Consider the following 72089-nt stretch of genomic DNA (forward strand, 5'->3'; position numbering starts at 1 on the left):
CAAAAGACATTGTATTTCATTAAAGCCCCCACAAGGGGTATGTAATTTGTATAACTTGTGAACATATCTGCCAGAATGGTCGCTAACATCATTAAACAGGTCACGTGGATTTGTCAATGATAATTGTATGACAATAATTTGTTTAGTCGAAAATATCAAGCTTTTCGAGTCCGAACAATTTCCATACAAATATTTCAAGTTTTGCAATATAAATAAGACAGAGAATTGGTGGCTGAATAACAAATTTTCACAATTAATTTTTTTTATTTATTATTTTTTCAGGTAGCTGCGAGTTTCCCGATATTATAAAAAATGTCTACACCCTGGAATGCACTTCTCCATTAGGTTACATAAATGATGATACAGCTAGTTACAATAAATCCTGGCAGACACCGATACACACCTCACATGACGAATGGGCATACCATAGTGCCTGGGACTTGACATCTGTACCATATATAGGCACTCGGGCAGTATACGGAGGCGGTGGTTATGTGGTCGAGATGAAACCAAATCCTTCTGCTGATTCGAAGATATCAGAGCTGATATCGAAGTTATGGATTGATGAAAGAACAAGAGCTTTGTTTGTTGAATTTACGTTGTACAATCCAAATCTAAACTTGTACAGTTCAGTAACGATTGTGTTTGAATTTAGCAGTCCAGGTGGAATAACAACATCATTTCTAACATTTACAACACCATTGTCAGATTATTCATCAGACAAAGAAATTATAAAACTTTTGTTTGAGATAATATTTTTTCTATTTACATTTTTTCTGTCTTATATTGAAGTCAAAAGGATTAGACAAATGGGTTTTAAACTGTATGTAAAAGGATTTTGGAATCAAGTTTCAATGATTGTTGTATTCCTTTGCATTATTGGCATATCAATATTTATTGAGCGGTATTTGATAATTTCACAAATCATGCATCAATACAGAGAAGGTCATGGAAAAACGTTTGTCAATTTTAATCTGGCTATTTTATGGGATAATATTTTTATATACATCATGGCTTTGTTAACAGTATTTGCTTTTTTAAAATTTGTAAAACTTCTAATGATGAACAGGAAGTTACATTATTTGTATTCAATGGTTGAATATGCAAAAGTGCCTTTAAAGTATTTTGCGTTTATGTTCACAATATCATTGATTGCATTTGCAAGTTTTGGAAATCTGTTGTTAGGGACCGTAATGTCAGGTTACAAGTCATTTGGAGATAGTTTTATGACTCTGGTAGAATGTACATGTAAAATAAATAATTATAATCAATATATTGACCTTCAGCCTGTCATAGGTCCAATATTTATACTTCTGTATATATTTGTGTTTTTCTTTTGTTTCATGAAAATGTTCACTGCTATTGTGTTAAATGCTATGAAAATATTGAAACAGAAAGGGGTAAAACATGATGAAGACACAGCAATGTTGATGAACTATGTAATTGATAATGTAAAACGAATGTTACGATGACATGTTCTGCATGTTAAAATAATTTCAAAAACGTTTGACTATATTAAGAGTATAAAACGAATATTTTAATGATATGTTCTGCATGTGAACACACTTCAATATTATTTGATGATTTTGTTGTCAGTATGTCAGAATGTCTTTTGCATCCTAAAGTATTTGTTCAGAGTAAATAATCAATTTAAGGATGATTATTTTTTTGTATTTGCTTCTTAAGCATTTTGAACATAGGAATCAATGGTTGGTGTATATTTTATTATTAAGAAAGTATTGGAAATCAGACTTGTATTACAATTAGTATAGTCAAATGATAAAATGTGTGTGAATAATGATATCATAATAATGAAAATGGAAGATATATGTAGCAATGTTTGCTCAACAATTTCACTAAATCAGGAGGAAAATGGAAAAAAAATGCAAATGAATGTTACAACAATATATTTTAATTTAATCAATGTTCGTTTATAATGGCCGATTCTGGTTAAATTTTATTAACCAATATTAGTGGCAAGTTGACAATTTGTTACAAGTGCTTTACATATTAGAATAAAAACTTATCAAACATACAAGGCTTATAGTTTGTACGTCACACACTGATGTAATGTTTGTAACACCGGTCTTCTAGGCAGAGTAATAGTTAGGCGCCCCCAAAGATGTATAACCCCACGGCATTCTGTATATATATATATGCATGTCCCAAGTTAGGAACCTGTTATTCAGTAGTTGTCAATTGTTGCTGTTTATCATATTATTTGCTTTTTGTTTATAGGTTCGACAATACATCAGGCCATTTGATTTATATTGTTATGCTGTCACTTAAATGAACTTTTATAGCTGACTTTGTCATTAAACTCATAATTACCAGGATTAAATTTTGTATTTACACCAGACGCGCGTTTCGTCTACAAAAGACTTATCAGTGATGCTCAAATCCTAAAAAGTTTAAAATACCAAATAATGTACGAAGTTGAAGAGCATTGAGGACCAAAATTCCTAAAAGTTTTGCCAAATACAGCTAAGGTAATTTATTCCTGAGGTAGAAAAGCCTTAGTATTTCAAAAATTCAAAAGTTTGATATGGTTTTTGCTTATTGGTGAGGCAGTATGGTGATCTATAGTTGCTAACTTCTAAGTATTTGGTCTCTAGTCATCGCAGTGCCGGCGTCTGTACTTCATAGTATATTTTATATACTGACATTAGTTATGGTAAAGGAATCCTCGATACTGTGCAAAACTCATTAAAATATATACAGAATTGCAATGCAATATTCATAAACCACATTAAAGTATTGCTTCAAAAAAAATTGACAGAAGACACCAAAAAGACAATCAGAAATGTACTCTCAGAGAAAAACAATGGAAAATGACAAATGACAAAAAGATTAAGAAAAATAAAGGAAACCAGTCTGCCCAAACCTAAATAGAAGACAAGTAACATGAATCTCACCAAACATTGTGGATGATATGCGGTCTGGTAGGAGACGCTGGTCCACTTAACAACGCATAGATAGTCCAAATAGCCTGGCTTTGTTATTCTGATGTGAAAAAAAAGCGAGAGGTTTGACATGCCGCAAACCCAGGTTCAACCCACATTTTTTTCTAAAAAACGTCCTATACCAAGTCAGGAAACTGGCCATTGTTAAATCATAGTTCGTTTCTGTGTGTGTTACATTTTATGTTGTTTTTCTGTTTTGTCGTAGCTCTTCTCTTAATATATTTGATGTGTTTCCCTCAGTTTTAGTTCGTAACCCGGATTTGATATTTTTTCTCAATCAATTTATGAATTTCGATCATCAGCGGTATACTACTGTTGACTTCAGTTGAACCGGAATTAATTGTTATTGCGTAAGCATATTTTTGCAGTGCACATATCATTTGTCTGTTTTTAAATACGTAGTAGTTGATTGTGTAACATTTCTTTTAGTTACTTTTTAAATTAGTTGTTGGAATTATACTCAATAAATCTATATACATTGATTTTATTTAAAGATTTGATATTTCAACCAAAACTGTGTACTCTATAAGTTTAATAAACGATTACTAGTAGTTTAATCCAAATCTTAATTGTGACTTCATACATTTGAGTTTCTAACCGCTAATATTTTATGAAATGATCACTCCAAAAAATCTTAAATAATTGATTGTTTTGACTGCTATTCGCCGTATCAATATCATGTTTTAGTACGTAGTTTAGTTGTTCCCTGGGACTACTGCACTTTAAGTGCAAGCGGAATTAATTCAAGTGTACTATCTTCACAGCTATTTCATGTATTTTGCTTTCATTAATAATAAGTCTATTACTTTGTTTTAGTGTCAAACCTGTTTTTTTAATGGTTTTTTTTTGTGTTAAATGCGTGCAATAGAATAGTTTGCAGGTTCGTTAACTAGGTTCATGTAATCGCACCTCCCCATCATTTTTTGGAATCCGGGTCCGTTCGCGCCCTTTCATGTTCGCACCCACTCATGTTCGCCCCCTTTCACTTTCGCACCCTACATGTTCGCACCCAAAGTCCGTTCGCACCCTACATGTTCGCGCCCAATTTTAATTTGTTTTAGGTTTAATAACTTTGTAATCAAGTTTTGGCAAGTAGTATTCTTATAAGTATAAGTGTTTTCGTTGTCTCAAAATAAAGTGAGACAGCATTTTATTGAGTTGAATAAATCTTAATTATGTTTTGGATAGTGTATTGTTAAAAAAAAATATTACTTTCTAAATAAAGTGGAATTCTGTCAACGTTTTATTTTGTGTTGAATAACTCTTAATCATGTTTTGGTTAGTGTATTGCTATAACTTTGTTTCATTGACTTGTTTCAAAATGGAGTGAGATTCTGACTACGTTTATTTTTGCGTGTTGAATAAATTTTATCATGTTTGATCATGTTTTGGTTATTGCTATATTTTATTGTTTCAGTGTTTCAGATCAAAGGGACCAAGCTGTTGAAAACAATTATCTTTTGTGTTTTTCATTTAAAATCTTCAATCTTTTACTCATACCAAGCTATAAATACATTCAGTATTTACACCAAAGCAATTAAAAATCAACAATCATGATTTTCCAATTATTCAACTGGAATTTGTATGAAAATTGGGCGCGAACGTGTAGAGTGCGAACGGACCTTGGGTGCGAACGGGCGAGGTATGAACGTGTCGGGTGCGAAAGTATATTGGTCGCGAACGGATCTGATATCCATTTTTTTGCCCCACCTACAGTAGTAGAGGGGCATTATGTTTTCGGGTCTGTGCCTTCGTTCGTCCGTTAGTTCGTCCGTCCATTCGCAAGTCTTCAGGTTAAAGTTTTTGGTCAAGGTAGTTTTTTATGAAGCTGAAGTCCAATCATCAACTTGAAACTTAGTACTCTTGTTGCTTATGCTATGATCTTTCTAATTTTAAAGTCAAATTATGGGCCCGATTTCACGCTCCACTGAACATAGAAAATGAAAGTGGGAGTTTCAGGTTGAAGTTTTTGGTCAAGGTAGTTTTTGATGAAGCTGAAGTCCAATCAAGTCCAATCAATTTGAAACTTAGTACACTTGTTGCTTATGATATGATCTTTTTCTGTATATATATAGTTATAAAGATGATAGAGCTAAATTCATTTAAGTAAACTGAATGAGATTTTGCCACTAATTACGTAATAATTGATTACATATTAATTGCATTATAAAAGTATTGCATCCATTTAAAAGATCAATCTTTTATCTATCTATATATACCTCTTTTATTATGTTTTAAGCATTCATAAGAAAGTTACACCATTTTAAAGGTTAGTGATTGGAAGTAAAAAAATCTTTGTATTGTGCTACCTTAAGAAGAAAATTTATATAGAGAAAAATACATGAAATCCGTAATTAAATCTGACAGCTTAACAATTACATTTATATATCTCGACGTGTTTATGTGTATAGATGCCATATAACCTAGATACTGGCTAGCTTAATAACGATTGACTAGGAGCATATGATTTGGCTCAAATCAAGTTTATGCTGATAAACAAATAGTTATCAAAGGTTCCAGGATTACATTTTAATACGCCAGACACGCGTTTCGTCTTCATAATAAGATTAACGGTACCAATTTTCTTGCACCAGATGCGCATTTCGACAATACATGTCTCTTCAGTGATGCTCGTTGCCAAAATATTTGAAATCCAAAGCTTATATAAAAGATGAAGAGCTATAATCCAAAAGGTCCAAAAAGTATAGCCAAATCCGTGAAAGGAATCAGAGCTTTGCACGAGGGAGATACATTCCTTAATTTATAATAATTTCTATCATTTTGTAACAGCAAATTTTAATAACACAAAAAATCCGTATTTTCATGCCAGTACCGAAGTACTGGCTACTGGGCTGGTGATACCCTCGGGGACTAATAGTCCACCAGCAGAGGCATCGACCCAGTGGTAGTAATAAGATTAACGGTACCAATTTTCTTGCACCAGATGCGCATTTCGAAAATACATGTCTCTTCAGTGATGCTCGTTGCCAAAATATTTGAAATCCAAAGCTTATATAAAAGATGAAGAGCTATAATCCAAAAGGTCCAAAAAGTATAGCCAAATCCGTGAAAGGAATCAGAGCTTTGCACGAGGGAGATACATTCCTTAATTTATAATAATTTCTATCATTTTGTAACAGCAAATTTTAATAACACAAAAAATCCGTATTTTCATGCCAGTACCGAAGTACTGGCTACTGGGCTGGTGATACCCTCGGGGACTAATAGTCCACCAGCAGAGGCATCGACCCAGTGGTAGTAATAAGATGAACGGTACCAATTGTCTTGCACCAGATGCGCATTTCGACAATACATGACTCTTCAGTGATGCTCGTTGCCAAAATATTTGAAATCCAAAGCTTATATAAAAGATGAAGAGCTATAATACAAAATGTCCAAAAAGTATAGCCAAATCCGTGAAAGGAATCAGAGCTTTGCACGAGGGAGATACATTCCTTAATTTATAATAATTTCTATCATTTTGTAACAGCAAATTTTAATAACACAAAAAAATCCGTATTTTCATGCCAGTACCGAAGTACTGGCTACTGGGCTGGTGATACCCTCGGGGACTAATAGTCCACCAGCAGAGGCATCGACCCAGTGGTAGTAATAAGATTAACGGTACCAATTTTCTTGCACCAGATGCGCATTTCGACAATACATGTCTCTTCAGTGATGCTCGTTGCCAAAATATTTGAAATCCAAAGCTTATATAAAAGATGAAGAGCTATAATCCAAAAGGTCCAAAAAGTATAGCCAAATCCGTGAAAGGAATCAGAACTTTGCACGAGGGAGATACATTCCTTAATTTATAATAATTTCTATCATTTTGTAACAGCAAATTTTAATAACACAAAAAATCCGTATTTTCATGCCAGTACCGAAGTACTGGCTACTGGGCTGGTGATACCCTCGGGGACTAATAGTCCACCAGCAGAGGCATCGACCCAGTGGTAGTAATAAGATTAACGGTACCAATTTTCTTGCACCAGAAACGCATTTCGACAATACATGTCTCTTCAGTGATGTTCGTTGCCAAAATATTTGAAATCCAAAGCTTATGTAAAAGATGAAGAGCTATAATCCAAAAGGTCCAAAAAGTATAGCCAAATCCGTGAAAGGAATCAGAGCTTTGCACGAGGGAGATACATTCCTTAATTTATAATAATTTCTATCATGATTTTGTAACAGCAAATTTTAATAACACAAAAAATCCGTATTTTCATGCCAGTACCGAAGTACTGGCTACTGGGCTGGTGATACCCTCGGGACTAATAGTCCACCAGCAGAGGCATCGACCCAGTGGTAGTAATAAGATTAACGGTACCAATTTTCTTGCACCAGATGCGCATTTCGACAATACATGTCTCTTCAGTGATGCTCGTTGCCAAAATATTTGAAATCCAAAGCTTATATAAAAGATTCATCAGTACAGCTCAGATCAAAATAGTATATATTTAGCCAAACAAGTACAAAGTTGAAGAGCATTGAGGACACAGTCTTTTGCACAAGATACTTTGATTTTAGTGATATCCGACATTATCTTACCTCGATCCTATACATTTCTAGGAATGTGATTGGTTAAAAGCGCCCTCGTGGAGACCGTGTATATTTCATATTAGGCGGTTAGTAGGGAGGCGGGGCTTAACTCATACACGGTAAGTAGTGTTGTTACGTCCCTTTATATTCCTTATAAGGTAGCAAGGAGGCGGGGCTTATTTCATACACGGTTAGTAGTGGTCAATGGTGTTGTTACGTTCCTTTATAAAAACAAAACGGTACTGAGAAAAAATCGTAAAGGTTTCAAGTGACGAAGAAAGTGATGATTAAGATTGAAACGAATTCATAAAACACATTTAAAGCTAACAAGTTGGTATCTGTTTGTGTAGGATCAATGGAAGTAGTTTCTTAATGCTAACAGTATTGAAGACTTGTTCATTTTGATATTAGTCTAAATTTTACATGTTTTACACGTTAAGATAGTCGGTAAGATAAATTCGGTACATACTGTGCTAGTAACCTAATACGGTAGATATCGGGTCAGTAAATTCCATATGGGGTTTCGCTCTCACCCCATATGGAATTTACTGACCTCATATATACCGTATTAGGACATTAGCACTCTATGTACTAATAATCTATGGTACGAGTGGGCATATTTTTTCGCATAAAGTGGGCACAGAGTTGGCAAAACTTAATGAAATTGTTTTGGGCCATTTATATTTAGCATTCGATATATTTTCTTTCATCACCGCGATATAGCCTTTTTGGCCAATTATAATCAATTTCAATAAATCAAATTTTCTTTCCTCATAACCTACTCATACAACATAAGAACGAACTATCAAAATCAGTTAAAAAGGCTAAACGATTCAGATGAATACAAATAGAAATACCTCTAATGCCCTCTAATAAAAACACAGAGTGAACGTGGCCGGGTACTTGTACATCCTAAAAACAAAAGGACACTAATTGCAGATCTGAGAGTACTCGCAGTTAATGATAGCTTGTTCAAAACCAATAACAACTGATAAAGACATGCATTGAATAAAACATACCAATCACTACGTACACATCCAACATCAAATGGATTTAGTATAAAGACGTCATAAACTGTCAGAGAAAACACGACCGTGTTAATAGCTTATCTTTGATTTAAGTCACAATTTGTAGAGGTAAACTGTTATAGGTCAAAGTACGGTCTTCAACACGGAGCCTTTGCTCACATCGAACAGCAAGCTATAAAGGGCCTTAAAATGACTAGTGTAAAACCATTCAAACAGGAAAATCAACGGTCTAATCTATATTTATAAAAAAACGAGGTTCTTGACTTATAATAGGTGCAAGAAAATGCAGCAGGTATAAACGTTTTTAATATATACCAACCTTCACCCTTTCCTGAAACAATTATTGTGTAACTTCACAACTGTAGAAAGACACACTATAAAATATCAATTAAAATGTTTTAACTCAATCAAAAGAACATAAACAAAAACGAGGGAACAATACACTGAACGTATACATTTTCATCTATGAAATAAAATTGAGAATGGAAATGGGGAATGTGTCATAGAGACAACAACCCGACCAAATAAAAAAACAACAGCAATGAAACAATGTAAATACAAAATCAATGTTCATATTTTAAAAGCTATAATCTTGAAAACTAAGGGTTGCATTTAGATATAACGTTTGCTGACGTTCAACACACAGCTACTCTAACCTTCAACTAATAGCGTTTTCCGATTTTAGATTACGATATCTTATCCGGAATGTGATGTGACAGGTGTGCCGGTGGATCAGAAGCAGTTAATTCAAATGAAATCAGTTTATCAAATCCCATGAAAATTTAATAAATTAAAATATTTTTATACCAGTATATTTAGAAAATCACTTGACAACTACCAAAACCACTGTGTCCACAAAAAAAACCCAAGACAATAAAAGTAAACTGCTTAGACAACTAGCGAAATCTGCAAATCGACCAATTTAATACATTTGGGAAAATAAAAAGCTAGAGGCGCTCAAAATTTTGCAACCGGCAAAACAAAAACTAAACATGAAAAAAATATCTTATCAAGCCGAAATTGTCAGTTGACTTCTTGAGGGTTTTGTTGTTATTAAAGACGATTTTAACATATATGTTGATATCAGAAGATGTGGTGTGAGTGCCAATGAGCCAAATCTCCATCCAAGTCACAATTTTTAGAAGTAAACTATTATAGACCAAAGTACGATCTTCAACACGAATCATTGGCTCACACCGAACAGCAAGCTATATAGGGCCCAAAAATTACTAGTGTTAAACCATTCAAACAGGAAAACCAACGGTCTTATATATATATATATATAAAAAAACACGGATGTCAAGTTGGTTCAATATTCAACATTCAACATTCAACATTCAAATTTTTTTTTTTTGTTATTTTTTTTTCTCGTATCCATTTTCAACTTTCAACATTCGATTTCAACATTCAACATTCGATTTCAACATTCAACATTCGATTTCAATATTCAACATTCAACATTCAAAATTTTTTTTTTTTTTTTTTTTTTTTTTCTCATATCCATTTTCAACATTCAACATTCGATAACATTCGTTTTCAACATTCAACATTCAACATTCAATTTTTTTTTTTTTTTTTTTTTTTTTTCCGTATTCATTTTCAACATTCAACATTCAACATTCGTTTTCAACATTCCATTTTTTTTTTTTTTTATTATTTTTTTTTTCTCATATCCATTTTCAACATTCAACATTCGATTTCAACATTCAACATTCGTTTTCAACATTCAACATTCAACATTCATTTTTTTTTTTTTTTTTTTTTTCTCTCATATCCATTTTCAACATTCAACATTCGATTTCAACATTCAACATTCGATTTCAATATTCAACATTCAACATTCAATTTCAATATTCAACATTCAACTTTCATTTTTTTTTTTTTTTTTTTTTCTCATATCCATTTTCAATATTCAACATTCGATTTCAACATTCAACATTCGTTTTCAACATTCAACATTCAACATTCAATTTCAATATTTAACATTCAACTTTCATTTTTTTTTTTTTTTTTCTCATATCCATTTTCAATATTCAACATTCGATTTCAACATTCAACATTCGTTTTCAACATTCGATTTTCAACTTTCAACATTCGATTTCAACCTTCAACATTCGATTTCAACATTCAACATTCGTTTTCAACATTCGATTTTCAACTTTCAACATTCGATTTCAACATTCAACATTCGTGTTCAACGTTCAACATTCGTTTTCAACATTCGATTTTCAACTTTCAACATTCGATTTCAACCTTCAACATTCGATTTCAACATTCAACATTCGTTTTCAACATTCAACATTCGTTTTCAACTTTCGATTTTCAACTTTCAACATTCGATTTTCAACATTCAACATTCGTCTTCAACATTCGATTTTCAACATTCAACATTCGTTTTCAACATTCGATTTTCAACATTCAACATTCGATTTTCAACTTTCAACATTCGATTTCAACATTCAACATTCGTTTTCAACATTCAACATTCGTTTTCAACATTAAATTTTCAACTTTCAACATTCCATTTTTAAACATTCAATATTCGTTTTCACCATTCATATTCAACATTCGATTTTCACCTTTCAACATTCGTATTCAACATTCAACATTTGTTTTCAACATTTGATTATCAAAAACATAAAACAAAAAACGAGAATGTTTTCATTGTTCGTTTTTAGTTTCTTTAAAACCAAAATGAAAAACAAGTGTTTTCGTTTTTCTTTTTTTTATTTTTCTAAAACCTAAAAGGATAACGAAAGTGTTTTCAATTTTTGTTTTTCACTTCACTAAAACCAATTGAAAATGAAACTTAATTTTAAAGAGCGTGATGTTCTTCCAATGTAGGGCAATGTAAACACTCCAGTTCATGTGGAAATCATGTAGAGGAAATAAACCGCATGACTTCTGAATTGAAATACGGTGATAAAGTAATCAAAGACTTTCAAATTACCTTGTTTATACCTTTGATAAATAATAAATTATCGTTTTTTGAATATTAAACGAATCACAAATTTAAATTGTACAATATATTATAATATAACGATACTTAAAGATGGTACAAATAAATAGATTTGTTACAACATGACACTTATAAGGGAGGTAATTACTTTTTAAAACTGACGAGAAAACTAGCCTGGTCGTTAAAGTATACATGCACAGCGGTTGTCAGATCAAATGTCTTTAACAATCTGGAATCGGGAGCGTGAACATTACTTTTAAGTTTAGAAAGGTCGATCTAAGATTATTAGAATTGATGACCAACGTCCATCTGCCAGTATTTTCAGTACCGTGAACATCGAGGATGATAATGTGTTTTTCTTGATAGATTGATTAAAAAAACAAATTTCAAACCTGGACAAGCATTCAATTATTTTGGAATTCGGAGCCTATAGGGTTTTTGCTTTGCTTGTTTGTGAAGGCTATATATATATGGTGACCTGAACTAGAGGGCGTTGATGGGGAATTATGTAATTGAGAATAGTTGACAAAAAATATAAATAATAGAGACAATGGACCAAGAAATAAATAAAAAAAGCTAGAATAATGGTGTTAAAATAAAAAGAGAAGAGAACAATTGTCAAAAAGTATAGAGAATAGAGAAAAATGGCCTAAAATATCAAAAAATACAGAAATTAAGAACCCTTAATCCAGACCATCATACTACATGTTGTTGCCTTAATCAATGTAAGTTTGTCTCTGGGAGATTTGTATTAGTTAGCATACCATTTCTCTTTATTTCGATGTCTATTAATTAAGATACGAGCTTTCATTATTTGCCAACATATTTCATATCACATTATAACAAAAAAAATATTATTTTTTTGCAAACTACCAAAAATTTGCGGGTAATTGTTTTTCATAAAACCACATTGGAGGCCACTTTTTTTTTCAAGTGGACTTCAGCTAACCACCCTACCTTACCATTACCGAAAATATGATCAAACACATTTCAACGGCCATACTTTTGTCCGCACAATGTGTAAATCGAATGAAAATCGAATGAAAAAAAATCAAGGTTGCAAAAATTGTCCGCACTATGCTTGACAGCAGAGGTTTACAGTAGAACAAATCCAGGGTGTTGTTCTGCTTAGTTTTTTTCTTCTAAAGTAGGTCTCAACTTGAGGTCGAATACCCAACCCAACCCTTACCGGATAGTTGATAAAAGCAATTCTGCGACAATACTTTTATCTGCGCTAGGCGAAAACGTAAGCTAGAGATATAGGGCCTACTTGATCAGAATTAAAAATTTGGGTATAGCTAGGATTATTTTTTTTAATCCAAATAATAATTTTCTTGTCCACCATACTTTGAATACAAAATATAATCCTTTGGTCTAGTCATAATTAAGCGAATCCACTAGTTCCGGGGTAGAATGTTTTGTAAAATCAGTTTTGTGTGGCCTTAACAAGTTAAAAGCAAGAGTGCAACTTTCTTTTCTTCTAATGCAGAACAATTATTACTGTTCATGAACTATTTTACAGGATGCCGAGAATATGGAATTTCCAAAAGCTTTGTATTTCACAGAATAGAGCAATTTGTCATCATTTAAAAATAATCATAACTATTTACAATTCTATAAACACACACAATTGTTGACTCTTTAAAATGTAAAGCGTGCTGCACGTTGTATAATACTAGTATATTGAAAGCGGTTTCTATTGCCTGTATATGACTAATGAACCATAAATGAAATTTAAAAAAAATCATTAAATGGTGTCTTTTTTGAAGTACGTTTGAGTCTTATGCAAAATTTATGCTTATATATATTTGAAAGCTGGATGCTGCCGACGGGCTGCTTGAGCCTAGTCTTACAAACTCCGCATTTTCATTACAGCCGATTGCATTGAATGTGAAGACAAAGGTAATATCATTCGTTACCTTTCTTGTTAAACCGTGAAGTCATTTTTAGGTAAGGTATACTACCCTTGTGTGGAATTAGCCTAGTCCTACAGACAGTTTGATTGGTTATATGTCGAACCAGTCTACTCTTAATGGAGGGTAGTTTACCTAACCTAATATTGACTTCACCATACAGCTAGCAAGCAATTTGACCAAGAATATCACATTTGCCTACACACTCACTGAATCGGCTGTAAAGTCTTTACACTACATGTTGCAACACCTTGCCGAATTCAAATGTCAAAAAAGTTACATACATTAAAAAAGGTTGAGTTTTTTTTTTTTTTTTTTAATTTAATTCTAAGGCAAAAGTAAATGTAGAGTTTTATTGGTCAAATAATCAGGACTTTTGTTTGTAGTACAATGAGCAAATCAATCAATCAATCAATCAATTATTCAATTAATACAACTGAGAATGAAAACACCATAAAATAACTAACAAAGGTCAGAGTCTCCTGACTTGGGACAGGCGCAAAAATTGAGGCGGGGTTAAACATACTTTGTGAGATCTAAATCCTCCTACTATACAACTATACAATTATACAACTATAGCTAGCCAATGTAGAATAAACAAACACACAGCAATTGCACAGAAACACTCAGTTTAAAAGAAATCCTAGTCCAATGTCGGAATAGGTACCAACAAAAAAACTACGCAAAATGAAACTGATTCATAATTAAACTACTAGCAGTAACTGACATGCCAGCTGAAGACCCCAATTAAACCGATCAAAAGATTATATAGATATAAGAAGGTGTGTTATGAGTGCCAATGAGACAACTCTCCATCCAAGTCACAATTTGTAATATGGAATATGTGTGCTGTGTTTCAATTGATTAGACTGTAACTTCATCAAAAACTACCTTTATCAAAAAACTTTAACCTGAAGCGAAACAGACGGATAAACGGTAGAACGAACGGACGCACAGAACGAACAGCATAATTTAAAAGTCCATAAATGGAACTTAAAAAATGTGCTGAAATTGAATGAAGGTCTGGTAAATCTCAATGAGACCATAATCGGCATATCCAAATAAATTTCCCTAAGGTCACAAACAACATGTTTCACTTAAAGATATATTGCCACTACTTCTGCAATATAGTATTAATCAATAAATATGTAAAAGAAAGTGTATGCATGCCAATTAAAAAAGAATGGGGCAGCAAACTTAGCAGTCCTTTCAATACCAATCAAACACTGTAAAAATATTTTTGAATATTGTTCTCATTGGTATAAATAGTAATTTTGTTATCTGTAACTTAAAACCATATTAAATATTATTGTTTTACACATCAAAATACTACAATGTGTTGTTACCTATGCTTTGGCATTGCATAAGGTCGTGTTTTTCATTTATTGTTAATAACGTCTTTATACTAAATCCACTGGATTTGGTTTTGCACTGATTGACATTTTTGTCTTAGATTTAATTTATGATTTTTGTATTTGTTTTTATTGGCCTTGAACTAGCTGTCAGTAACTGCGATTACTCTCGGGTCTGTACTTTTTTGTCCCTTTTACAGCAGATGACCGTGAAGTCATTCCGGTGTATTGTTGCGAGAGAGCTTTCCTTTACGTAACTTGCGTGTTGGACTTGTAACCGATCTATAATCTATAAATTCGTGGATACCAGAGCTCACACCGTGTTGGTTGTTAGTTGATGACTATATGGTAAGCTCAGGATGTTTTTTAAATATTGCATACGGTGATTTGGTGATGTCTTCATTCCATGCATTGTCCCATTACTTTATATAGACAGCTTATCAGTCAACCTGATCTATCAAAGTAGTTCTACTGGCCTTTTGTAAAGTAAGACGAGAAACTAGATATAAACTAACTTAGATTGGTATATACATGTACATGTATATTTAATATACTCATATAAATTCAAGTCAAATTTATATTCTAAAACAACATAAAAATAAAAAAGTGTAAAAAAAAAATTGATTTTAATATATTTTGTTTGTGAGTGGGCATGTTTAAAGGCAAGTTTTCTGGTCTGGGTTAAGAATAAACTATTGGCTATGATTATGTTTTTTATTATGATATTTTTGGGACAAAATAGCGATGCTTTACGCTACTCGTATAATGGTCTCAAAGTGGGGGTTTTCGTTTCTGTATTCCGTAATACTTAAACCATAGTTTTACTTCAGGCGATTTTTGTCGAGCCTTCGACTTTAGTCGAAAAAGCGAGACATAACGATATTACATTCCGTCTGCGTCTGCGTCGGTGTCATCGGCGTCCACAAATATTCACTCTGTGGTTAAAGTTTTGGAAATTTTAATTACTCTCTTAAACTAAACTGGATTTCTACCAAACTTGGATAGAAGCTTTTTTATATTCATAAGATAGTATGCAGAAGTAAATTTTGTAAAAATATAATTCCATTTTTTCCGTATTTTACTTATAAATGGACTTAGTTTTTCTGCCAGGAAACATTACATTCACTCTGTGGTTAAAGTTTTTGAAATTTAAAAAAATTCTTAAACTATACTGTACCAAACTTGGACATAAGTTTGTTTTTGATCATAAAATAGTATCCAGAAGTAAATTTTGGAAAAATAAAATTCCATTTTTTTCATATTTTACTTTTAAATGGACTTAGTTTTTCTGCCAGGAAACATTACATTCACTCTGTGGTTAAAGTTTTTGAAATTTTAATACATTTCTTAAACTATACTGTACCAAACTTAGACAGAAGTTTGTTTATGATCATAAGCTAGAACAAAATGTATTGTATCTAAAAGAATATTTTGTTAAAATTTTGTACCTGTGTATATGTTTTTCTTCCTTATTATATTACGGACAGTCTGCAGTTAGGTTTTTATATATGCATTAATAAACTGCAGTCAAATCTCTAACTTTTTAAAGGTGCTTATCATATTCTTGCAATTGTGAAAGAAATATAATTATATACATAAATATCTTGGTAATTGGTTGCTGTGTGTACATGGGAGAAAAATACCCTTATATCTAATCAGTTGGGGCTGCACTTCATTTTCGTGCATCTCAAAACACCATATCTGTTTAAAGGGGAATAATCCTTACAGAAATTGATTGTCTCCCATATTACTTTCTATTCCATGTGCATGCAATAACTGTTCAGTGTTTTATTGACATGTATTTCATTTTATTATTTCATTGTTATAACAAATCATTGTAATCATTGTATGAAAAAACCCACAAGGGTCCACAATTGGATTAATAAAGTATTCTTATTCTTAAAAAAAAATAGGCACAAAGGTTAGTGCACCGGAACACGAACTCAAAAGGTTCCTAGTTCGATTCCAATTCCAAAAGAACATTTTCAATCCACTACAAATTAATATGTTTAAACTAACCATAGCCATACACTTGACTATGTGGATAACAAGGTTTTTTTTCTTTATCCTATAAATGTCTTGTGATAAAAAGTCTTACAGTGTATCTATATATTTTACTCCGAGACCAGAATTTATAAAAATAAATTAAACAAAACCTGCGCTTTAGATTTAGAGAGGGTCCGAAAGAAACTTTCCGAATGAAAGATTTTGCGCCATTTTCCAATTCTATCTCTACCGGGTAACCCTCGTCAAAAATGTAGGTATGCTTTAATAATAATAGAGGATAGTCACTGTTATTTCTAATCATCTTAGATCATCTCCAAACTTAAAACTGAAGATCACGCACCCTTATTGTTTAGATTGAAAAAGACTGTTGTATATGATCCGTCGACATAATCTCCGATTAAAAAAAAAATTGATCCATTAATCAATCTCTGACCTGTGAATTTATACTTTAAGTTTAACGGGCTATATTTCTTGTCGGTTTAAAAAATGAAATTACCTCCCTTGTTAGTGTCATGTTGTATTAATCTATTTTTTTGTACCATCTTCATGTATTATTATATTGTACAATTTAAATTTGTGATCTGTTTCATATCTAAATGTAACAATTTAATCTTTATCAAAGATATAAACAATGTAATTTGAAAGTCTTTGATAACTTTATCACCGTAGTTCAAAACAAATGATGAATCTTAAAATTGATCGTTGAACAACTTATTAGGTAGAGTGAAGTCGAAAATACAATATTGAATTTTTTAATAATGAAACCAAATCACGAATGATGGAATATTCAAATCAAATGCTCAAATCCTGAAAACAAATGTTGAATGTATGTTGAAAACGAATATTGAAAGTTGAAAATTGAATGTTGAAATCGTATGTTGAATGTTGAATGTTGTAAATCAATACGAGAAAAAAAAATTGAATGTTGAATGTTGAATGTTGAATATTCAAATCGAATGTTGAATGTTGAAATCGAATGTTGAAAGTTGAAAATCGAATGTTGAAAACGAATGTTGAATGTTGAAATCGAATGTTGAAGGTTGAAATCAAATGTTGAAAGTTGAAAATCGAATGTTGAAAACGAATGTTGAAAACGAATGTTGAATGTTGAAATCGAATGTTGAAAGTTGAAAATCGAATGATGAAAACGAATGTTGAATGTTGAAAACGAATGTTGAATGTTGAAATCGAATGTTGAAAGTTGAAAATCGAATGTTGAAAACGAATGTTGAATGTTGAAAATCGAATGTTGATAACGAATGTTGAATGTTGAAAAAGAATGTTGAATGTTGAAAACGAATAATGAATGTTGAAATCGAATGTTGAATGTTGAAAATGGATATGAGAAAAAAAAAAAAAAATTGAATGTTGAATGTTGAATATTGAAATCGAATGTTGAATGTTGAAATCGAATGTTGAATGTTGAAAATTACGGAAGCCCTGGAGTGCCATGCAAAAAAAAAAATTCAACTTGTGCGCACAAGTTACCAACTTGCGCGCACAAGTTACTATCTTGTGCGCACGAGTTACACAACTTGCGCGCACGAGTTACTATCTTGTGCGCACAAGTTACATAACTTGCGCGCACGAGTTACAAACTTGCGCGCACGAGTTACTAACTTGTGCGCGCAAGTTACTATCTTGTGCGCACAAGTTACACAACTTGTGCGCACGAGTTACACAACTTGTGCGCACGAGTTACCAACTTGTGCGCACAAGATAGTAACTTGCGCGCACAAGTTAGTAACTCGTAGTTAGTATATTGTAATCAATAGTTACACGTGTTTATAGCATGGGCACACTATGCTTTATGGAAGGCGATCCTGCCGGACAAACATTCTATAAATTAAGGTAATTTTTAACATAGGTAGAATTTTACTGACTGTATTAATTCAGAGAAAAGTAATTAGGAACAGTGTGTAAAACGAAGTTACTATTCAATAAGAAACTTATAATTCTTATTCCTTTTTTATGAATTCCAATGTAAACGGGTTATTTGTTCGTAAGAGGGCCCCCCGGGGTACACTTAGTTTGTTTTAATGCACTGACACTCAAGTTATGTTATTTCTGTCGTGTAAATTATTGTGTCGTGAATGGGCTACGGGTATCATATTACACCGTTCCTTATTTGCTGCTTAACTTGATACATATAAACATTTAACATTTTGGTGTATTAGATAGGCGGTATATCTTATTACCATCGACGTCACTGAGAGGATATTGAAACGATGTTCATCGAGTACCAACACTAGTCAATACTATGTTTATGGCCTTAGTCATGTTAGTTATGGCTGTATAAACTAGCCACAATTTAGACGAAACGGCCGTCTGGCATTGATACCAAATTTTATCCTAGGGGCGGATTCAGACATTTTAAAAAGGGGGGTCCACACCCGTAACAAATAGATTATTACTATGACGACACATCAAAGATGAAAACCTTATTTTCGTTTCTTTAGCGATACTTATCGCCAGTCATTAGTCACTGTGATCAATTATACTCATTTAGGATTAACATTCGACCCACGATGCTCGATAGTAATACTAGTTTACAAATCTTTGAATTGAAGTAGTCACATTTTAAACAGCTTACTTTATTACAGGTGTCAGATCAAATAATCATGACCACAAATGATTTAGCTATCATTATTTCAACCTACTTTAGCCTAGGTTTGCAATATGAAGAAATTATTGGTTTGTTGGCTCAAAGACATAATGTTATTTTATCTATGAGAACTTTGAAAAGACGCTTAGCTTCGTATGGATTGTACAGACGAAAGAATTTTTCGGATATTTTCCAAGTTGCTATGTTTATCTTCGAACAACTAAAGTCATCTGGTTGTCTCCATGGATACCGTTGGATGCATTCGAGATGCTTACAGAATGGTTTTATTGTCCAAAAGGAGATGGTAAGAATCCTATTAGGCATATTGGATCCTTCTGGCGTTGCTGCGAGAGTTAAGCGCAAACTAAAAAGAAGGCACTATAGATCCAAGGGTCCCAACTACATATGGCACCTTGACTCATATGATAAGTTAAAACCGTATGGAATTTGTGTCAACGGATGTATAGATGGGTTTTCAAGGTTTATAATTTGGTTACGTGTTGGTAGAAGCAATAATAACCCACGAATTGTAGCGGGATTTTATGTAGAAGCTTTGACTTCTTTAGAAAGGGTACCACATTCAATACGATCAGACATGGGAACCGAAAACAGTTATATTGCTGAAATGCAGTCATTCTTAAGGAGGAATGGTCCCGGAAGCAGAACAGCTTTTCTCTATGGAACAAGTCAACACAATCAACGTATAGAGAGCTGGTGGGGAATACTTAGAAAAGAATGTGTACAATTTTGGATGGAATTCTTTGAACAGATGAAGCAAGACGGCTACTTCACAGGCGACTTCATCGATAAAAGTCTGATACAATATTTTTTCATGGATATTATCAGAGTAAGATAGAATATGATATATAAATATCATCTTAAATCAAAACGAAACAACGAAGAACTATTCCAAACGCTTAATTTGATAAACGTTTAACATGTTATATGTTTCAGTATAAAAACGTACTTGAAAGAGACATTTTATATAAAAAAAAGTCGTAAAGACATAAAGACTTAAACTGGCAATGTTTTCTTCCAAAAATTTGCAACCACTGGCCCTTGTAATTATCTTTTGACCCTTTTATCTCTGAAACAAACAAAAAAAAGCTATGTTAGAACGGTTAAATGAAATTTAAACAGGAATTTCATAAGGATTCTTATCGCAAAAAATAATCCCATCTAAATCTGACTTTAACTATAAGTTCTCAAATTATAAACAGCATTGTTCTAATTTACCCCAATCCCCTTTTTATCTCGCAAAAAAAGATATAGCGCGAGCTTAAATCTACTTGCTTAAAAGTTATTGTGAAATGAATAGAAAAAAAGGCAAACGTAAATTTCATGAAAAAAAGGTTCCATGCCAGAAAAAAACACCTATCTATAAGACAGTCTTTGGCGTCTGACTGTGGGTAACTTGTGTGCAAACAAGTTAAGGAACTCAATGATTGTAATCTTAGATGACATTGGAATTTTTCAAGAAGCGCATGACGCGTCATAACAACATACACATCTACTTATTAGAAAATAATCCCACTAATTTCATTAATCCCAAAATCGTCATACAAACAAAATAAATGCATTCTGATATAATTTCAGGTAGGTCCGTGAAGAAGAAATACAGTTACTTCACGGTGCCATGTAGAAAAAAACGCCTCAAAGTACTACCAAAACGACCACACATTTTTTGGCGATCATAAAATCCGCAATTGCTATTTCTGTAATTTATTTCTTTTTCATCAAGTTACATCCAGATGTGTCTCTATTAACTGCACGTGTCTTCATTAAACAAATTAGATTTTAATCGAAGAGAATGCATTTTAACACCACTTTTATCAAGTTATTTCTATTTCAGAAAGAGCTTGAAAATGTCGTTGAAACATGGAATGCACACCGAATTCGCAAATCGAAGCATTGCGACATAAACGGGCGTCCAATGGTCTTATACCAGGCACCTTTCTTGAAAGGCACCGAGGATTATTCACTACCTTTGGACAATGTCGAACTAAATGCTTGTGCCGAGGAGTGTGACTTCGACGATTCAGACTGTGACAATGACATTTTGGACCTGGCTGACATATTAATGGAGGAAAACAGCTGGACAAAAACAAGAGATCCCTATGACAGAGCCACACTTTATTTACAAATGAGGGATATAATAAAACAAAATTTATAATTCAATATTGGTTTTATTAATATTATATTTATTTATAAATTTACTAAAATAAATCTCTCTACATTAAACATATACAACTTGAAAAATGTTTTAGCATGAACAGACAATCGGATTATTTGGCATGCGTCAATGAGGCAACGTTCCATGCAATAGCATAGAACATGAAAAAAAATGGGGTCATCTGGTGACACGGATTAAGATTATATACCACATCACATGACGTACCCGACACCGAAAAGAATGTATTAAAGTTTTACCAAATTCCAAAATCAACAGTATTATAATATGAAATTGACTACAAGCTTTCGATTTTTTTTCTCATTTCCTGAATTAAGTATTGTTTAGACATCTTCGTGATATTTGTCAATTGAAATTACAAGAAGCCGGAATAGTATTTTTTTTATTAAGATAAGACCCGTAATTTTAGGTGTGTATATCTTTCATCAGTGATGCTGTGATATATGATACCTAAAGCACATTGTACTGATGAGCATCATTTGCTCAAAGTATTAAAGAATAGAATTACTAGTAATACTCTTACTATGCGACATGCCGTTTTATGATTACAATCATCACAGTTTTTGCCCCCAAAAAACCGCAACATTCGGTAAACAGCATCTGTTAATGACAATTACTCCAATAAGGGATGAATTTACAATTTAAGTCATTAATTGACTTAATGTAACGACCGTGTCGTCATAGTCGTCCGAATTCATTTGGATTCCCAGGCTATATCTTGATAAAACTGAGAATGGAAATGGGGAATCTGACAAAGAGACAATAACCTGGCCAAAGAGCAGAAAACAAAATAACAATTATACATAAATGACTACTAGCAGTTACTGACATGCCAGCTCTAGACCTCAATTAAAATGATTGAAAGATTATGTTTTCACCAAATGAATATCAAGCTCAATTCTTCCCTTTTTTTTGTTTAGTATCATACCATCATAAAATATTTAAGAAGAACACAACCCGTAGCAGGTCAAAAGCTGGCTTAAGAACATAACTGTTTATTTCCAATGCAAAGACCCTATAAGTGAAAGAATAGCAAAGCCAAAATATACCATCCATAATTACCCGACAACAGTATCGTAACTGTACTATAGAAAAATAGAAAAAGTCTTGTTTACAGGTTTTGATAGCTTTTAAGGTTAATGCCGACATTTTTGTGCTTTGTAAAGAATATTACTATAAAAGGTTGAATGTGAAAATCCCCATGACCTATAGTAATTTCATACAGAAGTTTCATGGAAAAGTGTAACGGTAATATTTGCGGGGCAGCGGACGGAGAAGGCGAATGTAATGTAGTCAAACTTGAGTATATATAAGTGTATGGATTTGTATTAATTTGTACCATCAGTTCGGCAATACTAACCAGATGGGACTGTATTCGGGGGTTATGGTCCAAACAGTTTAGGTAATAGGGGTCAACAAAAAGGAATTTCTGGTATCCGGGCAATAACTTTTGTATTAGTCTATGCATTTTTATGATATTATACAAGGTTCCATATTAAAAAGAAACCGAAGGTTGTGATTGATTTTGAGGATTAATCATTAATTGCCAGACCATTAAACGTAATTTTGTAGTTTTTTCCTCAATATGTGGCTATATTACATTCACCTTCTCCTTCCGTTAAACTTCTGCCTGGAATTATTGTATATTTGGTCATCAGCTCTAGCTCGACGTTAAAGATAAATTGTTGACACTGATATATGTTTCGAAAAAAAAACACCAATCTGATGAACAGGATTATTGCTTATTAATTCAAAGTCACTAGACTATAATCTCGAGCCTCAAACTGTTAAAAAAATTGAGATGTACAAACCGTGATGTTGTAACTTGATAGCAAATCTTAGTAGTTTCTATCAAACTAACTAACAGCAAAACATTCGAGTGTGTAAGTTATATACTTGTATTTGGTTAGCTTGATTGCTAGCTGAACCGTTAAGTCATCATTAAGTTAAGTTTACTTAAACGACTAGTCCGACAAAAAACCAATTTATCCGTCTGTAGGACTAGACTACTCAGAAAGAAGGATGATATATCTAACATAATGACTTCACGGTTCAGCTAGCCAAACATATTACCTTTACCTTTACTGTTAGCAGAAAAAGTAACTTGCAAAATGTAGTTCATTCAAAGTCGCTGGATCATGCCCTAGGAGCAGGGGCTCAACATAGTCTTCAAACTAGAAGTAATGCAACTTTTATTACACAGCAATGCCACATTACTAGAAGTACCTATTAAACTTGCAGATATCTCAGAAACGGTAACAACGGACGACGACACATACTGAAGTGATAGCAAAGCTCTCTGGACCTTTTAGGCCAGGTGCCCTTTCCAAAGGGGTAATCTTTTTAACCCTTTCTGTGTTGTGCTGTAAATACATAATTCTTAGAACAGTGAAGCCTGTTTAAAAAAAACCTCTTCGGGACTTAATATGTGGTTCGGTTTTGGTTGATGTCAGGTTCTTAACGCATACAATTTGATACGATAGAGCTTAAGAGCATGTTTGGTTAATACAGGTTTTCGGTTATACAGGATTCGGTTTAACCAGGTTTCACTGTACCAGTTGATGTCGTTTCTAAAAATGAAGCAATGCGTCTTTGTTGTCTGATAAATTGAAAGGCTCGATACCGAAGATTTTCTTGTAACAGATATTGTAAAGAAGTACGCGAAAACCAAAGTGTCAAAAGTAAACCGGGGACAAAAACACAACTGGTAACAATAAAGCAAGACACCAAACAAAGGACAGCACTACGCAAATAAGCTTAAAATAAAAAGAAGAAATAGGTCGAATTTAGGTTGCCTCTTACCAGTGTTAATTGTAAAAAGTCAAGTATTGGAAAGAAGGAGGAGGAAATATATGACAGAAGTAGGTCCCCCTTCGTACCCCTAAACGAGAGACATATATTTATTCTACCATACATGTAGACAATGACAATCTCTGTCTAAACCAACATAAAGAAGCTTTGTCTAAACCAACATAAAAAAGCGATAGGGTTTGTATAACTTCCAATCTTCTGATAGTAACCAGTTAATTGTGCATCACAACTTTGCAACTTCATCAAGTTGATACAGGTATATCATTATACGTTTTAAGCTAGGAAGCTTTACGCTAGGAATTCCTCTTAATTAAGGAGAGATTTATTTTTATCTCATTTGGAAGCTCTTAAATACACTAAATGAACACCAACTTTAGTCTTTCTCGTTTGAATTGTTTTACATTGTCTTATCGGGGCCTTTTATAGCTGACTATGCGGTATGGGCTTTGCTCATTGTTGAAGGCCGTATGGTGACCTGAAGTTGTTAATGTTTGTGTCATTTTGGTCTTTTGTGGATAGTTGTCTCATTGGCAATCATACCCCATCTTCTTTTTTATATTCTATGTTTTTCAATAAAGTATCAAAGTCATGTCCACTATCGAATAACATCTTTTAAAACATTTAATCTAAGCAAAATTTCAATCGAAGACCTGAATTAAATAGCTCCTATCAATTTTTACGATACATGGTGTATTCTGATGAACATTTTATTTCAGTAATGGTCGCCAATCAGGTCTGAAAAGGCATAAGAAGGAAATCATTTTATCGATGAAAATTTATCTATTTTTTGCCTGCTAACAATACAATATTGTGATATAACTATGTATATTATACTTTTCTTCTATTATAAACTGAGGATAATTATTTACAAGTTTGATCCAAATCAATCTTAAAGCGTAAGAAAAGATCTTCAAAAATGTTTAGGATTACGCATGAATCAAAATAATGGGAAACAAAGACCGAAGAAAGTGAGGACAAAATCGTTAATGGCAAGAGGAATTAACAATTAAATGAAATAGATTCACTGAAACTTGTAATTGAAATAAAACAACACAATAGTTAATGACAAGGTAAATAAAAAGTAATACCTACTGCTATTTGACTGAAATCATTTTAACATAACAATATTGACAATAATACAATAAAATCAAGTGGCTTGCCTTTATGGCAAAACTTTAATGCAGCTTGTGTTTCTCTCAAAACTGTTGAGCAGTAAGGTTTGGACATAAACAAACACAGAACAAATTGTTCACATAAATCTGAAATGCTTTTCTGTTCAACACTGTGAACACTTAAAAAAAAAACTTGAAAAAAACTCCCTCTACCGAACTCACGACATAAAATCATTACACAAAATCATTACACGAACCTCCTTTAAACACGAATTATTAAATAAAGAATACTTGAATCATTTAGAACTGTACTCATACATTGAGTTTATGTCCATTTTCATCGGAACATCCTGGAATGCCAGCACTATTACACTATATGAACTCTAAACTATGTCCATTACCCAAACCTTACTGTTCAACAGATAATTGAACTCAGACCTAAAAGAAGGATATGTGTCATAAGTTGATGGAATTTGTAATACTCGCCCACATGTATGAGCTATTGGTGACCGTGTGAACCCTTTAGATTCAAAAAACTCAACCGTTATTTTCATTCCCAGCAGGACATCTGAACCTGTGCAGAACCTCAAGAAAGCCTTTTGTTTTTCTCCATCTAGATCTTTGATATATCTTTTTAAAAAGCCTGCACATAGCCTTTCCGCTTCTTTCATGTTTTCCGGTACACTCAAGGATTTCAAAATTTCCTTAGATGTTGGTTTCATTTCTTGATAAATTTGTTGTAGTTTGCCTGGAGTGACTTGCAACTGTCGTAATTCTGAACGGAAACATTCGATCACGTATCGTGGTTGTTGAATCAACTCTTTATGTGCCAACTCTCCAATAATTGGCAGGACATTTTCAGAATTCACCAATTTTCTACAAGAATGACTATCAAGGAATTCAATGAAGTCATCTTGATCCACATCATTGAAATTGGAAATAGCTTTTTTAACAATCTGACTTTCCATTTCAGGTAAGTAATCTGAAAACAATTCAATCAGACTTGATTCAATGCTTCCATGAATGCACTCTTCGAATATAGCAGGCATAATTGAAATGGGCCAGTAACCACTGACTTCAAACCCCTTTCTTATTATTCTACTAACAGCTTTCCATTCCTCCTTTTGGAAATCATGCCTAAGTACAGGTACCTTGAAAATACGACCCTCTGTGCATTGTTCATAGAATTCATCCCAAAACTGGGTTATACAATCTCTGAAAACACCATCTCCTTCTCCGGCTTCTTCCTTACCATTGTCTAATACCATGATGGCATCAATGTCTACAGTCATGATGTTTGGATCTTTAAAATGAATTATCATATCCATTAAAGCTGAAGCCCTATGTATACGAATAATTTTTCTCTCCACTGTACCAGCATTTCCAAATTCTAATGGTCTGTCCAAAGTATCACCACTTCCACTCTCTAATGGTAATGTCGAGTCTAAGCTTACATTGCTTGCCCGTACATTAGGACCAAATGCAATATCACCGTCGAACGAAAAATCAGCAATATCAAAGTTTGTTTGGATATCCGGAAGTTCTGCATTATAAAAATCATTAGTGACAAAAATGTCATTTGATTTTTCAGGTTTGCTTAAACAGGTTGGAGGCAAGTCAATAATTTCCATTACTTCAATAACTCCACTCTGAGCAGTTGCATTCCTATTCTTTGGAATTGATAAAGGTGGCAACTCGTCACTCTCAATTGTACTAGTAGTGCCTTCTGTGCAGAAGTTGAACCTCAATTGTCTCATCTTTAAACGATTATAACAGGACTCCACGGTAGACTGTAAGTCGATGTTTTGAAAATATGTGTCAGTTAATTTTATCTTATATTCCGTGATTTTACCTCTCACTGCGTTGTGTCCATTTGGAAAATACAGCTGTTTGGCAAGGTCTAATACTTGTCCCATCGTATCAAATTTTTCCATGTCAAACGACTTAGGGCCACCGCCCTTGTTTCCTCGTATCTGATGATATGCATCACCGTCATTATGGAAACAGCTTAGATCCACAAGACGTTTCTTTTTTTCTGCGTTCTTGTTGCCTTTCAGTTTCTTACTCAAAGAACTACGTACCTCTTTTTCATCCTCATCCTCATCTCCACTACTATAAGAGGCCCCTCCCTTTATTGCATTCACTTTTGCCCGAAGTTTTTTCATTAACGACGTCTTTGTCTTCTTTTTCTTTTCACAAGACGTGTCTTTTCTGTCCCTGCTAAACGCTATTATTGCTTTGCGATCCCCATACAGCGGCACAAACTTTGTCAATTCCTCTTCTGACATGTGAATGATAGTTTGGGAATCTATCTGAAATGGACAAAGAGCATAAAAATATTGGTATGCAAAATTGATGGTTTATAATCAAGTTTAAAACATGGCAGTGTCTGCGCGTATCCGCATGCGGGTACGGTCGGTTTTTTCGAATAGTCAAAAAGTCGATCGTAGGCTACGCGTACCAACATCCGTTTTTATAATAAAATGCTATCGGATCGGGAATGAAACGTGAAATATAAACGGAAATTATCGATGATATGTGGATTTCGATTATCGATTTCGTGTAGAACGAGTGAAGAGTATGAAAAATATAATTCAAATTGTATTTATCAGGTAATAATACATTGCAAATTAAATGCACACTGATGGTAAATGAAACTGTACAGTCCCTGTAAATGAAAAGAATTTAAAGAATTATATATATCTGAATTTTAAAAATACCCATATGAGATTTTAGTAAAATGTAAAACAGAAACTGAAATTTTGAAATATCTTATACTACTAAAATTAAAGCTTGGATGTCTATATAAGAATTAAAGAAGCAAGTAATAGTGTCAAAATAAACAAATTTTAAAAGATTCATGTAACTAATTAAGATTTGGAACAAATTTTACCATCATATCCAATAGGATTGTTTTGGCACATTTTTCCGAACCCTGCACATTTCAAGTGTTGCCAGTCCTAACAACAATCACAGGACAAAGAGTCCTTATCGTGAACTGAGGTTTTCTGACATTTGATACACATTACAATTTAAATCTGTTAAACTTTAAATCCTTTTTATTTATTTATTTTCCCGTTCTTCTCTTCTCTGCAACTGCAATTGACTCCCGAGGTTTTTTTTTTTATATATAATTGTATAAAATTAATCGACTGATAGTTTTTGTTCAAAACTAACTACGAAATGTCTTCCCCACATGTATATCACACTCTTCCATTTAAAGAATTTTTATTAACTGAGAAAAAACTGTTCACGTACCTATATATATATCCGATGGATACATCTGTTGTAGGGTTGTCACTGACTCAGACGTACTTATGAATATAATTATTTTCTGTGATTGTATCTTACATTAATTTGTAGGATCCTCTACTATAGATAATTTAGCTGATCTGTAACAATAACATCTTCATGCCTTATATATCATGTACTGTAGTACGCCGCTAGATTAAAACTGACGTGGAAAGGTAACACATGCCCACCGAAAGCTCTTTTTTTTTGAGAGCCCAGGTGGTCGTGTGGTCTAGCGGGACGGCTGCAGTGCAGGCGATTTGGTGTCACGATATCACAGTAGCATGGGTTCGAATCCCGATATATATATATGATTAGTTGTAATCTATTCTCTAATTACGACAAATTCCGTATAAATTTAATCATATTTCACGTTTTATTTCCGATCCGATAGCATTTTTATTATATAACCGGATGTGGGTACGCGTAGCCTACGAATAAACTGGTCCGCCGTTCCATCTATAGCTTTGCACCGAAGGAACAGGTTAGTGTGCCATTGTCACATTGGCATTAATTGGACGAGTTTTAAAAATTCATCGATTCGCTAATAAAATTGACCAATTATAATGATAGGAAATTGACCTCCGTGAAATGTTATTACTGTGATGCCGCAAAATAAATAAGTATCTGGTATCCCCATGGTGGTGGTGCAGATAAATGACCAACAAGCATGTTAACATGTTCTTGAAAAACTGAACCGGTATCTTTTATTCCCTTAACATCTCAGTAGGGTTATAAATGTGATAATTTCTTGTTTCTTGCCTGGGATCCGGCCCAATCTAGCTGCGCGTCGTATACTGACAAGATTAGCCAGGACCCCAGACTATATAACACATAATAAACATAGCACATGATGCACTAGTCTCGTCGAATTATCAAATCCCGTGGTCAGAATTGTGACCACGGGATTTAGGCCATACCTGTTGTCAGTGTAGCGATAAGTGAACACAACAGGGGTCCAGTTTAGCCTACGAACGGCAATCTGACTATTAGTACCTGCATGCTGGTACGCACAGACACTGCATTAAAACATACAGTTCTCGTGCAAATTTCTTAAATAAGTATTACATTAACCGTTACGTTTGTAATTTGTAAAGATCCATGACAATGAGGCCAAGTGTACACCCTACAACTATTCCATACACCAAATATAGCCCACCTATTACTTTAATTGGTAACTGAAAAACAAACCGAAACCAATAATTTAACATTGACCAATGAACCATGAAAATGAGGCCAAGGTTGATATCTGCCAGACAGATATGTTCATAGTTGAACTTCTCCTTAAAGTACTGAAAAAACAAACCATAACACATAACTTAACATTGAACAATGAACCATAAAAATGAGGAAGATATGATACCTTCCAGACAAACAGGTACATCATTCAATAATCCCATATATCAAAAGTATAGCTCACCTATTGCTAGCTTAAAGATTAAGTAAATGATAAACAGACCAAAACACAAAAAAACTTAGCATTTAACTATGAACAATGAAATTAAATCAAAGACCGTGAATGGACATATAGCAGACGGTAATTCGATCTCACCATCCTACAATGTGAGGCACCATGGGGAAAAAAAAGATTTATAAAAATAGTTTACACCATCACTGTTTAGTAGTCCTGGTGTCTCGAATAATAGACTTTCAACACAAGCGAGACAAAAATCGTCTTGTGTTAGAAATTGACATAGACAATCAAAGGTATCCCAAATATGTTTGTCGTTGATGGACTTTTAAAACTGAACTAAAAAAGAGATATGTCGATGTATAACAAAAGCGAAATGTCTCTAAAATTAAGATTAAACAAACATAAAATCAGGATGTTATGCCCTCTATTGATGCAAATGTTGTATGATTTCCAATGAGACAACTCTCCATCAGGCATAAAATGTAAGGACTAAATAAAAAATCATTTTGATGAATAAGTTTACCTTTTCCTCTATCAATGTTCTTATAATATCATCTTTAATATTGCGACTTCTCATGAAGTCATAAAGGTCAGGTTCAGACATCTGAAATAACATAAAAAAATAAATTTATAATTGAAGTATTGTTGTTCACCTGTCAGCAATGAAGCTCCCTACTTCGGAAAGGAAACTCAAAGAAGTCTGTTTTACCCAATTTTATAGAAGTGAAAGCTAACGATAATCAATTAGTAATTTACTAACCAGTTTCCATAGAACTGTTTTTTTTTAAATCTAAATCTTGATCCAAATTACTCACCGTTCTTTTAATTTCAATAATAACAAATGGTTCGAAAAATTTAACAAAATCACGGACCTAAAACAGCTGCCCCTCATCTTAAATGGTGGGGAATCTTATTGATATCGAATTTCTACGCAAGTACATTCTTTGTTCATAAATATTTTAAAATAAATATTTCGGATACCAATTTTGAAACATAAGAAATGCATATTAAATCGAAATCAACCTGCACATTTGCAGAGAATATTAAAGAACCATTTTAAAACAGTAATCCATTTTGCAAGAGGGTCTACCTTATATATGGCCCGAGAACAGAAGTTATTCCGTGGTGCATTTCTTTTAGACAATTAGAAAATTTAGACAAATTATATCAAAATTATCCAAAACCTCATCAGATCTAACTCACAATATGGACAATTGTATGTTGAAGGGGTGAAGAAATGAATTGTGAAAGGGTATGAAATAAATTGGTAAGTAACACTGTCCACACCAAGGAAAATATTTTCGAGGATAACGAAAATTAAGGGACGACAACCGTGTTCAAGCTCGTCGTCGCTTATTGTTTCGTTATCGATTCTAGACACTAACTAGTTCGAACGAAACACCTTTTAAACTGCCGCATGTTTTTAACGGGGTTGCGTGCCGTGCAATATCGTAACAGCTACATAGGGCTACGTAGATTTTTGACTGATGAACGTGTATCTAGCCTAGCTGCTACCTAGATCTATTAAGCAGCTAGGCTAGGTACATAATCAATAGTCAAATATTATAATATTGATAATGAGGCGTAAACAAAACAAACAGACACAAAAGTAAAAATGCTACAAATAGGGGTAAATAGTCGAAATCGGTAGGTCACATTCGTGATAAAGGGGTTTCGGACTTGTGGGGTGTCGGGCCAATAAGGTGTCTAACTATTGGGGTGTCGGACTACTGGGGTATCAGAATAACGGGGTATTCCCCAAGATATAATTATATAGACAATAGATAATTGACCAATGTGGACCTTATGTTCGCAATTCCATTATTTTTCTTTATATAGAAAACAAGAATGTGTCCCCAGTACACGGATGTCCCATCCGCACTATCATTTTCTTTGTTCAGTGGACCCTGAAAATGGGGGGAAATCTCTAATTTGGCATTGAAATTAAAATTATTAAGATCGTATCATAGGGAACATGTTTACTAAGTTTCAAGTTGATTGGACTTCAACTTCATCAAAAACTACCTCGACCAAAAACTTTAACCTGAAGCGGGACAGACGGACGAACGGACAGACAGATGAACGAACAGACGGGCGCAGAGACAAGAAAACATAATGTCCATAAATGGGACATAAAAAAATTTATACTTGGGATCTATAATTGTTTTAAGTTAAGAGTTAGAGTCAAGTTGGTTAAAATTGGGATAATCGGTTTTAAATTAAATGCATTTATAAAATAAGTATATAAGGTATATAAAGGTAAAGTTTTGCACTGTTATTATTTGTCGATATTTATGAATTATGATTTTATCATACTTTTCTTGAACAATATACTTATAAAGTATTCTAGGTTAATTTATATATATTGACCCGGACTACTAAAATCTTCTATTTATTTAGCCATTCAAATATCAGCTTGTTTGCTACTGAAACTGGAAATAACGCAACATCAAAATGTGTAAAACACCGTCAAATAATTCTAAAATGTACGTACATTACCTTTTCCTTCTCAGTTGGCTCTATTTTGAGTTATAACATTTGAACAATAATATCTCTTTTATATACATGTATACCCGGCTGAGGCTCGTGCAACACCTGGTGCTGAATACATTTTAGAAAACTTCAAAGACATGAACTTTTTTCTCACGCTTCAAATTTACCCATATAAGGATAGCCGATAGGATCAAAGACAAAGTCCGTAAAAAGTATTCTTGAATATCAAATGTTATATTGTACGTTACACGTACTGCACATCCACACAGTTTTGTAGAAAAGTGTAAATGCATTTGCAATCATCAATTTAGAGACCATCAAATAAGAGATAATAGGGATATTTCCTTAAATATACAGCCTACTGTTTTAACGTAGTTGTAACAATGAAAACTATCAAGGACACCACACAATTGAATGATTGCATAAAACTAAAGGGTTGGATTCTTAAAGTGCTATTGGGTTAAAATTTTAATCTATAGTTTTGATTTCGGTTGTATTTCGTTTCTTCATTTTCCCTTTCTTTTTGTTTCGTTGCGTTTTGTTTGTTTTGGTTTCGATTTCCACTCTTATTTTATATGTACCCGTTTTAACAGTTTAAACATAGATTAAATATGATTTTTGAGGTTAGAGTAAGAGGTAAACTCTCATAACCTGAAATGATTTTAGAAGTATTATACATACCAAATACGTTTCGGACATTCAGTTTATGCTCACTTTTCCCGGGTCATTATTTCTCTAATGCATTAGTTTTTTTTTTGTCAATGTGAAATCGACAAGAATGCGATTGGACCAAATACTTGGAAAATGTTATTTTGTCAGCTTAAGCCCATAATTGTTGAATTTGTAATAAGGTTGTAACTTGAATAATAACAACGCACCCTTATGATCATTGTGCTCAGAGGTAATGGAGTGGTCGTAGTGATCGTAATATAACGACTGGATTATTCGGGTTAATAAGGTTGTGGTTTATGATTTGACCGTTCTTAAAACATTTTTATCTCCAATAACGAAAAAAGCATGAATTAGTATGGTTGTTGAAAAGTATAAGTCTCAGACCGCGGCTCCTAACGGTGGCTACATAGATTGTGTTCACAAATGCAGACATTTAACATCCATGCATTATGTCACATTGATTAAATATCATTAAACTAACCTTTCTTCATAAACTTCATCCAAGCAAGAAATCCGCAATGTACAAATCACGCGCATGTCAATAAGGGCTCAAATAATCGTGCGCACATATTAAATAACTCGTGTGCACAAGATAGTAACTCGTGCGCACAAGTTGTGTAACTCGTGCGCACAAGTTGTGTAACTTGTGCGCACAAGATAGTAACTTGTGCGCGCAAGTTGTGTAACTTGTGCGCACAAGATAGTAACTCGTGCGCACAAGTTGTGTAACTCGTGCGCACAAGTTGTGTAACTTGTGCGCACAAGATAGTAACTTGTGCGCGCAAGTTTGTAACTTGTGCGCGCAAGTTGGTAACTTGTGCGCACAAGTTGAATTTTTTTTTTTGCATGGCACTCCAGGGCTTCCGTAGAATATGGATACGAGAAAAAAAAAAAAAAAAAAAAAAAATTGAATGTTGAATGTTGAATGTTGAATATTGAACCAACTTGACATCCGTTAAAAACAACGAGGTTCCTGACTTATGATAGGTGCAATCAAAGGCAGCAGGTTTAAACGGTACCAACCTTCACCCTTTCCTGAAACAATAGTGTAACATCACAACTGTAACATACATGAGAAATCTAGGATAGGAAAAGACAAAATAATCTTAATAAAACTTGGTATGACCAAAGCTTACTAAATTATAAGACTGCTTACAAATCTTTTCGTTGCATTGAAGACCGTCTGTTCTTTCGTCGGGTTGTTGTCGAAATTGACATATTCCCAATTTCTATTCTTTTATTGTATAGTTATTCGTTTTAGTGTTTTATAGAACGCTACATAAGAAATAAGAAGTGATAAGAAATTCATTAAAACGATATCTATGCAAGATACGTCGATTATCATCTTCGGGTCAAGTTTCCCAAACCGGCGTACGCCAACTGGGAAAAAACACGGATATCCGACTGTCTTGCTTTGGAAGTTGATCCGAGTTTATAATCCAGTATTGAGGTTTGACTAATTACCAGCTTGTTTACTTCGTTATGTGTGACGTGTGGTACCTACTTCTTGTACATATAATATTTACACTTATTGTTTGTTCAATTTGTGTGTCATTAGACAACGGTGGATGGTATGTGAATAGTTATTGGTATATGACCAAGGATTTGTCTAACTATACAAATCCTTGATATGACTATCATGAATACGACTGTTGCCTTTGTTCAGTCAGGGATATAACTCTATAGGGTTATTACAGAAAAATAACATACATTTGTTATTGTGAACTAAATATTCAAAGAATAGTTATAACATATGTATGTTACATTGTACATGTTTAAAAGGGACAATATACATCATTAGTTTAGTTAAAATGTATAAAAGTTCTATTGATATTACTTTTGTCTATATGTATACTTAACTATTGAAAGATAATATGAGGCAGGCATAACCTGTAAATGGGGACGAAGTCTGTATGTTTTATTTTTTTTAATTCAAACATGTTAATAAAAGAAACCGAAAAACCGTGCGTTACTTTCCCGATTTTGGTTCTGTTGTTAGGGATTTAGCTGTGACGTTCTTTAAGTTATGACGTCATATTGGATGTAAACAAAAGAAACGCTTTCATCAGGTAACGGTTTTTTTCCATATCAAACAATTATCAAAATTGAATTTGTATTGAGTTCCAATCTTATATTTTACTAGACTGATAAATATAAAAAAATTTCAAAGTCTCATGCAAACAAGACAGATATCTGCGCAAATGCGGGGAAAACTGGAACAGGAAGTAGATCTGGAAAAAAAAGTTAACGATTTTGAGTTCATTAGTAGAATGAAAAATTCGGGAAATTTTCCCCGATTTTTTTAAATTTTTTTTTTATTGATTTTTCTATCGTAATTGGGGACTTCTTCCTCATATAACAGTTCATAGTTTGCCAATTTTGCATAGTACACCTATATGTTATTACAGAAAAAATATGCCTGTAATAACTAAAGGGTGTTATCACAGCTTCTCTATATCACTTCAAAGCATTTGCTGAAGACATACATCATGCTTAATTACAATGTATTTGAATTTATTGTAAGAAATAATGACCAGAGCATGTAATGAGGTTCTGTGCAAGTTTCTCAGTAATTCCCAAGTGTTTTATATTATAAGTTACATTCCTTTAATAACCTAGCCTTGTTATCACAGCTTAGTTTATTCTTTAATAGCCTCGTCTCATTGATTTACCATGGTTAATCAAAAATAAATTAATTTAATTAAAAAATTAGTTTTCAAGGCTATGCATTTAGTTTCTGTGCAAAGTCTCAAGAGTTCCCTAGAGCCCACTATAAATGAAATAATTTTACAAATAACAAACATATGTTATTACAGATTTAGAAAATTTAAGGAATAAAGAGTAGACAACTCATGAAAGTATCTGTAATAACACACGCAAGTTATTTTCTGTAATAACCCTATAGAGTAATATCTTTGACTGTTGTTGGATGATAATTTTTTGACTTTTTCTCTTAATAATTATATATTTTCTTTACCATTTTACATCAGATATTTCATAAATAGATTATTTTGGTCCCGCTGTCTTTACGTCCTGAAGGAGTAGTCCCCAAAATATAGCAGTTTTTACTTTTACAAAATTTGTTAAAATCGAAACTTTTAGTTCTAAATTCATTGGAAATGCTTCTGCTACATAAATGGGTGCTGTTTTTTTACAATACAATGCACACATATCGGGTATTTATAGCATCATTAAGTCATGCTAAATAACTGAAATCTTCACAATTTTAGTTAAATTTAAGACAGTTTCTGTCTTAAATGAAAGTGGCCACATTTGTGTTCATCCTTGATATTGAAATGCAAGTTGTATTTGATGATAATACATAAAATATATGAAGGTTGAGGATGAACATGGATGCTGCCACTTTCATTTTTGACAAAAGCAATCTGAGAAGTGACATTTTTGGGCATATTTGATAGTTTTTTTTTCATATTTAAGCTTGAATCAAGGCATTTTTAATGACAAAATCAGTTCAAATCTTCCACACAAACTATTTGAATCAACTGAAATAGACACTCCAGTGTTTAAAAAGTGTCTTTCCTCAGATGAACCTGAAATTTGAGGTAAAAATCTAGCCCTAATACCGGCCCTACTCCTTTGGTTTCTGTTTTCTAACTTTAGTTTGCCTCAACCAAATGTAATGAAACAATGCTTATTCTAAAAGGTTACCAATTCAACACTAATAAGATCATTCAATGTTATATACATATATATAAATACACATTCATGGATATACAATCTGTCGATACCTGTAACTTGGCATTGCACAAGGTCATGTTTAATTTTTCTCTGGCTGTGTATGACATTTTTACACTAAATCCATTGGATGTTGCCAGTTGTATGTATACAGATTGATAGTTTAGTCTTAGATGCATGATTTGTTTTATTATAGTTGTTATTGGCTTTGAACTAGCAGTGAGATAACTGTGAGTACTCTTAGATCTGTTCCCAGTGTCTTTTTTGTCGGTATGTACAATGACCCGGCCATGTCCACTTGTATTTTTGTCCATTTGATGAGTTAAGCCTTTTTCAACTGATTTTTATAGTTCGTTCTTATGTTGTACTGTTATGCCACTGTCCCAGGTTAGGGAAGTGTTGGGATCCCACTAACATGTTTAACCCCGTCACATTATTTAAGTATGTGTCTGTCCCAAGTCAGGAGCCTGTTATTCAGTGCATGTGGTTGTCATTTGTTTATGTGTTACATATTTGTTTTTCGTTCATTTTTATATATAACATGTATAAATAAGGCTGTTAGTTTTCTCGTTTGAATTGTTTTACATTGTCTTATCAAGGCCTTTTATAGCTGACTATGCGGTATGGGCTTTGCTCATTGTTGAAGGCCGTACAGTGACCTATAATTGTTAATGTCTGTGTCATTTTGGTCTCTTGTGGACAGTTGTCTCATTGGCAATCATACCACATCTTCTTTTTTATATGATTACCACAAAACACAAGTCAAGTTCCATTTTTGGTAGCAACACTGTCATGAGTGTATGTATATAGATATAAGAAGATATAAAGTGAGTGCCAATGAGACAACTCTCCATCCCATCATAGAGTTATTCCCTTTAATTAACACATGGAAAATTGCTGAATTTTTCGTTTCCATTGTCTTACTTTTTTTTGCATCAACCAAATGTTATGAAACTTATACTACCATGACTACACAATACTTATTACCAAAAAAAAATCAGATTGAGTTTGAATTTTAGTGTTGTCATTATTACTGTTCCCCTTTCGCCATTACAAAATTATGGATAAATTGCTGAATTTTTAGTTTCACTTCTCCACATTCTCAAACTTAAGTTTGCTTTCAATGTTATGAAATGAACATACATGTAGCTAGCTTTTGAAGGACCTTGTTTTTACTCTTATTAATGTGAATATACATTTTCATGGCTACTGATGAATCATCAATACCTCAGCTTTTGATGGACCTGGTTTTAACCTTGACATTCTTAATAATGTGAATATACATTTTCAGGGCTACTGATGAATCATCAATACTAGCTTTTGAAGGACCTTGTAATATAGATATAAGAGATGCAAGTCAATTATCACAAGAAGAATTTATTAAAAGGTTAGTTTTGTTAATCTAATATGATAAAAAAAAGATATAAAATCACAAGGTTTCATGTAGATGCTGTACTGTCCCTATTATTGAAACATGAGACATTGCAACATGTTCAATCACTGACGATAGAGGCTTGTTTTACTCCAAAAGATTGATTAATGTTTTCTACTAGGATTTGTTAATTTTGTTACACTGTTTTTTTTTATCAACAAACAGATCTACAATGTATAATATGATTTATCAACCAACATGACCAATATGGGTATATACCATGCTTTGTGTTAAAATATTTGTCTAATGTATTTAAAAATGTAGTACACGTACAACATTGTACAATGTAGATAGGAAAATATGATTAGAGCAAAAAATGGTTTTGTTAGTTATAAATTTTGTATGTCAAACCATTCCTTTATGGCAAGAATAGATTTATTGCCTTTAAATATTATTTTAATGAACTGTTGACTTTTTGGGATATCTTTAATAGTGAAATCAATAATGGTTAGAAAGCAACTTTAAACAAAAAATGCACTTATGATCACTTCATACATGTACATGATGTAAGAGGAACTTTGTACCAGTTTTTAGGTCAATATCAATATCACTAATTTTCTCAAGATGCTGGCGGAGCCATTTAGACTATTTTAAACCTAATTATACCTTACAAAAGTGCTAAAGTTAATCTTATTTTACAATATACATTGTAGCTGTTGATTTAATGTCTTTTTTAACATGCTAGCAATGCTCATACAAGTGTTGTTTTACTTTACAGATTTGCTCACCAAAATCTTGTTTCACTTACAGATTTGCTCACCAAAATATTGTTTCGTTTTACAGATTTGCTCACCAAAATCTTGCTTCACTTTACAGATATGCTCACCAAAGTCTTGTTTTACTTTACTGATAGGCTCACCAAAATCTTGTTTTACTTTACAGATATGCTCACCAAAATCTTGCTTCACTTTACAGATATGCTCACCAATGTCTTGTTTTACTTTACAGATATGCTCACCAAAATGGTGTTTCAAATTACAGATTTGCTCACCAAAACCTTGTTTCACTTAACAGATATGCTCACCAAAGTCTTGTTTTACTTTACAGATTTGCTCACCAAAATCTTGTTTCACTTACAGATTTGCTCACCAAAATATTGTTTCGTTTTACAGATTTGCTCACCAAAATCTTGCTTCACTTTACAGATATGCTCACCAAAGTCTTGTTTTACTTTACAGATATGCTCACCAATGTCTTGTTTTACTTTACAGATATGCTCACCAAAATCGTGTTTCAAATTACAGATTTGCTCACCAAAATCTTGTTTCACTTAACAGATATGCTCACCAAAGTCTTGTTTTACTTTACAGATATGCTTACTTTTATCTTGTTTTACTTTACAGATATGCTCACCAAAATCGTGTTTCAAATTACAGATTTGCTCACCAAAGTCTTGTTTTACTTGACAGATTTGCTCACCAAAGTCCTGTTTTACTTGACAGATTTGCTTACTTTTATCTTGTTTTACTTGACAGATTTGCTTACTTTTATCTTGTTTTACTTGACAGATTTGCTTACTTTTATCTTGTTTTACTTGACAGATTTGCTTACTTTTATCTTGTTTTACTTTACAGATCTATGCTCACCAAAGTCTTGTTTCACTTTACAGATATGCTCACCAAAGTCCTGTTTTACTTTACAGATATGCTCACAAAATCTTGTTTTTCTCTACAGATATGCTCACCAAAGTCCTGTAGTTATAAAAGGTGCCACAGATAACAGAAAATTTCACCAAATTTGTAGTAAGGATGAATTGATACGAAATCATGGGACTAAAAAGATAAGACTAAGCTCAGCTAACACATACTCATATGAAAAAAGTAAGTAATGATTCAAACACATTATATTTACCAACCAAGTTTTTGTCCAAATGAATTGTTATAATAATTAATATAATAATAATATTTATTCAGGTAGAGGCAATACATATATATACAAATGCAAAATACAGCCTCAAAATATAGCAATGACTGTTACATAGGTACTAGTGCACTAATGCCTTAACCCAAGGATGAACCATTAAAGCAAACAATTAAATTCAGAATAGAAATGGGGAATGTGTCAAAGAGACAACAACCTAACCTTTAGAACAAACAACAGCAGAAGGTCACCAATAGGTCTTCAATGCCCCGAGAAATTCCCGCACTTGGAGGCATCCTTCAGCTAGCCCCCAAACAAAAATATATACTAGTTCAGTGATAATGAACGCCATACTAAACTTGAAATGGAGCAGAAGAAACTAAAATTAAGAATAATACAAGACTAACAAAGACCAGAGGCTCCTGACTTGGGACAGGCGCAAAAATGCGGAGGGGTTTAACAGTATGGGTAAGCTTATTTCCATCAGGGTCCTTATAGTCCTGATAATAAAATGAATTAGGGTAATCAATCAATTTTTCAGCATCAAAAGTCTTCTAAACAGATACCTGCTTGTTAATTTGGCAGCAGTAAAAGCTGACTTAAAATTATAACATACTAATATAAAATAAGGAGATAAGATTGCCATTAAAACAACCTTTCAACAGACTCTAAACAACATAGATTTTTTCTTTGTATTTATATTTTATACCAATGTGCTTCTGGAATTGTATAAATACCAGTTTTCTTGCATTGTTCTTATTATTAATGCTGCTTGTCATGCTTGTATTTATTACTAGAAAAAAAGTTGTGGGGCTGTAATAAAAAGCTGCATGTAAATGGGAAGTTTTTTTGTGCAAATGTATTGGTGATGCATTAGGTTGAATAAATGATTATCTGATTATGAGTGACAGATAATGTTTTAATTTCAGGAGATGTATCATTAAAGTATTATATAGAAAATGTTATGAAACCTCAGACCTTAACCATGCTTGGAAATGGTATGTATTTTATAAACCATTTATAAGGGCTGATTGTTATTTGTATGATATCATCTTTTTCTCTCCCAGCTTTATGGGAAACAAATAAGCATTTTTTTTGTCCACTGTATTGCTTGTATTAAAGGTGAACATGCACATCTAGCTGATTTTTCCGACCGTAAGATAATTTTCATGATTATTGTTAATCAATACTAAGTTTTCATGCTAAGGTCGGGTTTTCAGATACTTTTAGCAATATATGAGGGGGGATAGGACCTTTATCCGGACTCCGGGATCAGGTGTTTTTAAGCTCAGGATTTCGGGATTGACTCTGTCAGGTTCAGGGAATTCTTTTTTCGAAATTCGGAACCTCTGGATTTCGTGTTTTTAAGCCCAGGATTTCGGGATCAGGTGTTTTTTATCTCGGGATTTCGGGATCAGGACCCCTCCTACCGCCTCTCATATATCAACATGATCCACAATATAGTTGGTGTTTGAAATAGTTGTAAGCTGAAACTGTCTTTCTTGGCATATTTTATCTGACCTCAACCTCATTTTTATGCATCATTGATAATTATATTTAGATTATCTGACCTTTGTAGTAAAACTTTTCTCTATAGAACTTTTGACTAAAAATTCTATCTTGATCAGCAAATAAGGCAAGACAATTTAGTGTGCTCTCTTTTGTTATGTTTTTTTATCTTATTACCTAGAACTCTTAATAACATACAAGGTGATTAAATCAAACTTCTATTTTATTACTAATACATGTACTAAGATATTAATATGGAACTTTATATGGCATAAATATAGGCATATTTGAAGGAATTGTGGATGATTTAGAATAATTTAAAAAATTGTTAGCTATTATTAATATATATTCCATATGAACACCTGAAATGTGCATTTATTAAAGAATGTCAGAAGAAAAAGCATTTTTTTCAACTTTCATGTCCAAATTGTATGCAAATTATAAGATCTTACAAAATTTTGTGAAATAGCCATGTAGTTTTTCTCCATGGAAAAAATTACTAATCAAGCTTATCAGTTATTTCTCTACATACTTACAAATTAAATTTTATATATTTTTATTTTAGAAACATTTTACTGGTTTGGTGACAATAATTATACAGAATGGGAAGATGTTTTTAACAGATATAAACCACCACCTTATAAGTTACCATTTATGACGGGGGCTTACAGCTTTGGTGTTGCAGGTATTTATGATCTAAACAATATTTGGGTTATTAGGGTCCCGCCTTTAGTTTAGGCGGGTCGCCCTATAGTGATCAGTCTGTCCGTCTGTCCGTCCGTCTGTCCGTCCGTCTGTCTGTCTGTCCGTCCGTCTGTCTGTCTGTCTGTCCGTAACACTTTGTGTCCGCTCCATTTCTAGAGAACCATTATGATTTCATACTTTATACTTTACATGTTTATTAACCATCACCAGAGGGTTGTCATGATGTATGTACAACTTCCTAGGTCAAAGGTCAAGGTAAAAAAACTTTGGTTTCAGTTGACAACCCTGTGTCCTGTGGTGAAGATCGTGTCTGCTCTATATCTTGAGAACCGTTATGATTTCAAAGTTTATACTTGACATCCATTTTAACCAACACCAGAGGGTTGTCATGATGTATATACAACTTCCTAGATCAAAGGTCAAGGTCAAAAACTTTGGTTTCAGTTGACAACCCTGTGTCCTGTGGTGAAGATCCTGTCTGCTCCATATCTAGAGAACCGTTATGATTTTATACTTAATACTTAATATGTTTATTGACCAACACCAGAGGACGTGTCACGATGTATATACAACTTCCTAGATCAAAGGTCAAGGTCAAAAACTTTGGTTTCAGTTGACAACCACGTGTCCTGTGGTGAAGATCGTGTCCGCTCTATATCTTGAGAACCGTTATGATTTCAAATATTATACTTGACATCCATTTTAACCAACACCAGAGGGTGTGTCATGATTTATGTACAACTTCCTAGGTCAAAGGTCTGTCTGTTGGTCTGTCCATCGCTAACAAATTTGATCCACACTATACTTTGAGAGGACAGCTGTTATTATTTCATACTTTATACCTGACAAACATTTTCAACTTAACATATATATTAACCAACACTAGAGAATGTGTCATAATGTATGCATCCTAGGTCAAAGGTCAGTCCCTTGGTCTGTCCATCCGTCCATTGTTCTTAACAAATTGTGTCAGCTCTATCTCTCGAGAACCGTTAATATTTCATACTTTATACTTGGTGGGTCATAATATATTGAAGGCATAATTCTAAAAATATGTGACAAATATCAATTAGGCAGCTCCTTTAAACATATTGTTCAAACATCAATCCATATATCCAGAAGTCACCTTAGAGTAGTCAACAATGAGTTCACATCATGCAGTCATATCACTATTATACTATGAAAGTAAGTTGAGAATATTTATCAGTTTTAATTTAAAATCTTAGAATAAAATCACACATAAGACTACATGTATGTAATACATTTGTAACTTCAAATAATGCTTCATATCAGATTATCCATACAACTTATTTACCCCACGTTATTGACAGCAGGGCCCACAGAGATGGCTCCCATCTCAATGATATCTAGTTCTTTTAAAGCACAAGGTCATATTTATAGAAATAAGCATGTACATTTGTGGCTTTTTGTTGCCTGTGCAAATTTACAGAAATACATAAAATTTACCAAAAATATAGTTGATTTTTTTTTAAAAAGTATTAGAATCATACAAAGTCAGTAAAAGAGCAAATAAAAACGCATCCGTAATACTCATAATATGCGTAAAAAAGGATCAAATCTGTTGCATGAATTAAAAATAAACCTCAACCGAATCAAAATTCTGTTTTTGAAAGCGAGGAAAATCTACTGCAGGGCATATTTAAAGATTTGTACAACCTTTTGGTCTACAGTCATGACTGTGAGAATGCTTACACAAAGATGTTCCATTAACAGTACACAGCAATATTATTTTGTGTCAAAAAACACAAATACTTTCTTAAGCTTTAAATAAAAATAGACTTTCTGCTTGATGCGAAAAAAAAGAAGAAAGAAAGGTGTATGCCCCCCATTTTTTGCAATTCTTGTATAGTTCATTTATTCATAATTGCGAGGGAAACATTGCAATTATAATGGCAACAAAGAATGTCTGCCACTTTTTGTCGCCTATAATTGCATGATTTCACAACAGTTTTATTTTATTCTTCCTTCGACTAATTGGTAATTTATGAAAGCTTGAATATGCTAAATAACTGCAACAAGAAACTGTGAAAATTTCATTTTATTTGGAATTTTTGCTAAATATTAGTGAAATATGAAAATTTGCAATAGTTGATGATACATTTTTTAGATGCAGGAACTGGTGTACCATTTCATTTTCATGGTCCAGGTTTTGGTGAAGTTATTTATGGAAGAAAGGTATTTTATAAAAAAAAAATTATACTGCACCATATTAAAGATAACTTAACATTTTGTACTATAAGTATACATTGTGTACTTAAACTTGACATTGTGTACTATAACTATACATTGTGTACTTAAACTTGACATTGTGTACTATATATAACTATACAGTGTGTAATCTGGTATAACATAACTGGTGTGTTCTTTGACAAAACATAGGGAAGGAGGAGTTATGTTGTTTGCATGAACATGATGAAACTAATTAAATTTGATACTGAATTTGCTACAAATACTGAATTAAGAATTAATCTTAACACCAGGGTTTCTGCTGGCGGTCGCCATTTTCGCAATTTGTGGCGATAAAAATTCGTCATTTGCGAAAGACTTTGGCAAAAGAAATATATTGAACGATTTATTTTCCTCCATCTTGTTTATTTACTTTTTATACGACCGCAAATTTTGAAAAAATTTTCGTCGTATATTGCTATCACGTTGGCGTCGTCGTCGTCGTCGTCGTCGTCCGAATACTTTTAGTTTTCGCACTCTAACTTTAGTAAAAGTGAATAGAAATCTATGAAATTTTAACACAAGGTTTATGACCATAAAAAGAAGGCTGGTATTGATTTTGGGAGTTTTGGTCCCAACATTTTAGGAATTAGGGGCCAAAAAGGGCCCAAATAAGCATTTTCTTGGTTTTCGCACTATAACTTTAGTTTAAGTTAATAGAAATCTATGAAATTTTGACACAAGGTTTATAACCACAAAATAAAGGTTGGGATTGATTTTAGGAGTTTTATTTTCAACAGTTTAGGAATTAGGGGCCAAAAAAGGGCCCAAATAAGCATTATTCTTGGTTTTCGCATAATAACTTTAGTTAAAGTAAATAGAAATCAATGAAATTTAAACACAATGTTTATGACCACAAAAGGAAGGTTGGTATTGATTTTGGGGGTTTCGGTCCCAACAGTTTAGGAATTAGGGGCCAAAAAGGGACCCAAATAAGCATTTTTCTTGGTTTTCGCACCATAGCGTTAGTATAAGTAAATAGAAATCTATGAAATTTAAACACAAGGTTTATGACTATAAAAGGAAGGTTGGTATTGATTTTGGAAGTTTTGGTCCCAACAGTTAAGGAAAAAGGGGCCCAAAGGGTCCAAAATTAAACTTTGTTTGATTTCATCAAAATTGAATAATTGGGGTTCTTTAATATGCCGAATCTAACTGTGTATGTAGATCCTTAATTTTTGGTCCCGTTTTCAAATTGGTCTACATTAAGGTCCAAAGGGTCCAAAATTAAACTTAGTTTGATTTTAACAAAAATTGAAACCTTGGGGTTCTTTGATATGCTGAATCTAAAAATGTACTTAGATTTTTGATTATTGGCCCAGTTTTCAAGTTGGCCCAAATCGGGGTCCAAAATTAAACATTGTTTGATTTCATTAAAAATTGAATAATTGGGGTTCTTTGATATGCCAAATCTAACTGTGTATGTAGATTCTTAATTTTTGGTCCAGTTTTAAAATTGGTCTAAATTAAAGTGCAAAGGGTCCAAAATTAAACTAAGTTTGATTTTAACAAAAATTAAATTCTTGGGCCTCTTTTATATGCTGAATCTAAACATGTACTTAGATTTTTGATTATGGGCCCAGTTTTCAAGTTGGTCCAAATCAGGATCTAAAATTATTATATTAAGTATTGTGCAATAGCAAGTCTTTTCAATTGCACAGTATTGTGCAATGGCAAGAAATATCTAATTTCACAATATTGTGAAATAGCAAATTTTTTTTTAATTAAGAGTTATCTTTCTTTGTCCAGTATAGTAAGCAAGAAATATCTGCAAGAATTTTTTTTAATTGGAGTTATCTTTCTTTGTCCAGAATCAACTTAAATCTTTGTTACATACAATATGCAATGTATATTCACTTTTTACTACCAACTGATAAATTTAAATAATCTTTACCATTCAGTGATAACAAGCAGTTCATTTACATCATGTATTTAAATGAGTAGTAATTGTTGCAAACTCCATTAGAATATTTTAATTGAAATTAGTTTTGGAATAAGGGAAAGGGGGATGTGAATAAAAATTGGGTTAAATTTTTCTCATTTGAAATTTCATAAATAAAAAGAAAATTTCTTCAAACATTTTTTTGAGAGGATTAATATTCAACAGCATAGTGAATTGCTCTAAGAGAAAACAAAAATTTTAAGTTCATTTGAATACATTCATTCTGTGTCAGAAACCTATGCTGTGTCAACTATTTAATCACAATCCAAATTTAGAGCGGAATCCAGCTTGAATGTTGTGTCCATACTTGCCCCAACTGTTCAGGGTTCAACCTCTGCGGTCGTATAAAGCTACGCCCTGCGGAGCATCTGGTTTAGAGTTTCTCTGACTTTACCTGATCAGACAATACTCGGAATTCACCTTGACCTCATTAAATTTTGGACAGAAAATCAATAATCAGCTGATTGCATTTTATAGCTATCGACAACAATTAATAAAGGTGTTGATTGAATTGTTTGACAAAATGATATGGTTAAATGGCTTCTGCTAAATGTCACATACAAAATTTATTTACCACTTTGCTACGCACGTGTTTGAAGCAAACTTTTGATGTCTCCTCAGCTTTTAAAGATAGTTTAAAAAAGAAAGCTGTTGTTGTGACGAAAAATGTCCAAAAGCAAGAAAAATCTCGGATTTAAAACTTTAATTATCCTTTGACTTAAATATCAGTAATTGATAAGGAAGACGTTTTTGGAAAATGAAGCAGTCATTGTTCCATTACTGGCGACCTGAACTTCATTACATTTCTCTGCCTACCGCGCTTGGTTTCGTATTTACTATTTTCCATACAAACTGGAATCTGCTTGTGTTATCATTATGCATGATCATTGTGTAGTAATCAGCCAGGAACCAGTTTACACTTGGTTTCATATTTACTATTTTACAAACTAACTGGTTTCTGCTTGTATTCCACTACACTCGAACAAAGTGTTGTAGTTTGTCGGGAACCAGTTTAGAATTTGTAAACTACAAAACGTAATCGGTTATTGTTCATTCCATTTTGGTGTTTCATACCGACTTATATGGTTTGAATAAGCTTAAGTCCCTTTAAACATTAATGTGATAGGTATAATAATGACTGTTTTACAAAAGGATGGAACTGTTTTACTTTCAAAGTCGTACTATAGTGATATCTGTCATGTACGGATTTCCACTCTAACCTGTTAATTTCTTCTTTTACCCGTGCATTTGAAACTTCCTGTTTAAACATTATTTTTTGAGTGAATAAAACTTATTTTAACAATCATGAAGCGTTCCAGAATCATTTTCAAGCAGTTTCTTCTTCTCTTTAATGATGGAAAATAGGTTTTCTCAAGAAAATACTGCAAACGATCCCAGAGGAATTGAAACGTACAAGTCAAGTCAAGTCGGCACCTGGTTAAATTGGCATCTAGTCAAATCGGCACCTATTTGACGTCAATTTGGCATCCAATAATATTTGTTATAATATTTTCTATTCAATTAATTAATAACTGTTACCAAGTAGATAGTGAATATGTTGTTGTGTATAAAGGTAAACAACGAAGCCCTTACACAAGCTGTTGTTTTAACAATTAGACAATTATTAAAATAAAATGGAAAACTATGAGTCCCTTTCAATAAATCAAACTTTTATGGCAAATAATTAGCAAATTTAAGGTGATTTTTTTTCAGTAAAGTTTAAATAAAGATATACAAAATGTACATGAACACACAAAAATGTGAAAGTTAGTATTTAACTCTTTTTGCTTAAAATACTGTTAAAAATATATATTTAACATGGGTGATGAATTGACTATATCAGGTGTCGATTTAACCAGGTGCTGATTTGTCCAGGTGCCAATTTAACCAGGTGCCGGTTTGACTAGAATTCTTTGACAAATGTTTGAAATTACCTGAGTTTCATTAGAACCTTAACAGTAACAAAAAGATTATGTACTTAATATTTTGTGGGAGAAGGGGGTTCAGACTATGTGGTATCAGGTTTGTTCGTGCCCAATACACTTTCACACCCTACAGGTTCGCACCTCTCACGTTCGCACCCAATTTTAATTAAAATTCAAGTTGAATAATTAGAAAATCATGATTGTTGTTTTAAATTGCTTTGGTGTAAATACTGAATGTATTTATAGCTTGGTATGAGTAAAACATTGAAGATTTTAAAGGAAAAACATAAAAGATAATTGTTTTTAACAGCTTGGTCCCTTTGATCTGAAACAATGAAACAATAAAATATAGGAACCAAAATATAGCAATCCACTATTATAACCAAAACATGATAAAATTTATTCAACACAGAAAAAAACATAGTCAGAATCGCACTTCATTTTGAAACAAGTCAATGAAACAAAGTTATAGCAATACACTAACCAAAACATGATTAAGAGTTATTCAACACAAAATAAAACGTTGACAAAATACCACCTTATTTAGAAAGAATTATTATTATTTTTAACAATACGCTATCCAAAACATGATTAAGATTTATTCAACACAAAAAAAAATGCTGTCTCACTTTATTTTGAGACAATGACAACAATTATACTTATAAGAAAACACTTGCTTACAGAGTTATTAAACACAAAACCAATTAAGAGTAGGTGCGAACATGTAGGGTGTGAAAGTGAAAGGGGGCGAACATGAGTGGGCGTAAATGTGAATAGGCGTGAATGGACCCGGATTCAGACTATGTACCAGTGAGAAATATACAAGCCTTTCTACGGTATTTATTTAAACAATTCAGGTAGTCTTGACCTATTTATTTGTCTTAAAAAAAACAGTCAGTTGTCACCTTCACTTCACGCACACACATATACGAATATCAGTTATATGCTTACGAGACATGTTGCATTGTTAAACTAATTACGGTATGTGAAAATCCAGACTTCCATAAGAAACTATCCCAATATTAGAGACAGTGGCGTCATTTTTCCTCAGAGCTTTCAGCTCTTTGATTAAAGTCGTTTGAGTGACACATGTGTTTCAAGCCTAGTTTTACGTCTCAACTTTTTCATTTACGATGGTCAAGAAAATAAAACTGTCGTTATGAAGAAATCTATCCAAAAGGTTGGCTCGAATGAGAGTAGCCCTTCAATGTAATGACTACACATGAAACGAGGGATCAATTTCATGTGATTTTCATGAAAAGCTTTTGTTTTGTTGTAAAAAACACTTCTTAGTACAAAAGGGAACATCAGTATTTTTCTTTTAAAGAAACTTTCCCTACGAACTATACTGGTATTATATAATCAAAACATGTCCATTAATTTTGTTATATACCAGGACGTATATCTTCTTTATTATTGAAAGTATAGTGGCACAATCAATTAGAAAAGTTGTTTAAAATACAATGAATAGTTTTCCCTTTTAAATTAAAAAAATCTGTTGTTTTAAAGTAAATTTTTATGGTTTATTCATTAACATGTAAACTCTAAAATAAGTTTGAGAGCATAATCATAGACACAATGGGCAAAATCATCTTGTTTAAGGGAAAGGGGGAGGGGGGTAGAAAAAAATGTAAATTTTAAACGAAAAATATAGTTATGTTATTTGGCGAAAAAAATAATAAAGTGGCAAAAATATATTGTTTGGCGAAAGAGGTGTCGAAAAAAATAATTGAACCAGGGGAAACCCTGCTTAACACTGACCTTGAGATGACCATGCTGACACTGCCCATATTAAAAAAACTTACATAATTCCTAGATAAATCCCAAGCACTATACTTATCAATTGCCAAAAAAGAAGTAAAAAGTAAAATCACAAAAATACTGAACTTAGAGGAAAATCAATTCTGAAAGTCCATAATCTCATGGCAAAATCAAATAACAAAGCACATCAAAAACGAATGGACAAAAACTGTCATATTCCTTACTTGGAACAGTCTAAAAATTAGTTGTTTTGGATTGTAAGAATAAATGAATATTTTTTTTTTACTGCACTAGCTTCACACAAGCACATTTCACCTTTCTGTACCAATGAGCTAAGGGTTCGTGAAAAATATTAGTTTGCAGTGATACATGTAGCTACAATTGCAACTTGTAGAAAGTTAAGCCAGTTGGTATTGTGAAAGGACTAATGCCTTTCAAATATGCACAAAAAAAGTGTTGAATATAAATCTAAATCTTGTGTAAAATAGTATTAATCATTTGTTTTCAGCGTTGGTTTTTATATCCACCAGAGAAAACTCCATCTTTTCATCCCAACAGAACTACCCTGCAATGGTTGTTTGAAGATTATCCTAATCTTCATCCTGATGATAAACCAAGAGAATGCACAATAAATCAAGGAGAGGTAAGGATATTTATTTCAATCAAGCTTTTAGTTACTGTGAATTCATATATTTTTTATGGATACCCATTTTTGTTGATTGAGTAAAAAAATAGTTTTGTGCATATTTTTATCTTATAAAAAATATAAGTTTTGTTGAACATTCAAATTCACTAATTACCTATACCAATCAAATCCACACAAGTTGGTACCCCAGGGGCGGATACAGCCATTTTAAAAAGGGGGGTTCCTAACTCAGGACAAAAGAGGGGGGGGGGGGGGTTCCAACTACATAACTACATGTCCCCATTAAAATGAATTGATCGTCCCAAAAAAAGGGGGTCAACCCCCGGAACCCCCCCCCCCCCCCCCTTTTGGATCTGCACCTGTACCCAACAAATAATACTCTATTCATAGTATTGACGAACTCTCCTTCAGGCTCACCAAGTATTATAAAGGTTAGGAAGTTCCTTGTAAATGGAGGAAAAACGTACTACTCCCCCAAGAAAAACGTACTACTCCCCCAAGAAAAACATACTACTCCCCCAAGAAAAATGTACTACTCCCCCAAGAAAAACTATGGAGCTTGCTGATGTTTATTTAACTCAGAATTAAAACTTTCAATGTTGTAGCTCACATTGCACACTCACAAAATTATTAATTTAAACAGTAAAAATAAAATTGAGAAAGGAAATGGGGAATGTGTCAAAGCAATGTTCAACAACCCAACCATAGAGCAGCCAACAGCCTAAGCCCACCCATGGGTCTTCAATGTAGAGAGAAACTCATGCACCTGTAGGTGTCCTTCAGCTGGCCCCTTAAAAATATGTAGGCTTGATTAAATTTGATTAATTATTATGTAAAATTGAGAATGGAAATGGGGAAGGTGTCAAAGAAACAATAACCAGACTAAAGAAAAAAAGTCGATACAGATGGGCTTTTTAAGTCTTCCTTATAATTTTTTACTTTACTTTATTTTCAGTAGTCTAAAATGTTGTTATATTATGCATGTTTTGTTATAGGCAATGCAATGTATTATTTCCACCAAAATTGAAATGATAAGTGACCTTTGGCCTTCTCGTTGATAATATCTTACTTTCTGTTGCAGATAATATATTTTCCTGACAGATGGTGGCATGCAACGCTCAATATAGATGCCAGTGTTTTTATTTCAACGTTCTTAGGATGAAGAAACAAACAAAGACTATAAACAAACTTATTTTCTATTCTATGAGTTATTATAATACCTTCTTTATTGACGAGGATTGTCAGTTTTTAGAAGGTTGGATGTTCTCTTCTGCATTCTAGCTTCCTTGACCACAATTGACAGCCAGGATATAGCCAATAGAGATAAAATGGTGTTTTATTCATAATTCGAAACAGTTGTCATTATCATCTTATGATACTTTAATATTTTTATGAGTTCTCCATCGCTAGTTCTCTCCTGCATCCCAGCTTCCTTCACCATGATTGACAGCCAGGATATAGCCAATACTAGTGCTAAATTGAATAGTTTTATTCATAATTCAAACAATTATCATTCTCATCTTATGATACTTTGCTATTTTTATAAGTTCTTAATTGGTCATGTTGGTAGTAACTTTTAACTGCTGTCTTGCCATCAGTCTTTTTATCACCATTTATTATGTATTAAGAGAAAATGAGAAAAAAAAAAGGGAGAACACGCATGGGGACATTCAAAGTTCATAAGTTGAGAGAAAGTGGCCAACACCACAGCATAAAACAAAAGACAACCAAAAGACAAAAAATGTTACAAAATACTTAATGGAAATCTAAGCCTTAATTCAGACTGAAAACCAGAACTCCATAAAACTATTTGGTGATGTCACCTGCAAGGGAAGGGAAAGCACTTGTCCAACTGGTTGATGTGATTTAAGATCAAGTAATTTAATGTGGCAGTTTTTATGTGGAATAAATTCTTATATATTTTCACAATTCTTTGAACTTGACTTTATAGAATTTCAAGACATATTTATTTTTTTAGGAGTAACAAAAAAACAGTCAGAGCTCAGACATAAATAAGTCTGAATCTGCTTTTGACTCATAGAGGTCTACATTTGTAAGTTTTAGGATTTTTCTCCCTTTAATGCAAGACAAAATACGACTTTAATAAGTCAAATATTGTTTAGCAAGAAATAATTCACCAGAATCAAAAAGTTGCAAATATTGACTCCTACAAGTAGATAAGTTTTCAAAATTGGTTAACTATAAGACTCATGCATATTTATAAAGAGGTCATGCATCTAAATCAAATAATGACAACATTGAAGGACAATGCTTTGTCTTCTAAAGAAAAATATGAATGAGAGTCTAAAAAATCGGAGATAATGTTAATTAACCTTAAATTGCAACCACCTGGAACCACACTTAATGGGGAATCATCTGTGTTTAGTAAGGATGTTCAATTAGATAATTAAATATAGATAGCTCAAGTCCTTGTGAACTCTCAAACAGGTTTTTGCTGTCATAGGTGGTGTACTTTGGACATCAAGTAAAATTAAGTTTTTTCATCAACATAAATAGACCTAAACAAGTCTGTCATTTTCTGACTTAGATAAGTCTAAAATTGAAAACACATTTTATAATAAATACACGTTTTGACTTCTTTAAGTCAAAAACAAATCAACTTGTTTATGTCTGAGCTCTGACTAAAGATAGCAGCACTCTTGTCATTCTTAATTTGTAAGGTATTCCACTACAAATGCTTGTTTTTTTATCTTTCTTAAGACTCTCATCATGAACATATATTTTACTGTACAATGCTGTAGTTTATCCAAGATATTGACTTCAGAATGGTGCATTTAGTGCAATAAAAAGAAAAATTAAAATTTTGAATATTGACTTCTTCACCTTCCCTAGCCATTTTGAAATTTGAAATGCTTTATGCTATCTGTCTACTTATTTATTCATGAAGACCAGGGCACATACAATTTAGTAGTGTTTATATCAACATAAAGCAAAGAACTTGACTGATTGATACAGAAATAAGGAGATGTGGTATGATTATCAATGAAATAAATTACCATAAAAACAAAAGGAAATATTCCTATCGTAAGGTCAGTGGATTTCTCTTGGCACTCCAGCTTTCTCCATCAATAAAACTGGCCGCCACAAATGGCCCAAAAGCAATGCTTTAAAGTGGTGTAAAAACACCGAAAATTAAATCAAATCAACAAAAAGAAATAGATGTGTACAATTTCAGGTCACCTTCAACAATGAGTAAAATACATTTTGTATTTCCATTAACAGTAAGACTTTTTTGGTAGTATTTAAACTTATTTTAATGTCTAAGACAAATATAATGTACAATTGTCCCATAATTTACATTTAAAACTATATAGATGAAGATAAATCCAAGGCATCAAATTTACAAAACTCTATTTTTTTTACTATTTTCCATTGGTTCAATACTGACCGTCTGCTCCCTAGGTATGATTATATTAATAGTCTGCCACATTGATATTTAGGGTATATACAACTCTAAGAATGTTCATCAACAAATAGTTTTAAAACTTCCAAGAAACAGCTAGTTCCATCTGCCTCAGGAAAAGTTAACATTAGATATAGTATGTGCTTTTCTGTTATGTCCCTTTTGGTCACAGTGCTGTTCCAGAAATATTGGTGGTCTGGGGCTTTTTCTCCTTTTTACCACATTCCCTGTTCCCATTCTCAATTTTATACATCCTTGGTCTTTAAATGTTTAGTTTTAGTGTTGTTTCATATTGAAGGTTTATCAAGGAAAGAACCTCTACAGAAGTGCTGATTGTTTAGAGTAGAAACCAACAGAGGTTAAAAGTTCACTAATAGATATCATGGATATCAGCATATGAACCACATGTGCTACTGTTAGTCCCCTACAGTCAAAGTTGAAGGGCACTTTAGGTTTGTGCTCTGTTCGTCTGTCTGTCTGTGTGTCCATGCGTTAGTCCGGTTTTCCAGACTTTGTCTTCATGCTGTAAGATATTGATTAAATATTTGGTGTATTGTTTTATCATGACAAGTTACAGGTTAAGTTTGATTTTCACAATTTAAGCTTTTCCAGTTGTTCAGTTAAAGCACCTTCCTTAGAATTTATTTTTTGATGAAATACTTATTCTAAAATTATAGCTTTCTGTTCAAAGGGACATAACTCATTTTTAAAAGATAATGAAATTTTGGATTTTTTCTTTTTCTTTAGTAAATTGTTTGAAGAATTTAGTGGTTAGTTTGTTTTTCATTTTATTTATTTTAGTTTAGTTTAAACATATTTATTTATAGTGGATCGGGAAACAAGTTTTGCAACTTTAATATATTAATCCCTTTCCACTTTGCGGGTGCGAGTTCTGCCTTGTAGTGGCATTAGCCTACTCTTTTTCGAAATCAACAAGGGTGTCTTTAATGTGCAAGATATATGGCTCTCTCTTAACACGGGTCCGACAATTTATCGTCCCCTTCCGACGGACTATCATCGTTTCCTCAAGACCATACTCGCAAATGGTGTCGAGGGACAGCCGAAAATTGAGGTCCTGAAATTTTCATCCCAGACAGGAATCTTAACCAGGAACCTTTGTGTTAGTAGTCCGATGCACTAACCACTACACCACGGCTCTCTTTATTAAGATAACACCAGGACAAGTTATAAATGAAATTAGAATTTTGTTCCATTACATAGAATTTTTAACCAGTAGGGGACTATTTATTGCCATGCAAAACTCACAGAATGCTAGAGAACATTTTAAAAGATCAGCCAATAATGATTAATGTAGATTATAAACAGTAGATTTAGAAAATATGAATGGCATAAGATCAGTGATAATTCTTGTATTGAATTTAAAGTGTTATTTGACAAAAAAAAACTGTGGTTAAATTTGAAGGTAATTCATTAGGTTTTTATTCTTAATCAGAATGATAAATACATCATTAACAGAAAATTTGGTAGTGACTGGTCTTTCATATACTATCAATTGACAGAAACATTTCCAAATTTCGAAAATTAAAGAACCTCTATGATCACACAGACATACCCCACGCCTCCACATGGACAGTGGGTTAAAAAAAATCACTAGATTCCTAAGTTCAAACTGACTCATATCTTCTCCAAAAGTCAACTGATATAAAATTCTTGTGGATATGCATATCTACATATTATTTTATAATAATCTTCAAAGATTCATGAAGTTCTGTTGTGTGTATTTTTATAGGAGTTGTGATGACAAACTGCTGCAGTAGTATCTTTAGGCTAATAAGTGCAAAGGAACATATCTTGTAGAAACAAAAATTGAATTATAATTTCCCATCGATATGCATATCTACATAGTATGAATGGACGGACAGACAGAGGGAGGGAGGGACAGATGGATGGATGGATAGACTGACTGAGGGATGAACGGCAAATGGATGGACGGATGGATGGAGGAAGGACGGACGGACGGAATGAATAAATGAATTTATTAGAATTAATGACTGACTGATGGATGGACGGAATGACAACGGACGAACGAACAAACCAACGAATTAATTAATTAATTATTAAATTAATGAATTAGTTAATTGATTAATTTTATTATAAAGTCCAATATACTAGTAAATAGACAACAACATGGCAAAGAGGCTTTCAGTGACAGAGCCTGTTCCGCTCTTCTGGATGTTTGAGTATTTTCAACATTAAAGGATAGAATATAATCCATGTAAAAGATATCTTCATTTGGTAATCATGTATTGCTGAAGGTTTTTCTGTTTTAGTTACTCTCTATCTTCTTTAATTTTGCAAAACACATACAGAAAGTTAAACATCACCATTTAGTTGTTACAAATTATACAGTTTTAAACCGACAATTCCGACCATGTAGACACATTTATACACAGCTACTTTTGTTTAGGTACTATGTCTGTACCAAAAATCTGTAGTACTGGAAATCTACTTCTAATATTCCGTACTATTTTGTTACTGTAATATTTAGGTACCTGTATTTTACAGTACTTGATTTGTACTTGAACATTTAAGTACTACATACTTTTGGTTACAACGTCACATTGTCAGCATTTTGATAGTATGTCTTTTTCAAATCTCTTAATGATTTTCAAACATGGAAAATTGTGATCGCTTTTGGTATTATTTCTATACCAAAATTTTAAGTACAAATCAAGTACTATAAAAAACAGGTACGCAAATAGCACAATAATCTTAAAGTAAAGAAAAAGTACTTAATATCAAAAGTAAATATTCAGTACCACAGATTTTAAGTACAAAAATAGTACCTATGCAAAATTTGTTTTGCCTATAATAATCAAATGCGTATTTTTTTTTACAAATTTATGGTAAAAATCTTCATTAATGTTGAAAAGTCTTCTTACAGTTTACTAGTAATTTCTCAACATTCTGAACATTTCTGCACCCGTGAGATTTTCCATTGGTTTCAATTAGCGCCAGTTTCAGAGGAGAAGATGTTTTAAAAAGTTAACAGACAACAGGACTCCAAGCGCCGTGAATATCTCACATGACACTTGAGTCCGATGAGCTAAAAAAAACCCAACAACAACCAAAAAATGAATAAAAAACAAAAGATTGTACAACACTATATATAGCCGAAGCCCAAATCAAAATACGAGATCATGTATCATTGATATTCCGTAATGGCCGACCAAATCATGATGATGTCCAGAGGCGGATTTAGGGTGCAGGGGGCCCGGGGCCCCACTTTTTGGGGGAAAATTTGGTTTCTCATATAAGGAATCATTGAAGCGTGACTGGAGCGGGTCCCCTCTTAGGTCAGCCAGTGGGGCCCCACTTATGAAAATTTCTGGATCCGCCGCTGGTGTCTGTAAAACTTTCGAAGGGATAACTTCAACTTAACCACTGGGAACACATAATGTAATTGCTTGATTGTAATTAGCAACTCAACATCAAGAAAATAATAGGATATGCTAGTCTAATTAAGATCTAGAATGTCTTCTCGACTATATACTCAATGTTTAATACAGGAGCTGATCATTGAATATTGCAATCAAGAAATTGAAAGTACAATGGGAAAGACTACTTGTCTATATCAGGATGTAAGTATATATCTATATGAAGCAGACTGAACTAATTCATTTGGACAGATGTATTATAAGTCCCTTGTGGTGGTGTCCAGTAATCACATAATCACAAATGTTTACCAATAAATAAAGATAAATACGTTTATTGCAATAAGCACAATTATGCTATAGCACATTTAAATAACAGCATTATTATGTGTAAGCAACATGAATTTATGTTAAAACATAGGTATAAGAAAATGCAGAGAACAGTCATAATTAACAATATGAACATTTTGTTGATAAAAAAGACAATTAGATACATAAATATAACTACGTTAATATGAAAGTTCTGAGTTTCAAACTTTCACGCAAAAAACACATCAAATTGCAAATAACAGTTTTTGTTTGAACTTGTAGTAGTGAATACAGTTTGTTTATATTTGGCCACGTATGATAATAGTTTGAGAAGTATTTAAGTCTATACTGTCTATATGCTGGACAAACCATAATAAAATGATATTCATTCTCTATACATTGCATAGTACAACATTTACAAATTCTATCCTCCCTTCGTTGTTTTATGTAACGACCAGTTTCAATATTTAGTTTTAATACACCAAATCTTAATAAAGACAACATTTTGACATTGATATTTTTCGATATATATTGTTCCATCTTAAAATCTGTTTTTATCATTTTGTACAATATTAGTTTTTCAGAGCTCTCTACAGACTCACGCCAGCTCTGATAAAATTGATCTAACAGACGTTCATTCAAAATATCAAAATTTACTTGTGTATACCATACATAATTAAATCCAAGTTGAAAAAGTAAATTACGAACATTTCTGGCCCAATTTTCTTTACCATTATTACAGTCAGCAACTAGAACTTGATATATTTCATATACAATATCTGGTTTCTTGTTTATAATATTAACCCAGTATTTCAACAACTTTTGTTTCCTAGTAACATACATAGGTAATTGACCAAGATCGCCAATAATACAACAGACAGGCGTGTTTTGGGGTACTTTTAAAACAAATCTACAAAATCTATTATGTACAGTTTCGATTTCTTTTGCATGATGAAAACCCCATACTTCAGAGGTGTAGTTTCAAATAGACGTAACTAGACTGTCAAACATAGCACATTGCTGTTCTGGTGAAATATAAGTAGATCTTAATGAATTCAAAATGCTGCAAGCGCTCTACTGCCCTGTTCCGCTAGGCGTTTTTGAGTTTGTTGAAATTTGCCGTTGTAATGTAGAAGAACTCCAAGGTATACATAGTGATCGACTACTTTTAGTTCCGTATTGTTATTATGCCATGAATGGTTTACTCTTTGCCATCCTTTACGAAAAACTACAACTTCTGTTTTATCCTTATTAACCCCAATTTTCCATTTTGTACAGTAAATGAATAATTTATCTAAAAGAAACTAGAGAGCTTCTGGTGTTTTTCCAAATAGCACAGTATCATCAGCGAATAACAACAAGTATATCAAATATCCATTTAGGCTTATGTAATCACTAGTTCTATTATCATTCATACGTAGATCATCAGCAATGTCATTTATAAAAAATATGAAAAGCAGAGGAGACAAGGGTTCGCCTTGTTTTACACCAATATTATTAGAAAAAACATCTGAAAGTAATCCATCACATTTAACGCGAATGTTCACAGTTGCATATACTGACTGCACCATGGAAACAAACTTGCTACTAATTCCACTATTGAAAAGCTTATACCAAAGTATGCGACGGTCAACATTGTCAAAAGCCTTACAAAAGTCCACGAATGCTGAATACAGTTTTTCTTTTTGCGACAAGGTTGTTGATATTATTCCATGAAGAATAAAAACAGCGTCGACAGTTGATTTTTGGCGGCGAAATCCAAACTGGTTTGCTAAAAGAATCTCATAATCTTCGGCCCAACAAAGTAAACGATTATTCAAAATTGAAGTAAAGATCTTTCAAAATACACTGATCAATATAATTGGCCTATAGTTATTAGGGTTTAAAAGATCCCCTTTCTTTGGTACAGGTATAGCCATTCCTTCTATCCAATTATCGGGGTAAATACTAAATTCAAAAAGTTTATTAAACAAAACTGTTAAAAATGTTGAAAAAAGTTGAGAATCTGATAAGAACATTTCTCCACTGATTTCATCTGTTCCTGTACTTTTACCACGCTTTAAATTTTTAATAGCAGATTCAATTTCCGATTCAGTAAATTCCTTATCTAAATCGTCTATGTGCAGATCTTCCGAACGAATGTTGTCTATTAATGTTTTAACTTCTTCTGATAAATCACCAGGTTCCGCACCAAGAAAGTTTTAAAAATGTTCAAACATGTCTTTTGCATCGGCCGCGCATCTAGATCGACCCTTAGTGAACTTTTGACCAGAATTCTCTAGGATTCACTTTAGCCAATCGACTTAGCTCCTGTCCACGTGCGCGTTTATATCGTGTTTTCGCTTTTCGTTTAACTTTGTTGTATTCGTTTCTTGCTGTCACGTATAATTGTCGGCTATTGGGACTGTTTGAGTAGCGCTGAAAACGGTTCCGTGCTTGGTGAAATTCACTTCTAAACAGTTGACATGAGTGATCGAACCAATCATTTGCACTAAGTTTAGGTTTACACAAATGTTTTTTAACAGATGTTTTACCAAAAACATTAAGCGCACATTTAAATATAACATCGGTAATCACATTTACTGCGTTGTTCGCACTTTCATTCTCATTTATGTTGTTTACAAGTTCCAACATATCAGTTTGTTTCTCCCGTATGAATACATAATCTTTGTCATTTTTTTATGCCCGCGTTCCACTGTCTCTGTTTTTACGCCAAAGGCAACATGATTATGGAAATTTTGTTTGACAATAACTTTTTGTTTGCTGATAAAATGGAGAAGAAGAACTTGGAGAGAAATTTCTTGAGCATGTGGCAGGCCCAGCAATTTATATTAAGTTGTTTGTATTAAACTCAAGTTATTTTATTTTGGGCAACATTACAGTGGAAGAAGATATATAGTCATTCATTATTGATTGTAACAATTGCTTAAGTTTAAAACGATGGCAATTTGAGTTCCTATCAAAAACAGGATAGCCTTAATTAATAGGTTGTTGTATGCGGGAAGAATGCACGATTTGTCATGGAGTTTAATAGGAAGAGACGTATAAAATTGTCCATGGGTCTTTGAAGATATAGATACTAGCCGTTTATTCAATTGAATAAAAAAATTAATGTAAGTATTTTTAAGACGACCTAGTACAGATTTATATGTCTCTGATATTATAAAATAGAAATTAGACTAAAGCATGCATCCCGTTACCATTTACAAACAAATATAATAGTATATGTTTTTAATGATAAGGACTTTTAAAACTCCCCCCCCCCCCGACAGACATGCATTCGACTGTCTTAATGAAATTAATTCGTTTGAAAATTAAAACCTTTGAAATGTCTAATTATGTCTATGCTGTAAATTCCTGGAACATATCATTGTCAGTAACACCTTGAAACATCTAGACAATCACAAAATACTTACCAACTGTCAGCATGGTTTTAGAGCAAGACGAAGCTGTGAAACCCAACTCATCACGCTTTGTCATGACCTTGCATCAGCGAGCAGATTGATATGGTTATCCTTGATTTTTCCAAGGCCTTTGATCGTGTCCCACATAAACGGTTGCTAAACAAACTACAGCACTATGGAGTTACAGGACAAACACACAAGTGGATTCAATCGTTCCTAGCCAAACGTACCCAACAAGTAAAAAAAAAAAATATTGTATGATTTACAACATGGTTTTCGATCGTCCCGCTCCTGTGAAACTCAGCTAATATCATTTATTCAAGATCTTGCAAATTCAAATAATAAAAACATTCAAATAGACATCATAATAATGGATTTTGCAAAAGCATTTGATAAAGTTTCACATCACCACCTCATGTACAAAATTGGTTTCTACGGTATAAATTGAAATGCATATCATTGGATTCAAGATTTCTTAACAAACAGAACACAAACTGTAGTCCTTGAAGGTGAAACATCAAATAAAATACCTGTAACATCTGGGGTACCTCAAGGCACAGTGCTTGGTCCAATTTTATTTTTGATCTTCATTAACGATTTGGCAGAATATATTGAACATAGCACATTAAGATTGTTTGCAGATGATAGTATTATTTATAGGGAAATCAAAAAAACAGATGACGCATATAAATTACAGTCTGACTTAGAAGCGGCTGGCAGGTGGGAGCAGGACTGGCTCATGCATTTTCATCCTGATAAGTGCAACATTCTCAGTGTAACTCAAAAACGCAAACCTTTAGACTTCACTTATAAATTACACAATCACTCTCTAGAAAAAGTTGACTCTACAAAATATTTAGGCCTTACTCTTCAATCAAATTTAAAATGGGACAAACATATAGATAACATGACATGAAAAGCAAATCAGTCCCTTGGATTTATTCGTAGAAACCTAAAAATAGCCTCTCCAAAAGTTAAAGCACATGCATATAAAGCTCTTGTCCGACCAAAATTAGAGTACTGCTCAACAATCTGGGATCCACATCAAAAACAGCAAATTACACAAATCGAAAAAGTTCAGAGAAGAGCAGCACGCTTCTCATGCAATCGCTTCCAAAACACCAGCTCAGTTACTGAAATGATGACAGACCTAAATTGGTACCCACTCGAAATTAGGCGCTTACGTTACAGACTTGTTTTCTTCTACAAAATTATACATGAAATTGTTGCAGTCCCTACACATAACCTTTTGATCCCACTAGACAATAGAACCAGACATAGCAATCCGCACTCATTTAGGCAAATACAATCATCTAAAGACAGTTATAAATATTCTTTTTATCCACGAACAATTATAAATTGGAACTATCTGCCACAACAAATAGTATCATGCAGTACAGTAGAGGGATTTAAGAGTATGATCACAGAATCTGCTCTCATCCCCATATTCTATCCCTAACTATTCTGTTATCAAATGTATATAGTTTTATCAAAATTTATTTTTTTGAATGTACATACGTTATTTTGTTTTTTCTTGATTTTGTTATTTTTGATTTTTTCCTGCTAAAATGTAAATTATAAATTTTATAGTCGACGCCCGGCGAATAATCTTCAATAATTGAAGTATCGCTAGAAACCTAAAGAAGAAGAAGTCATCGTTGAGGGAGAATCTTCAGAGAAAGTTCCTGTGGTCAGTGGAGTCCCCCAAGGGACTGTACTTGGACCGTTACTATTCCTTCTTTTCATCAACGACTTACCTGACAACATAACATCCAACACACGACTATTTGCAGACGATTGTATAGTATACAGAACGATAACATCTACTGCTGATACTAATATACAACAAGAAGATCTCTACAAACTTGCAGAATGGGAAAAAACCTGGGGCATGGACTTCCGCCCACAGAAGTGTAGTGTTCAATCTACTACTAGATCACGTTCACCAATAATACACTCATACACGCTTAAGGGACAAGTGCTAGAAAGATAAAAAAGTACCAAATACCTTGGAGTTGACATTGAATCCGACCTCTCCTGGAAACAACACATCAATAGAGTAACTAAAAAAGCGAACAGCATGCTAGGATTCCTAAAACGCAACCTAAGAACATCCAACAGCGAAACCAAGACAAATGCATATGTTGCAATGGTCAGATCCAACTTAGACTACTGCGCAACAGTATGGAATCCACACCAAAAAGATCAAGTTAAAAAGGTTGAAATGGTCCAGCGTCGAGCAGCCCGTTATGCTACCAACCGTTATAGGAACACCAGTATTGTGGGCAGCATGTTAGAAGAACTAGACTGGGATTCATTGGAAAACAGAAGAGTTAAATTACAGCTTACATTACTCTACAAAGTGGTTAATGATCTTGTGGACATACCATGCGACACATGATACTTAACACCAATGTCATCGAGAACAAGATCATCACATACCAAGAAGTTCCGGCAATACTCAACCAAGACTAACGGCTACAAATACAGTTTCTTCCCAAGAACAATGACAGTTTGGAATTCACTACCAGCAACTATAGCTGAGGCTCCCTCCTAGGTATCTTTCAAGAGGGAGCTTTCAACCCTTTCTGTCAATCTGTGCAGTCCCCCATTTGCCAAGTAAGTCAAATGATGGACTGGAGCTGTGCCGGCGGGGATGAATTTCCCTGGTACCGCCACGGAAGCCGGATTGGTTCAGGCCAGATGAACGAAAAGCAAATGGGAACCCCACCCCCCCTTTTTTTATTCATTGCTTTATTAATTTTTTTAAAACTTTATACTCGCTTGTATATTCTTTGGTTACCTTACAAAATTAGTCTTTTTCTTGCGCCCACCGGAAGCGTTGAGTATTGGTCAAGTTTGACAGATCAACGTAGAATGTAGATGTAGATGTCCACCGTTTTTGTATTAAACAAGTTAAATGTAAAGTAAAGTAAAGTAAAGTAATCTTTATTTAAAGTCGGGTTGCATATTTATACATAATATAGGCAAATAATATATACAAATGTCCAGGCGAATCATTTTTTTTAAATGAACCTACACATAGTATGAGATAATATTCTTGCCTATTTTAAAATGTTTTAATTTTGAAATTTTATGTTGAGTTGCACAAAATTTACAAGAACGAAAAGCTTGTATATTACGCCTCTTTAAAAAATGATTCCACGTACGTTCGCATTCGGTAAGTCGTCGGACTTCGGCGTACGCATACGGCAGAAGCAAGTCACACCAAAGTAAAGCGAAAGTACAAAGTGAAACTAGAAACAATGTGGAGATCGACGTCGAGATGACGCTTATATAGAAGTAGAAGACAGTTGAAGTCAAACATGCATTAATATTTTATCTGAAGGTATAATTAATGATGATGTTTAAATTACACTTTTATTCATGTTGTTGTTGTTGGTTATGTGTGTTTACTCCACCGTCTGGAGTGAAAGAAAATCCAAACAAATGTCTCAAAAACTGGCAAAAGTTCACAAAACAAAATAAAATCTTTAGAGACTACTATCCCAGTTTAATTGTAATCTCAGGCAGGGACAATGTATATTCATTGACTGTAAATAAGAGTAGAACATGTTGAATAATAAGTTTATTGTCCCAAAGGTGGAACTATATTGCTCTTATTCTTAGGCTAGCTAGCCCAGAGCATTTATTTACTATTTTATAATTTCACAAATATTTAGTCAGTTAGTGTTTATTATACTGAAAGAGACAAAAGCATTAAATCAACCATCGTTATATAAAAGAAGAAACACAACTATACTGTTTAATGTTTGTTTCATGTGTACTCTGAATGCTTAAGCTACGTACATCCTGACTGACGTCAACCCTTGATACAATAGGTAAAATGTGACGTTGCAACTTCCACAGTTTTCTCTACATTCTCCAATCCTGTAGCTGCATTTTAAATTTCACGAAATACAATGATGCTTGCGTTTAGATAGTTTCATTGGGGTCTTCCAATTATTTTGACTGTTGACCGCCGAATATCTCAATGCTTGCAAGTTGAAAATTAGTCAAACAATTGTGTACTGACTTTATATAGTCATTTTAATTTTATCTTCATTATATGTTTATGTGTGTATAAGAATCAGAATATATTGTGTATTGTTATCATTATGTCCCTGACTTTATACAGTCAGGGGAGTTACTTGTACAAGTGATTTTTAAAATCACTCTCTCAAGTGATTTTTTCATCAAAACAAGAGTTAATTCCCTTGCATTACTTTTTTAAAAATCACTCATTCAAGTGATTATTATTGTTTGGAAAATTTTCAATAAGAAACCAGGATTATCCCTCTCTTTCAGAGGACAACATCACAACATGGGTCTTCTTGACATTAAAATAAAAGACCATTTATCATGTTAAATCAAAAACAATTAATAATTATAGCTGAGTTTGGCGGTAATATAAGCATTGTCTATATGTTTCATAAACATTTGGTTGAGGCAAATTTAAATAAGGGAACAGAAACCAATTTTCTGACGTACATTCAACATGGACAAGGGTAAAATTTAATGGCCCTACACTACAAATGGGCATAAAAAGGAACAGTAAGAACAATAATAAACTGAAAATGCTGTGACCAAAAACAAACAAACATTTTTACATACATTTGTAGAAAACTAAAGACCTGAGCAGTGATAAATAAGATTTTGCAGGTCACAATTTTAATTTCTACTGAAGTAAATGGAATATAATCATTCATAGTATTGATCACTCTTATAAATAAAAATAAAACACTTCAAAGGGTGTCTTTCATCACTTACATTTTGAAATAATGTAAATCACTGGTACACATGATTTTAAATCACAGCACAGAGTGATTTCCATTCAATTAGAATGTAAATCACTTGTGGAAATGATTTTAAATCACTTGTGCAAATGATTATAAATCACTTGTGTAAATGATTTAAAATCACTTGTGCAAATGATTTAAAATCACTGCACAGAGTGAATTAAAATTAGTGTTTATTTCTGATACCAGCAGTATTTTCAATTAACTTCTAGATGGTGAAAAACAGATATATATTTTTTTATTTCAAATTCAAAAAAAATAACTATATATTTATCAATCAAATCAAATGTTTGTAAATTGTATAATTTCAGAGGACTGAAACAAAATGTGTGGATTACAGTAATTGAATCTTATTAAACAAGAGACTCTTGGGCATGTTGAGTGCTGAATCACCTACTTGTTATTTTTTGCTTAAACTAATAATTAATAATATTAATAATGAGTGGCTTAAAAATACCATTTAAATGTTCTTTAATGATTTGGTGGCCATGTTTGTTGATGGATCAAAACTTCTGATACAATTTATGAACTAGATACCTTATTGACCATTTATTTAAAGTTTGAAGGTATTTTCAGAGGATAAGTTTTTGAAATAGTTTTTGACGACAGACACGAAGTGATGACAAAAGTTCACATGGCGCACTTCCAGCCTCAGTCACTTAAAAAGGGGGGATGAATTGAGTGAATTTTATTTACTGTTCCTTCTGAGTGATTTAAATAGAACACTGGTAGAAGTGATTTCTGATTAGAAACCCCTCTTCTGTTAGAAATCCAATATCAGAATATAAATCTTTATTTAATGACTAGGACTAATAATTAATTCAACACTGTAACATATTTTAGTCTTTTTGAGGGTTGAAACAGAATGCAGAGTTCCTCAAAGTTGTCAAATTTTGCAGGCCTAGATCATTTCAATCCTTTTGTCAGAATATAATATTTCAACAAATTCAAATTCAGATAACTTTTTTGTTGTAATCTGGTTCAGCAAGGAGTCCTACTGTCCAGCACGAGATCATTTATGAAGGAAAAAAATATCAATCAGATCAAATCTATATTTTTTATGCCCCACATACGATAGAAGAGGGGCATTATGTTTTCTAGTCTGTGCATCCATCCGTCTGTCTGTTCCGCGGTTCGTCTTTGCCTCAATTCGGCCGTTCATCCTTCTTCAGGTTAAAGTTTTTGGTCAAGATAGTTTTTGATGAAGCTGAAGTCTAATCAACTTAAAAGTTAGTACACATGTTCTTTACCATTTAAAGCACACAAGGTATTTATAGCCAATTGACCTTGTCAGTGATCATGGTGTTATAAACCAACAAAATCCAAACACTTTTACAGTGATGATAATGACTTCTTTTATCCCTGAATTCATAATGATGAATCTAGAAAACGCATCACTGGGTATACAAGTAGCTGACTTATATAAACCCTAAAACCAAATTTTGAAATCCTTGGCAAGTAGTTCCTGACAAAAATGCAATGCAATTATTCATGGTACAGACGGACTGACAGTTGGACAAAACAGTTTACTCCCCAAGTTTTTAAAGCAAGATTCAAAGCTATAGCTAGGGTTTAAAATAATAAAAATCTTTTGTACTCGTAATGGTTTAATCATTGCACAGTACATGACTTCATTATGGTCAAATCCTATGATTTTGTACTGCTATGCATCCTTTTCAATAAAAGTTTGACATCACAATGCATTTTTTATAGTTAGGAAAACCCATGCATGAGACCAGTATAAATAATAATGAAAATCACTTGTACAAATGATTTCAAATCATTGCATAAAATAAATATAAATCACTTGTACACATGATTTAAAATCATTGCACAGAGTGATTTACATGAATTAATATAAATCACTTGTGCAGATAATTTCAAATCACTACACAGTGATTTTCAGTAATTGTTATGGTCAGATCATATGTTAACGGTTTTCTTACTTATGAATTTGTACAATGCATGCTTTTGCTATGAATATTGTGATGTCAAAATATATTCTTAATAGTAAGAAAACCCATAAGACCAGGATAAATAATAGTGTCAATCACTTGTACAAATGATTTTAAATCACTGCACAGAGTGATTTATGTGATGGTACAAATGATCTTACAGCACAGTGATTTTTGATAATTTGATATACAAAATGTAACATGCATAAATCTGGATGTTAGATCAATAAAAACAAAAATGCAAAATCTCATTGATGTACAAGATCGTAAACAATAAAGTAGCCATCAACAAAGAAGTGTACCTCCTAGTAGACCAACTAGAGCATGTAGAGTACAGAGCAAATGTATCTACTAAGCAGGGGTGGATCCAGCCATTTTAAATGGGCGGTCCAACTATGTCCCCATTCAAATGCATTGATCGGCCAAAAAGGGGGGTCCAACCCCTGGACCCCCCCTTAGATCCACCAATGTCTAGACATAAACAACAGCATAAACGCAGGGTACAAACAGCAACCAAAGACTGCACAAAATGGTCCTTCTTTGTGAACACCACCAGACTGGAACATTAGCTTCCCCCTGAGATTACCACAGCACAGTCATCAGTGGAGGATCCAAAACTTTTCATAAGGGGGGGGGGGGGGTCCAGTCATGCTTCAGTGATCCCTTATATAATCAACCAAATTTTTCCCACAGAAGGGGAATCAGGCTTTCCCCTGGATCCACCTATGGTCATTTTAGACATTCAAAACACAAATGACCAATTTCACAAAATAAAAATGAACATTTGTTTTTATCCTGTATTAACCATGCAGAACCAAATTGCCAGTATATATGGAAAGTTGAATGTGGACAGTATACACAGAAAAATATGTAAATTATTTGTTTACCATCTTTGGTAAAAGAACATTATCTTGGCATGTAAGTTGTAATGGAGTTTGTTCATAATGATCTGCTTTATCAAGTCTGAATTTATCAAATAAATATTTGATATTTCCGTTTGCAGTGTGAAGAAATTGTGAAATTATAATAAATCAAGAAGGCACATAATGATTTCATATTTATATTATCTTGCCAAAAATTTCTGACATTCTGAAAAACCTATTTTTGTTTTAACTTTTTAAGTCTTCAGGAGTTAATCCCCTTTAAATTAATTTCATTTCCAAAAATCACTTGCTGAAATGATCTTTTGTATCTGAATAAAAATATCACTCATTGAAGTGATTTTAAATCTTCAGAAGGTCCAAGTTTCAAACCACGCAAGTACTTGTATTTTTATCGAGAGAATGTATATTTTTCAACGTCAAAATGTAGTTTAAATGTTGAAGTTTATTGGAAAAAAATTCACAGTATCAGCAAAAATCTTATAAAGTCCCCAGATGATAAATATTTCGAGGCTATTTTTAGTCATTTTCAAGTAGTTTTTGCAAATTCCTTTATTTTGTCAATGTTTACAGTGTTTACCATGGTGACCATATCTTTGGAAAACCATGTGGTTTAGCAAAAATCTCACAAGATTACAACAAGCTACACATTGGGGGACATTCAAATTTTCAAGTTTTTTTTACCTATAGCTATGTAATAAGCAAAAATAAAAAATCACTCAAATAAGTGATTTTAAAAATCACTTGTACAAGTAACTCCCCTGACTGTTATATAGTCATTTTAATTTTATCTTTTAATATTATATGTTTATGTGTTAAGAATCAGAATGTATTGTGTATTGTTGTCATTATGTCCCGTCAGTAGCCCTTAATTGAACTTTGAACTTATAGGAAATGATTATAATGAGGTAAAATAATGACGTATATTGTCTGGCAAGGAATTTTATTGGCCTGTAACATTATTTATTAGGTTTCAGCCATCTTTAATGACCAATGATGAATATATCAAAGACTTTTTAACTTGTATTCAAAATCTTCAAACACAATTAACATCAAACCGTCATAACACTTTTTTAAACTATCAATATTTTCTCGCCGCATTGAAGACCCATTGGTGGCCTTCGGCAGTTATCTGTTCTCTGGTTGGGTTGTTTTGTCTGTGACACATTCCCCATTTCCATTCTCAAATTTTTATTGAAATAAGCAGCTTGTGAGTGACCAGTGCAGTAAACAGACAACATTTGTTGACCTTGTCTGCATGGTATGTTGGTAAATTGATTAATAAAGACAGAAAATATTACTTGCACCTAGGAAACACCCTCTAACAGCATGTCTAAAGTAAAGGCAACAGTAGTATACCGCTGTTCAAAACTCATAAATCCATGGACAAAAAACAAAATAGGGGTAACAAACTAAAACCGAGGGAAACACATAAAATATAAGAGGAGAACAACGACATAACACTAAATTTGTAACACACACAGAAACGGACAAAATCCCACAAGAATAACAAATATAACATCAAAACCAAATACATGAATTTGGGATAGACAAGTACCGTGACACGTCTTATCGCAATGTGAATTTACACTCTAAAATAAGAGAAAACAAACGACGCAAAGAAGTAACTAAATTGCAATGTAACTGTAAAATTGCTGTCATTTTTTGGGTATAATATGGACGATTACAGTCTTCTGTTCATTGTCCTTATTTTTATATTTAGGATCACCCTTTTAAACACCAAACATTTGCCCAACGCTGTGTCCTGGACTGAGTTCCTCGCAATTTGTCTTTATTTTTTACTGAATATCACATTCATGACAGTGGTTCCCATAAAATTAGAACATCTCAATAAAAAAGGAGTCAATTTGCCACAAAGAAAAGTGAATGTTGTAAATAGTCCATATGTCACAAATATGTAAGTTATGTGTCGCTGATTCCAAAATAGTATTCCTTAAGTTCCTAGATAAGAGATTCAAAATCTGTGTAGCCTAGATAGTTAGGTACCAGGCTTATAGTTTAATACACCATACTCATGTTTTGTTTACATAATACTCATCAGTGACACTCAGATCAAAATAGTTATAAACCCAAACAAGTATACAATTGTTATGCATTTACTTTTCTACATTGGCTAGAGGTATAGGGGGAGGGTTGAGATCTCATAAACATGTTTAACCCCGCCGAATTTTTGCGCCTGTCCTAAGTCAGGAGCCTCTGGCCTTTGTTAGTCTTGTATTTTTTTAATTTTAGTTTCTTGTGTACAATTTGGAAATTAGTATGGCGTTCATTATCACTGAACTAGTATATATTTGTTTAGGGGTCAGTTGAAGGATGCCTCTGGGTGCGGGAAATTCTTGCTACATTAAAGACCTGTTGGTGACCTTCTGCTGTTATTTTATTTATTTTTTCTATGGTGGGGTTGTTGTCTCTTTGACACATTCCCCATTTCCATTCTCAATTTTAAAGTTGAAGAGCATTAAGGACCCGAAATTCAAAAAAGTTGTGTCAAATAGGGCTAAGGTAATCTATTCCTGGGATAAGAAAATCCTAAAATTAGTATGAAAAATTACAAGTTTTGTAACAGAAATTTAAAAAAATTACCATATAATTGATATTCATGTCAACACTGAAGTGCTGACTACTGGGCTGGTGGTACCACCAATTCATATTAAATCTGTTTATAATTTTTATCACTGAATTATATTTATATGTATCTGACAGTCATTTTATATTTCAGACAAAAAATGTAACCAAAGAAGATCTTGACAATGTTTGTGTTGGTAGAAATGAAAGATACCGTGAGGATCCCACCATGGCTGTTCAATATCAAATTCAATGATGCA

At 33.0% G+C, this 72089-nt stretch overlaps 5 protein-coding genes across 8 annotated transcripts in view; 4 read left to right on the forward strand and 1 right to left on the reverse strand.

The window, feature by feature from the left end:
- Positions 1 to 2251, forward strand: part of LOC134724708 (polycystin-1-like protein 2) — a 12867-nt gene extending 10616 nt beyond the window's left edge. The window contains exon 8 of the mRNA XM_063587887.1: positions 283 to 2251. Coding sequence (XP_063443957.1) covers positions 283 to 1472 — 1190 coding nt within the window. The 3' untranslated portion in view covers positions 1473 to 2251. The remainder of the gene's footprint in view (positions 1 to 282) is intronic.
- A 16199-nt stretch (positions 2252 to 18450) lies between these two features.
- Positions 18451 to 21894, forward strand: LOC134724709 (uncharacterized). Of its 3 annotated transcripts, XM_063587889.1 has the most exons (3): positions 18451 to 18615; positions 19368 to 20216; positions 21222 to 21894. In XM_063587889.1, the coding sequence occupies exons 2-3, from the start codon at positions 19386 to 19388 to the stop codon at positions 21540 to 21542; spliced, it is 1152 nt and encodes a 383-aa protein (XP_063443959.1). In that variant the 5' UTR covers positions 18451 to 18615; positions 19368 to 19385; the 3' UTR covers positions 21543 to 21894. The 3 variants fall into 3 exon arrangements, with proteins under 3 accessions (XP_063443959.1, XP_063443958.1, XP_063443960.1); XM_063587888.1 differs by having other exon boundaries at positions 18451 to 20216; XM_063587890.1 differs by having other exon boundaries at positions 18451 to 19673.
- A 3972-nt stretch (positions 21895 to 25866) lies between these two features.
- LOC134726205 (uncharacterized) lies at positions 25867 to 33872 on the reverse strand. Its single transcript, XM_063590605.1, has 2 exons — positions 30712 to 33872; positions 25867 to 27795 (listed from the first exon to the last, which is right to left on the reverse strand). The coding sequence occupies exons 1-2, from the start codon at positions 30802 to 30804 to the stop codon at positions 25867 to 25869; spliced, it is 2022 nt and encodes a 673-aa protein (XP_063446675.1). The 5' UTR covers positions 30805 to 33872.
- A 936-nt stretch (positions 33873 to 34808) lies between these two features.
- Positions 34809 to 53911, forward strand: LOC134724710 (jmjC domain-containing protein 8-like). Its single transcript, XM_063587891.1, has 8 exons — positions 34809 to 34924; positions 38341 to 38436; positions 40156 to 40301; positions 41271 to 41339; positions 42416 to 42535; positions 44684 to 44751; positions 50939 to 51073; positions 52158 to 53911. The coding sequence occupies exons 1-8, from the start codon at positions 34836 to 34838 to the stop codon at positions 52236 to 52238; spliced, it is 804 nt and encodes a 267-aa protein (XP_063443961.1). The 5' UTR covers positions 34809 to 34835; the 3' UTR covers positions 52239 to 53911.
- A 10925-nt stretch (positions 53912 to 64836) lies between these two features.
- Positions 64837 to 72089, forward strand: part of LOC134724711 (DNA-directed RNA polymerase III subunit RPC8-like) — an 18948-nt gene continuing 11695 nt past the window's right edge. Inside the window, exons 1-2 of one of the 2 annotated variants that reach the window (XM_063587893.1) lie at positions 64837 to 64957; positions 71984 to 72089. The exon at positions 71984 to 72089 is cut by the window's right edge and continues 36 nt beyond it. In XM_063587893.1, coding sequence (XP_063443963.1) covers positions 72015 to 72089 — 75 coding nt within the window. In that variant the 5' untranslated portion in view covers positions 64837 to 64957; positions 71984 to 72014. Of the gene's footprint in view, positions 64958 to 71983 lie in introns of those variants that run through there. The other variant, XM_063587892.1, reaches the window with a different exon arrangement.

The sequence above is a fragment of the Mytilus trossulus genome, chromosome 7 (assembly GCF_036588685.1).
Source record: "Mytilus trossulus isolate FHL-02 chromosome 7, PNRI_Mtr1.1.1.hap1, whole genome shotgun sequence".
Lineage (NCBI taxonomy): Eukaryota > Metazoa > Mollusca > Bivalvia > Mytilida > Mytilidae > Mytilus > Mytilus trossulus.

Bases quoted from the DNA above. Each gene is read 5' to 3' on its own strand.
- LOC134724710 (XM_063587891.1), top strand. From the start codon at position 34,836: ATGTGTGACGTGTGGTACCTACTTCTTGTACATATAATATTTACACTT. The intron at 34,925-38,340 runs GTATGTGAATAG...ATACATTTTCAG, and splicing joins TCATTAGACAACGGTGGATG to GGCTACTGATGAATCATCAA. The intron at 40,302-41,270 runs GTAAGTAATGAT...TTTTAATTTCAG, and splicing joins CACATACTCATATGAAAAAA to GAGATGTATCATTAAAGTAT.
- LOC134726205 (XM_063590605.1), bottom strand. From the start codon at position 30,804: ATGTTATTTCAGATGTCTGAACCTGACCTTTATGACTTCATGAGAAGT. The intron at 27,796-30,711 runs GTAAACTTATTC...TGTCCATTTCAG, and splicing joins GAACATTGATAGAGGAAAAG to ATAGATTCCCAAACTATCAT.
- LOC134724709 (XM_063587888.1), top strand. From the start codon at position 19,386: ATGACCACAAATGATTTAGCTATCATTATTTCAACCTACTTTAGCCTA. The intron at 20,217-21,221 runs GTAAGATAGAAT...TTTCTATTTCAG, and splicing joins TTTTCATGGATATTATCAGA to AAAGAGCTTGAAAATGTCGT.